This window comes from Strongylocentrotus purpuratus, unplaced genomic scaffold (genome assembly GCF_000002235.5).
Source record: "Strongylocentrotus purpuratus isolate Spur 01 unplaced genomic scaffold, Spur_5.0 spur5_scaffold_15, whole genome shotgun sequence".
NCBI lineage: Eukaryota > Metazoa > Echinodermata > Echinoidea > Camarodonta > Strongylocentrotidae > Strongylocentrotus > Strongylocentrotus purpuratus.
The window spans coordinates 8,431,141-8,503,229 of NW_022145600.1; the positions used below are offsets into that span (position 1 = coordinate 8,431,141).

General features: G+C 37.4%; 4 protein-coding genes across 4 annotated transcripts; 1 reads left to right on the top strand and 3 right to left on the bottom strand.

The window, feature by feature from the left end:
- The first annotated feature begins 1,350 nt into the window (after nucleotides 1-1,350).
- LOC105440849 lies at nucleotides 1,351-15,385 on the top strand. The gene is made up of 3 exons (XM_030986450.1): nucleotides 1,351-1,466; nucleotides 1,921-2,013; nucleotides 13,034-15,385. Exon 3 carries the CDS (start codon nucleotides 13,076-13,078, stop codon nucleotides 15,383-15,385), a length of 2,310 nt encoding a protein of 769 aa, XP_030842310.1. The 5' UTR covers nucleotides 1,351-1,466; nucleotides 1,921-2,013; nucleotides 13,034-13,075.
- A 10,786-nt stretch (nucleotides 15,386-26,171) lies between these two features.
- Nucleotides 26,172-29,967, bottom strand: LOC105439646 (BTB/POZ domain-containing protein KCTD9-like). The gene is made up of 3 exons (XM_030986451.1): nucleotides 29,850-29,967; nucleotides 27,209-27,330; nucleotides 26,172-26,274 (listed from the first exon to the last, which is right to left on the bottom strand). The coding sequence occupies exons 1-3, from the start codon at nucleotides 29,910-29,912 to the stop codon at nucleotides 26,172-26,174; spliced, it is 288 nt and encodes a 95-aa protein (XP_030842311.1). The 5' UTR covers nucleotides 29,913-29,967.
- A 2,732-nt stretch (nucleotides 29,968-32,699) lies between these two features.
- LOC115924267 (retinoschisin-like) lies at nucleotides 32,700-34,112 on the bottom strand. The gene is made up of 2 exons (XM_030986376.1): nucleotides 33,793-34,112; nucleotides 32,700-32,892 (listed from the first exon to the last, which is right to left on the bottom strand). The coding sequence occupies exons 1-2, from the start codon at nucleotides 34,090-34,092 to the stop codon at nucleotides 32,716-32,718; spliced, it is 477 nt and encodes a 158-aa protein (XP_030842236.1). The 5' UTR covers nucleotides 34,093-34,112; the 3' UTR covers nucleotides 32,700-32,715.
- Nucleotides 34,113-34,189: 77 nt separating this feature from the next.
- On the bottom strand, nucleotides 34,190-47,108 carry LOC580443. Its single transcript, XM_030986452.1, has 14 exons — nucleotides 46,947-47,108; nucleotides 45,134-45,281; nucleotides 44,025-44,195; nucleotides 43,472-43,620; nucleotides 42,904-43,051; nucleotides 41,940-42,127; nucleotides 40,142-40,291; nucleotides 39,309-39,456; nucleotides 38,210-38,379; nucleotides 37,637-37,783; nucleotides 36,246-36,393; nucleotides 35,333-35,697; nucleotides 34,515-34,662; nucleotides 34,190-34,194 (listed from the first exon to the last, which is right to left on the bottom strand). Exons 1-14 carry the CDS (start codon nucleotides 47,106-47,108, stop codon nucleotides 34,190-34,192), a joined length of 2,247 nt encoding a protein of 748 aa, XP_030842312.1.
- Between the last annotated feature and the right edge of the window lie 24,981 nt (nucleotides 47,109-72,089).

Genomic DNA, 72,089 nt, shown 5'->3' on the forward strand with positions numbered 1-72,089 from the left:
GGTGGGTGAATGACGATCACATCCACCCAAACTGTGTAATTAGAAAGTCACATTCAACCAGTCAAGTGGTTCTAGCCTTCCACATCTGTGCTTATTTGCATTAGTGGATATTAGACCTGGTGCTGAATTGAGATACGATTATGCGTTGACAACTTACCATGGCGACAGGTACATGTTTCGTTTGTTATTCTCATATATAGATTTGCTAAAAGGTGGACCTTAGAATGGGTAAATTAGCCACTAACCTACTTTCTGACATTCAAGAATTAATTCAGTGTTTTAAAACTGCTAACTTAATACACAAAGGTGGACCTTATAATTTGTAAATGTGCTATACTGAGCTGACAAAGTGGACCTCACTTCAAGTGTTTTTGATGGTCTAAGCTAAAGTTTTAAAGGAAAAGAAAGATACCTTTAATACTCAGCATAGACTTGATAAACTACCTAAATCAATGAAAGTGGAACCAACAGTGTCTACAATTGATCAAATAATCTAGCAAAGGTGACTTCCAAGATAATTTCAAATGATCGTAACCTAATAAGGTGGAACCTTTATTACCATGGAATAAGCCAATGTTATGATTTGCTGAACTTTGTATAGCTTAACCAAGATACATGGACCTAACAATGTATAACATTGTGCAAAGAAAGTTTTACTAAACTAAACTAACAAAAATGAACCTTACAATGTGTAGACTCGCTATAAAAGAAACCTAACAAATATGGACCTCACAATGTTTAAGCTACTTTTATGATGACCTTGTTTTATTTTACATAAAAAAAGATATTACAGAGCTTTAATTAGGTTAATATTGCATTCTACATTTTCGTTCAAATCTCTAATATTGCTTCCCAATAGCCACCATCTGGGACAGATGTGAATGTGAAAGAGGATGATTGCAAGCCAACATGTGATCTGAGTTTAAATTGTTATTCATATGAAAGCTGAAAGCCTATAAAATGTGGCCTACTTTTTTGGTGAAAGTAGATCTTTTTTCCACTGAAAAGAAAAAAAAGCTAGAGTATATGATTACTATTGCTTAGAGCGCTTAGAGACTACTTTAATACTTACTACTTACTTACTATATTCAATTTTGTTTTCAAATGAAGAATAAAAAGTTGAGCATAATTCACACAAATTATTTTGTCTGCAAAGTAAAGTGTTTTGGTAAGCCTGATATACGTATTTGTAAGGGGACAAAACTTCAAACCACCACTAATTATAATGATTATCCAATGATCTTATATTTTGAAACAATGAAGGAGGATGCTGCCAGACAGAGGGAACGTGAGACGGCAGAGCAATTGGTGAATACAGCAGAACGGAAACGTTTGAGAGAGGAGCTGAGTGGGAGGCTGAGTGGGAGGCCGAGAAACGAAAGAGGGAAGAACGAGTTAGACAAGAAGAGGAGGAACAGAGGAGGACGGAGGAAGAAGAAGAAAGGATTAGGGATTTGAAAATTCAGGTAAGAACTTCATTATTTAAATTGTGAGATTGCAATGAAAAAGAATAACGGATTAGGAAGTCAGAAAGATGGGTAAGAACTTCTTTATTTAAAGGAAAACGAACCCTTCCTTCTTGTCTTTTCATATTGATTCTACTCTTCTTCTTTAAAAAAACAAGTATTTGTACTATCTGCTTCCCTTTTCTCCTTTAAGTGATATTTATGTACTTTACTTTAGAATCAAACATTCAACAAGGCTTTATGCTCTTTTTCATTAACCCTTGTTATATACTAATTGTTTCTTTCCAATTTTGTAAATCTTAGTGTTTACTTATATCTAATAGTTTGATCTGATCATCTTCCTATTTTTTATTTTTACATCCTCTTCACGTAGAATCAGTTTGAAAAATACAAAAAAAAAAAAAACATCCATAATCAAGAAGAATGACAAAATATTCCTGTTTCTTTCTTACAGTCACAGTCAGGCAGTTCATATACACCGGATAGTGAAGAAGAAAGTGAAGAAGAATTCTTCCCAAGAAGTTTGAGAAACAAGGCTTCTAATAGGGTAAGAATATTCATTGTTTCTATGTATCATTGAACCCAATAACCCTATTTGTTAATCTTTTTTGGCAAAAATCATATCACATAACAAATATAACAAACATGAGTGAAGACAAAGTCGATAGAAAACATATAAATCACGATAGCAGGTGCATAAATTAATCGTGAACAAAACATATTGAGAGTTGTCAACAAATTAATGTCAATACCTATACGGTCGTGTCAAAAATGTCATATAGAAAAATCATATAGCCATAACTTTATTATTCCATTCACATTTGTGCTGACTTGTTTTATTCTGTCTGAACTTTGATTTCAAACTTGTTGACTTGAGGGTTTGGGTTTCTTTTTAATCTGTGCCCACAGCTCCATTCACTACCTGTAGTTTCCTTAAAACCACCCCTCCCACCTCCCACTCCTTCAATTTCTCCTTCCTCTTCTTTCACATCTGCTCTTTCTCTTCCTTTCAACTACTTTCCTCATACTCCTCCCGTTCCTGTTACTTTTTCTTCTTCCTCATCTTCTCTTTCTCATTCTCTTTCCCTACATCCTGTCCCCTTTTCTTACTCTGAATCTTCACTTACATGTCTTTCAGGCAATTATCTCTTTGCTCCTCCTCCTTCTCCTGTCCGATTTTCCCCTTCTCATTCTCCTTCCCCTTCTTCCTCTCCTCCTCCTTCTCCTCCTTCCTCTCCTTCTCCTACTGCTCCGCGTTCATCTCCTCCTATTTCTACTAATGCTTTTCTTCCCCGACCCTCATATTCTCTTCCTGTTTTTTTCCATAATACTCTGTACTTTTTTCTTGCTCTATTACTTCTTCTTCTTCTTCTTTTCATTATATTTGTCATTCTTTTGTATGTTCTTGAGTAATTTTCTCAAAGCTATTTTTATTGATTTCCCCACTTTTATTTCATTTCTAGTGGGGTGGTGTATTTCCTTCCTCTTTGTTTCCACTTCTCCTCCTCTTCTCCCCCTTCCTCTCTAACTCGATCCTCATTCTCCTCCTTCTCCTCATTCTCCTCCTCTCCTTCCTCTCATGCTATTCCTTCCTTTTTTCTTGCTCCCTTATTTCTTCTTCTTTTCATTCTACTTCTGATTTTTTTTTTATGTTCTTGACACTGTTATTCATGTCCCCCCTTTTATTTTGTTTCTACTGGGGTGGGAGGGGGTGGGGACGTGGCTGACAAAGGAATTAGCCAATTGGTAAGATATTAACTTATTATTAGGTTGAATCGTATTTCACTGGTAGATGAAGGGTGCCCATTCAAGCGTAGCGAGCGTAATCTCAATGGTATCCGAATGGTATTTAAATGGCGTTTGTGAATGGTATCTGTATGGTATTTTCAGTGGTACTTCCGAATGGTATACCATTGGTATAATAGTGGGTTCTTGTATAGCGCTCATGTCAGTCAGATTTGACCCTCCTGGCGCTCCCGATTATTACCCTGGCTTTAGCACGGCTGCCATACGGCGCTCCAGCATTTCAAGGAATCAATTCCTACCAGGTACCCATTTACTTCACCTGGGTGTAGTGTGGCAAATGTAGATCAATGTCTTGCCAAAGAACATTAGCGTGGCGGCATAACATTGAACATTTTTTTGTAAGGGTTGTTTGACATTGCAAATACACCTAAATACCCCATTTGTTTGACAATGTAAATGCACCCAATGAAACATTCTATTTCTTCAACTGTGCAAACACACCAATTCAACACCCTATTTGTTTGACAATGTAAATTCACCAATGAAACAAACAAATAGGGTATTGAATAGGTGTATTTGCAATGTCAAACAAATGGGTGTTGAATTGGTGTGTTTGCAATGTCAAACAAATGGGGTGTTGAATAGGTGTATTTGCAATGTCAAACAAATGGGGTGTTGAATTGGTGTGTTTGCACAGTTGAAGAAATAGAATGTTGAATAGGTGCATTTGCTTTGTCAAACAAATGGGGTGTTGAATTGGTGTGTTTGCACAGTTGAAGAAATAGAATGTTGAATAGGTGCATTTGCTTTGTCAAACAAATGGGGTATTGAATAGGTGTATTTGCAATGTCAAACAAATGGGGTGTTGAATTTGTGTGTTTGCACAGTTGAAGAAATAGAATGTTGAATAGGTGTGTTTGCAATGTCAAACAAATGGGGGTGTTGAATTGGTGTGTTTGCACAGTTGAAGAAATAGAATGTTGAATAGGTGTGTTTGCAATGTCAAACAAATGGGGTGTTGAATTGGTGTGTTTGCACAGTTGAAGACATAGAATGTTGAATAGGTGCATTTGCTTTGTCAAACAAATGGGGTATTGAATAGGTGTGTTTGCAATGTCAAACAAATGGGGTATTGAATAGGTGTGTTTGCAATGTCAAACAAATGGGGTATTGAATAGGTGTGTTTGCAATGTCAAACAAATGGGGTGTTGAATTGGTGTGTTTGCACAGTTAAAGAAATAGAATTTTGAATAGGTGCATTTGCTTTGTCAAACAAATTGGGTATTGAATAGGTGTATTTGCAATGTCAAACAAATGGGGTGTTGAATTGGTGTGTTTGCACAGTTAAAGAAATAGAATGTTTCATTGGGTGCATTTGCTTTGTCAAACAAATGGGGTGTTGAATTGGTGTGTTTGCACAGTTGAAGAAAGAGAATGTTGAATAGGTGCATTTGCTTTGTCAAACAAATGGGGTGTTGAATTGGTGTGTTTGCACAGTTGAAGAAATAGAATGTTGAATAGGTGCATTTGCTTTGTCAAACAAATGGTGTTGAATTGGTGTGTTTGCACAGTTGAATAAATAGAATGTTGAATAGGTGCATTTGCTTTGGCAAACAAATGGGATTTGAATAGGTGTATTTACATTGTCAAACAAATGGGGTGTTGAATTGGTGTGTTTGCACAGTTCAAGAAATTGAATGTTTCATTGGGTGCATTTGCTTTGTCAAACAAATGGAGTGTTGAATTGGTGTGTTTGCACAGTTGAAGAAATAGAATGTTGAATAGGTGCATTTGCTTTGTCAAACAAATGGGGTGTTGATTGGTGTGTTTGCACAGTTGAAGAAATAGAATGTTGAATAGGTGCATTTGCTTTGTCAAACAAATGGGGTATTGAATTGGTGTGTTTGCAATGTCAAACAAATGGGGTGTTGAATTGATGTGTTTGCAATGTCAAACAAATGGGGTGTTGAATTGGTGTGTTTGCACAGTTGAAGACATAGAATGTTGAATAGGTGCATTTGCTTTGTCAAACAAATGGGGTAGTGAATAGGTGTGTTTGCAATGTCAAACAAATGGGGTATTGAATAGGTGTGTTTGCAATGTCAAACAAATGGGTATTGAATAGGTGTGTTTGCAATGTCAAACAAATGGGGTGTTAAATTAGTGTGTTTGCACTGTTCAAGAAATAGAATGTTGAATAGGTGCATTTGCTTTGTCAAACAAATGGGGTATTGAATAGGTGTATTTGCAATGTCAAACAAATGGGGTATTGAATAGGTGTATTTGCAATGTCAAACAAATGGGGTATTGAATAGGTGTGTTTGCAATGTCAAACAAATGGGGTGTTGAATTAGTGTGTTTGCACAGTTGAAGAAATAGAATGTTAAATAGGTGCATTTGCTTTGTCAAACAAATGGTGTTGAATTGGTGTGTTTGCACAGTTGAATAAATAGAATGTTGAATAGGTGCATTTGCTTTGTCAAACAAATGGGGTGTTGAATTGGTGTGTTTGCACAGTTGAAGAAATAGAATGTTAAATAGGTGCATTTGCTTTGTCAAACAAATGGTGTTGAATTGGTGTGTTTGCACAGTTGAATAAATAGAATGTTGAATAGGTGCATTTGCTTTGGCAAACAAATGGTGTTGAATTGGTGTGTTTGCAATGTCAAACAAATGGGGTGTTGAATTGGTGTGTTTGCACAGTTGAAGAAATAGAATGTTGAATAGGTGCATTTGGTTTGTCAAACAAATGGGATATTGAATAGGTGTGTTTGCAATGTCAAACAAATGGGGTGTTGAATTGGTGTGTTTGCAATGTCAAACAAATGGGGTGTTGAATTGGTGTGTTTGCTAAGTTGAAGAAATAGAATGATGAATAGGTGCATTTGCTTTGGCAAACAAATGGGGTGTTGAATTGGTGTGTTTGCACAGTTCAAGAAATTGAATGTTTCATTGGGTGCGTTTGCTTTGTCAAACAAATGGGGTGTTGAATTGGTGTGTTTACATTGTCAAACAAATGGGTGTTGAATTGGTGTGTTTGCACAGTTGAAGAAATAGAATGTTGAATAGGTGCATTTGCTTTGTCAAACAAATGGGTGTTGAATTGGTGTGTTTGCACAGTTGAAGAAATAGAATGTTGAATAGGTGCATTTGCTTTGTCAAACAAATGGGGTATTAAATAGGTGTATTTGCAATGTCAAACAAATGGGGTGTTGAATTGGTGTGTTTGCACAGTTAAAGAAATAGAATGTTTCATTGGGTGCATTTGCTTTGTCAAACAAATGGGGTGTTAAATTGGTGTGTTTGCACAGTTGAAGAAAGAGAATGTTGAATAGGTGCATTTGCTTTATCAAACAAATGGGGTGTTGAATTGGTGTGTTTGCACAGTTGAAGAAATAGAATGTAAATAGGTGCATTTGCTTTGTCAAACAAATGGTGTTGAATTGGTGTGTTTGCACAGTTGAATAAATAGAATGTTGAATAGGTGCATTTGCTTTGGCAAACAAATGGGATTTGAATAGGTGTATTTACATTGTCAAACAAATGGGGTGTTGAATTGGTGTGTTTGCACAGTTGAAGAAATTGAATGTTTCATTGGGTGCATTTGCTTTGTCAAACAAATGGGGTGTTGAATTGGTGTGTTTGCACAGTTGAAGAAATAGAATGTTGAATAGGTGCATTTGCTTTGTCAAACAAATGGGGTGTTGAATTGGTGTGTTTGCACAGTTGAAGAAATAGAATGTTGAATAGGTGCATTTGCTTTGTCAAACAAATGGGGTGTTGAATTGGTGTGTTTGCACAGTTGAAGAAATAGAATGTTGAATAGGTGCATTTGCTTTGTCAAACAAATGGGGTGTTGAATTGGTGTGTTTGCACAGTTGAAGAAATAGAATGTTGAATAGGTGCATTTGCTTTGTCAAACAAATGGTGTTGAATTGGTGTGTTTGCAATGTCAAACAAATGGGGTGTTGAATTGGTGTGTTTGCACAGTTGAAGAAATAGAATGTTGAATAGGTGCATTTGGTTTGTCAAACAAATGGGGTATTGAATAGGTGTGTTTGCAATGTCAAACAAATGGGGTGTTGAATTGGTGTGTTTGCAATGTCAAACAAATGGGGTGTTGAATTGGTGTGTTTGCTAAGTTGAAGAAATAGAATGATGAATAGGTACATTTGCTTTGGCAAACAAATGGGGTGTTGAATTGGTGTGTTTGCACAGTTCAAGAAATTGAATGTTTCATTGGGTGCATTTGCTTTGTCAAACAAATGGGGTGTTGAATTGGTGCATTTGCCTTGTAAAACAAATGGGGTGTTGAATTTGTGTGTTTGCACAGTTGAAGAAATAGAAGGTTTCATTGCATGGGTGCATGTGGTTTGTTAAACAAATTGGGTATTGAATAGGTGTATTTGCAATGTCAAACAAATGGGGTGTTGAATTGGTGTGATGTGCACTGTTGAAGAAATAGAATGTTGAATAGGTGCATTTGCTTTGTCAAACAAATGGGTGTTGAATTTGTGTGTTTGCACAGTTGAAGAAATAGAATGTTGAATAGGTGCATTTGCTTTGTCAAACAAATGGGGTGTTGAATGGTGTGTTTGCAATGTCAAACAAATGGGGTGTTGAATTGGTGTGTTTGCACAGTTGAAGAAATAGAATGTTGAATAGGTGCATCTGCTTTGGCAAACAAATGGGGTGTTGAATTGGTGTGTTTGCAATGTCAAACAAATGGGGTGTTGAATTGGTTTGTTTGCACAGTTGAAGAAATAGAATGTTGAATAGGTGCATTTGCAATGTCAAACAAATGGGTGTTGAATTGGTGTGTTTGCACAGTTGAAGAAATAGAATGTTTCATTAGGTGCATTTGCCTTGTAAAACAAATGGGGTGTTGAATTGGTGTGTTTGCACAGTTGAAGAAATAGAAGGTTTCATTGCATGGGTGCATTTGGTTTGTTAAACAAATTGGGTATTGAATAGGTGTATTTGCAATGTCAAACAAATGGGGTGTTGAATTGGTGTGTTTGCACAGTTGAAGACATAGAATGTTGAATAGGTGCATTTGCTTTGTCAAACAAATGGGGTAGTGAATAGGTGTGTTTGCAATGTCAAACAAATGGGGTATTGAATAGGTGTGTTTGCAATGTCAAACAAATGGGTATTGAATAGGTGTGTTTGCAATGTCAAACAAATGGGGTGTTAAATTAGTGTGTTTGCACTGTTCAAGAAATAGAATGTTGAATAGGTGCATTTGCTTTGTCAAACAAATGGGGTATTGAATAGGTGTATTTGCAATGTCAAACAAATGGGGTATTGAATAGGTGTATTTGCAATGTCAAACAAATGGGGTATTGAATAGGTGTGTTTGCAATGTCAAACAAATGGGGTGTTGAATTGGTGTGTTTGCACAGTTGAAGAAATAGAATGTTAAATAGGTGCATTTGCTTTGTCAAACAAATGGTGTTGAATTGGTGTGTTTGCACAGTTGAATAAATAGAATGTTGAATAGGTGCATTTGCTTTGTCAAACAAATGGGGTGTTGAATTGGTGTGTTTGCACAGTTGAAGAAATAGAATGTTAAATAGGTGCATTTGCTTTGTCAAACAAATGGTGTTGAATTGGTGTGTTTGCACAGTTGAATAAATAGAATGTTGAATAGGTGCATTTGCTTTGGCAAACAAATGGGATTTGAATAGGTGTATTTACATTGTCAAACAATGGGGTGTTGAATTGGTGTGTTTGCACAGTTGAAGAAATAGAATGTTGAATAGGTGCATTTGCTTTGTCAAACAAATGGGGTGTTGAATTGGTGTGTTTGCACAGTTGAAGAAATAGAATGTTGAATAGGTGCATTTGCTTTGTCAAACAAATGGTGTTGAATTGGTGTGTTTGCAATGTCAAACAAATGGGGTGTTGAATTGGTGTGTTTGCACAGTTGAAGAAATAGAATGTTGAATAGGTGCATTTGGTTTGTCAAACAAATGGGATATTGAATAGGTGTGTTTGCAATGTCAAACAAATGGGGTGTTGAATTGGTGTGTTTGCAATGTCAAACAAATGGGGTGTTGAATTGGTGTGTTTGCTAAGTTGAAGAAATAGAATGATGAATAGGTGCATTTGCTTTGGCAAACAAATGGGGTGTTGAATTGGTGTGTTTGCACAGTTCAAGAAATTGAATGTTTCATTGGGTGCGTTTGCTTTGTCAAACAAATGGGGTGTTGAATTGGTGTGTTTACATTGTCAAACAAATGGGTGTTGAATTGGTGTGTTTGCACAGTTGAAGAAATAGAATGTTGAATAGGTGCATTTGCTTTGTCAAACAAATGGGTGTTGAATTGGTGTGTTTGCACAGTTGAAGAAATAGAATGTTGAATAGGTGCATTTGCTTTGTCAAACAAATGGGGTATTAAATAGGTGTATTTGCAATGTCAAACAAATGGGGTGTTGAATTGGTGTGTTTGCACAGTTAAAGAAATAGAATGTTTCATTGGGTGCATTTGCTTTGTCAAACAAATGGGGTGTTAAATTGGTGTGTTTGCACAGTTGAAGAAAGAGAATGTTGAATAGGTGCATTTGCTTTATCAAACAAATGGGGTGTTGAATTGGTGTGTTTGCACAGTTGAAGAAATAGAATGTAAAATAGGTGCATTTGCTTTGTCAAACAAATGGTGTTGAATTGGTGTGTTTGCACAGTTGAATAAATAGAATGTTGAATAGGTGCATTTGCTTTGGCAAACAAATGGGATTTGAATAGGTGTATTTACATTGTCAAACAAATGGGGTGTTGAATTGGTGTGTTTGCACAGTTGAAGAAATTGAATGTTTCATTGGGTGCATTTGCTTTGTCAAACAAATGGGGTGTTGAATTGGTGTGTTTGCACAGTTGAAGAAATAGAATGTTGAATAGGTGCATTTGCTTTGTCAAACAAATGGGGTGTTGAATTGGTGTGTTTGCACAGTTGAAGAAATAGAATGTTGAATAGGTGCATTTGCTTTGTCAAACAAATGGGGTGTTGAATTGGTGTGTTTGCACAGTTGAAGAAATAGAATGTTGAATAGGTGCATTTGCTTTGTCAAACAAATGGGGTGTTGAATTGGTGTGTTTGCACAGTTGAAGAAATAGAATGTTGAATAGGTGCATTTGCTTTGTCAAACAAATGGTGTTGAATTGGTGTGTTTGCAATGTCAAACAAATGGGGTGTTGAATTGGTGTGTTTGCACAGTTGAAGAAATAGAATGTTGAATAGGTGCATTTGGTTTGTCAAACAAATGGGGTATTGAATAGGTGTGTTTGCAATGTCAAACAAATGGGGTGTTGAATTGGTGTGTTTGCAATGTCAAACAAATGGGGTGTTGAATTGGTGTGTTTGCTAAGTTGAAGAAATAGAATGATGAATAGGTGCATTTGCTTTGGCAAACAAATGGGGTGTTGAATTGGTGTGTTTGCACAGTTCAAGAAATTGAATGTTTCATTGGGTGCATTTGCTTTGTCAAACAAATGGGGTGTTGAATTGGTGCATTTGCCTTGTAAAACAAATGGGGTGTTGAATTTGTGTGTTTGCACAGTTGAAGAAATAGAAGGTTTCATTGCATGGGTGCATTTGGTTTGTTAAACAAATTGGGTATTGAATAGGTGTATTTGCAATGTCAAACAAATGGGGTGTTGAATTGGTGTGTTTGCACTGTTGAAGAAATAGAATGTTGAATAGGTGCATTTGCTTTGTCAAACAAATGGGTGTTGAATTTGTGTGTTTGCACAGTTGAAGAAATAGAATGTTGAATAGGTGCATTTGCTTTGTCAAACAAATGGGGTGTTGAATTGGTGTGTTTGCAATGTCAAACAAATGGGGTGTTGAATTGGTGTGTTTGCACAGTTGAAGAAATAGAATGTTGAATAGGTGCATCTGCTTTGGCAAACAAATGGGGTGTTGAATTGGTGTGTTTGCAATGTCAAACAAATGGGGTGTTGAATTGGTGTGTTTGCACAGTTGAAGAAATAGAATGTTGAATAGGTGCATTTGCAATGTCAAACAAATGGGGTGTTGAATTGGTGTGTTTGCACAGTTGAAGAAATAGAATGTTTCATTAGGTGCATTTGCCTTGTAAAACAAATGGGGTGTTGAATTGGTGTGTTTGCACAGTTGAAGAAATAGAAGGTTTCATTGCATGGGTGCATTTGGTTTGTTAAACAAATTGGGTATTGAATAGGTGTATTTGCAATGTCAAACAAATGGGGTGTTGAATTGGTGTGTTTGCACTGTTCAAGAAATAGAATGTTGAATAGGTGCATTTGCTTTGTTAAACAAATGGGGTGTTGAATTGGTTTGTTTGCAATGTAAAACAAATAGGGTGTTGAATTGGTGAATACATTTGCAATGTCAGACATTTTGTAAGTATTATTTTTTATGTCATGCTTCATCGACCAATGGTAGGACTTCACCAAAATTACAAATGTGAACCCCCATGCCCCCTCCTGGGACAAATTTGGGTTTGTGGGACATTATGACCTTAAGTGTGAGAAACTGTTGCAAAACAAAGTCTAATATTATTGTACCACCTACCACCATACAAATTGCTTTTGTATGGACAAAATTCTTTGGGAAGGTACAGAGAATTTTTGATTGGGGCTCGTATCTAGAGTAATGACTCGTGCATGACACACTGAAATAATATGAAGTGACAATTTCATCAGTTTACCCTATAACTTCAATGGTGACAATGATCTTGCCCAGCACTTTATTCTAAAAATTACTGTAAAATTTTGCCCCAGGTTGAAAATTTTGGTGTAAATTGTTAGTAAAAAAAAGAAGAAGTATACTCAAGCATGTGTCTATTGAGCCTTAATTCAATGTAAAATGTTGACATATTTATGCCTTCGCACACCGAAGGTGGTGCCAGAGGCATCATGTTTTTGGATTGTCCGTCCGTTACCGCTTCTTGTTAGCGTGATTACTTATGACCGGCTGATCGGATGTTTGATATCAGATTTGATTTGAGCTCTGATTTGAGCTCTTGACCACGATAACTTGAATGGTTTATTTGATATTGATGTAATGTGGGTGAAGTATGTATCATAAGTCCCCAATAAACTGCTCAGATTTCAGGGTTCAAAGGTCACAGGGCCTGAAATATGTCTGACTTGAGCTCTGGACAACGATAACTTGAGAAAGGTTTATCGGAAATTAATATAACTTGGGTGACGTATATATTATAAGGCACCAATGAACTGATCAAATTTCAGGGTTGATAGGTCAAAGGTCACATGGCCCTATACTTGGTGTTTTACCACAACTTGAAAGTGGTTAATTGGATATTGATGGGGCTTTGGTGAGGTATCTGTTAATAAGGCACCAATGAACTGATCAGATTTCAGGGTTGAAAGGTCGAAGGTCATGAGATATCATGCTTAGTGATAATGTGACAATGGCTCATTGGATATTGATGTAACTTAAAGTATGTATTATTGCGCACTGATAAACTTATCAGATTTTGGGTCATGATCAGCGTTCAAAATTCGCGGGGCCCCATACCTGGTGTCTTTACAAATTGGACCCGGGTGCGGAATAATACCTGCCGACTGCATGCAGCCGAATAATCTCTAGTTATTGTTGACTTTTCAAAAATACACATCATTGTAAAGATATATTCCAGATTTGTATCCAGGATTACAGTATATCTGAATATCTCATCAAATGTGAAAAATAAAGAGGAAAAAATAAAAATTTGTACCGAAAGTTTCAGTCACAATTAAACTTTACTCTCGTTGCCATCAGCATGTAAAACACCCAAATGAATTAAAGTTGTGCCTCTTGTATTTGCTTTTTCAGGAAATTAACTCCAACAGACAACAGAAAAAAGTGGCACCTGTGATGGTTGAAAGTGACAGTGAGATCAACTCCAATGGAAAGAGGAAATTGGTAGAAAGTGAAGGTGATATCAAGTCTAACCGAAAACTGGGAAAAAAAGCACCTGCGATAGTAGAAAGTGACAGTGACAAAGAAGATGAGCCATATGTGGCACCAGTGATGGTTGAAAGTGACAGTGAGATCAACTCCAATGGAAAGAGGAAATTGGTAGAAAGTGATGGTGATATCAAGTCTAACCAAAAACTGGGAAAAAAAGCACCTGCGATAGTAGAAAGTGACAGTGACAAAGAAGATGAGCCATATGTGGCACCTGTGATGGTTGAAAGTGACAGTGAGATCAACTCCAATGGAAAGAGGAAATTGGTAGAAAGTGATGGTGATATCAAGTCTAATCGAAAACTGGGAAAAAAGGCACCTGCGATAGTAGAAAGTGACAGTGACAAAGAAGATGAGCCATATGTAGCTGCATCAAATACAAAACCCAACGGACCAAGGAAATGGGATTCATATTCATACTGTCTATATTGCGGTAAGAAGCAGTCACAGCTTAAACGCCATCTGTTACGAAAGCACACAGATGAGTCAATGGTTGCAGAAGCCCAGGCAACAGTTGATGATAACAGAAAAACGCAAATATGGTCAAAAATAAAGAAATTAGGGGACTTTGAGCACAATCAAAAGGTACACATTGGAGAAGCAATGGATTTAAAAGTAACAAAGAGGCCTAAATATAAAGCGAAATATGATGTGAATGATTACGTCCCATGCTCTTATTGTTACGGATATTACCATATTCATTCCCTGTACATTCACAGAAAAAATTGTAAAGCAAAAGATGGAAGCAAGAACAATGCAACAAACAAAAACATGCATGTGAAAAGTGGTAGAGCTCTTATACCTATGAAGCATAGCACAACAAGTCAATGTCGCAGAGCAGTTGATTCAATGGGTTGCAATGATATATCACTAATAATAAAAAATGATCAAGACATCCTTGGTGTTGGACAGAATCACTTAGGAAAAAGCAATTCTGCTAAGAAGGAAGAAACATGCAGAGAAAAAATGAGGACAGTCGCAAAAGTTCTACAAGCAGCAAGAAGCATTGACACAAGTATTGTAAATGCGTCAGACATGCTTACTCCTAGCAAATTTGATACTGTAGTTAAGGCTTCTCTTGTTGTAAGCAAATATGATGAAGGCACACAAAAACATGGGGCATACTCTACTGCTCTCAAGCTTGGACCATTTCTTAAAGACCTGGTGGTGGTTGTCAGGGGCAAGTATACCAGACAACATATGGAAGACCATGTGAAGACGGTCAATGAATTTGAAAGGTTGCTTGTTGATGAGTGGAACATTCATGTGACTTCCTCTGCACTGCAGCAGCGCACCGAGAAGAATTGGAAAAACCCTAGGACACTGCCTCTCACACAAGATGTTGTTCAATTTAACAAGTATCTTGCAGAAACAGAGAAAGAAATAAAGACAGACATAGAAGAAGCTGGCATGTCACCAGATCTATACAGAGATTTGGCCAATGTAACTCTAGCGCAAATTGTAACATACAATAGAAGACGACCTGGGGAAGTAGAAAGAATGAAAGTAGATGAATACAGAGAGCAGATCACCAAGACTGACATATGCCATGATGAAATTTTCAAGACTCTCACAATGTCAGAGAAGGCAGCAATGAATCGGCTGAAGATGGTAAAGGTCAGAGGCAAGAGAGGAAGGGGAGTTCCAGTCTTTTTGACTGAAAACACAAAACAGAGTGTGGATATGATAATAGACTACCATGACCAAAGGCAAAGAGATGATGAGCCACGCAGATACATATTCTCTCGAGCATGTGACACTGCTAGTACTCCGTACAGAGCCTGTGACGCAATGAAAACACTTACTGATAAGGCAGATCTTATGAAGCCAGAAAATGTCAGGTGTACACGACTACGGAAACATATAGCAACTACGTCCCAGCTGCTGAACTTAAATGATCATGAGTTAGAGCAGTTGGCCAATATGATGGGTCATGATGTTCGTATTCATCGAGAATATTACAGACTTCCGCAAGATGTCCTGCTGTTGGCAAAGGCTAGCAAACTACTCACAATATCTGCAAAAGGTGAAATGCACAAATATGCTGGAAAGTCACTTGAGGAAATTGAGCTGAGTCCAGACGACACTGTAGATCTAGATGAAACCGACCAAACAATGTCGGGAGACACACAGACTGAATATAGTGATGAAGAGACTGGACCTCGTGATCAGTGTAGACAAGAGCCCTGGAGGAAGCGATGCAGAAACAGTAGTTAGTGACAGTGAAGAGTCTGAAGTCTTTGAAGAGGTAAGCAGACGTACCCAAGCAAAAGTAAAGCGTGTAGGCAGAAAATACAACAGGTGGACAGATGAACAGACACAATATCTCAAATCCAGGGAAGAAGTCAAGAAAATGTTGAAGACTAAAACTGTGCCAGGAAAACTGGTTGGATTACAAATCATACAAAAGAGTAAGGGACTGCTGAAAGACAAGAACTGGAAAGAAGTTAAATTCAAAGTCCATACTTTAAACCAACTTGAAAGGAAGAGGTTGCAGAAGAAGGAAAAGATGTATGTGAAAAAGTAAGCAGGGTGTTGTGGATGGACCTCTCCTTTGACAGCTGAATTAATTGCGACATACCTGCATTTTGTACCATTTTTTCTTTTTTTGTTTGTATTGAAGTGTTACTACAAAAATTTGATATAGGTTTTAGTTTAGGGAAAAGAGTTCATATTTTACCTAAATTCAGTATCAGTATGGTACATGCTGCAAATCACATCATGGTTGATTATTACACAGAACACCTCTACACCAAGTGCAGTTGGTAGATGCTTCCAATAATATTGGAATGAATTTTGAAATACTGGCCTTTCAGGTTATCAAATACCTTACCTATGGTATGTGTCAGTGTTGTCTCAATACTCAATTGCCCATTTTCATTTTTCTTTTATCAGAAAGTAAGTGTTTCCTATTATTTTAATTAAGTTTAAGAAATCTGTACAGTAAAAGAAATGTCCTGCATTCAAAGCATTTGGTGATGGATATCCAAGAATTGTTATGTTGGTTTCGTTGATTTGCGGATGTAACACTGACACCTGATGTTTCCAAATCAACCAAATGCTTCATCTATCATGAGTCCCTGTGATTTCACTTGATACCATTGGTTGACTGTCTCATGTAAATATGTTGTACAAGTACATCAATTAAGGGTGGTGGAGGGATAATGTTTTATCCAATATGTTTTATCTTGTAACTCGTGAACAACTCTGATGGGAAGTGCATGAGTGTATACATTTTCTGACAGGAAATTACACAATAAATCCATTGGTGACTCCATTTAAATCACACAAAAAACCTGCTTTTTACCCAATTTTTTGGACCACCATTATAAAGTAACTTTACAGGGAAATTTTTTTTTTAATGTAACATTAATCCAGGCACTTGAACCTCATTTACTACTCTCAGTTGTTTCAAACTCGTACCTATTGTCCAAAACATTGACAAATATTTTTTTGAAAATGTCATTCCCAAGTTTGAGTTTATGCATCATGGGTTATGAAAACAAACTCAAGGACCTACTTTAATACAAAAAATTAAAACTAAAATTTAGTTGCTACTGTATATTCTGCATGAAAGTTTACCAAGGAGATGCTTTATTTTGGTGTCTGGATTAGTTCCAAAAAAAAAAAAAGTGGAGAAAATAATACGACTGAAATTGTTGATTTTATGCAAAAACATTTATTTTCATCTAATGGCATCCAATGGCATCCAATGGCATGTTTCCAGTTTTGTAATGATTGCCAATTGTGTTAATTTCCACAGATTTTAGATTAAACATCCACATGGTATATATTTCTGAAAAATTTGAAACATGTTTGCATAATGTTGCATATGAGTTACAGCGCTGTTATTTTGCTCTCAAATGACCCTTCATTTGCTCAAATCCCTCATCCCACCTGTCACATATATCACTATGCAGATCTTCATGGTAAATATGGTATGTTTTGTTTCAAACCTCATTTTCAAATGATGATAATTGATTACTCAACTGTGCATAGAATAAGTGATTTTACTAATATGCAAACATGTTTCAACTTTTTGAGAAATGCGTCTGTATATCAAACATCTGTACAAATTCAATTCATAAAACCTTTAAACATGGGTTGAATTGATATTACACATACTGTGTTTATACTTTGCATATAGCACATGATGATTTGTTGATGTAATTTGTTATCCAGTCGATGTAGATTTGAGAAAATTATAAATGCTTTATTTGGGTGTCTGGATTAGTTTTTAAAAAAGTGGAGAAAATAATGATAATTGACTGAAATTGTTGATTTTATGTTCAAACATTTATTTTCAGTTAATTTTCAATCTCATATTTGAAAAATCACAAATATTTTGTCTCCTGATTTTAGGACAAGTTTGCTGACAAGAGGCCACGTCCAATGGCATGTTGTTTTCAGTTTTGTAATGATTGCCAATTGTGCGTATTTTTCCAAGTTAATTTCCACAGATTTCTGAGTAAACATCCACATGGTATGTATTTCTGAAAAATTTGAAACATGTTTGCATAATGTTGTATATGAGTTAAAGCGTTTTTTTTTTCTTCTCCCAAATGACCCTTTATTTGCTCAAATCTCTCATCCCACCTGTCACATATATCACTATGCAAATCTTCATGGTAAATATGTGTTTGTTTTTTCCAAACCTTCTCATGTTTCAAGGATGATAATTGATTACTCTGCTGTGCATGGAATAAGTGATTGTCACAAACGAGGCGTTGTAGAGAAGACTACAGATTTTACTAATATGCAAACATGTTTCAACTTTTTGAGAAATGCGTCTGTATATCAAACATCTGTACAAATTCAATTCATAAAACCTTTAAACATGGGTTGAATTGATATTACACATACTGTGTTTATACTTTGCATATAGCACATGATGATTTGTTGATGTAATTTGTTATCCAGTCGATGTAGATTTGAGAAAATTATAAATGCTTTATTTGGGTGTCTGGATTAGTTTTTAAAAAAGTGGAGAAAATAATGATAATTGACTGAAATTGTTGATTTTATGTTCAAACATTTATTTTCAGTTAATTTTCAATCTCATATTTGAAAAATCACAAATATTTTGTCTCCTGATTTTAGGACAAGTTTGCTGACAAGAGGCCACGTCCAATGGCATGTTGTTTTCAGTTTTGTAATGATTGCCAATTGTGCGTATTTTTCCAAGTTAATTTCCACAGATTTCTGAGTAAACATCCACATGGTATGTATTTCTGAAAAATTTGAAACATGTTTGCATAATGTTGTATATGAGTTAAAGCGTTTTTTTTTTCTTCTCCCAAATGACCCTTTATTTGCTCAAATCTCTCATCCCACCTGTCACATATATCACTATGCAAATCTTCATGGTAAATATGTGTTTGTTTTTTCCAAACCTTCTCATGTTTCAAGGATGATAATTGATTACTCTGCTGTGCATGGAATAAGTGATTGTCACAAACGAGGCGTTGTAGAGAAGACTACAGCTTTTACTAATATGCAAATATGTTTCAACTTTCTGAGAAATGCATCTGTATTTCAAAGTTTCCAAACTTACGTTGAGGAGTTTATATCAAACATCTGTACAAATTCAATTCATAAAACCTTTAAAATGGGTTGAATTGATATTACATATACTGTGTTTTTACTTTGCATATAGCACATGATGTGTTTCAATGACTATATTCTTCTTGGCACATACTGCAATGAAGTCTTAATTTGAACTGGATTGACAGCAAGTTGTGTTGAGTTGCAGTTAAAAATTATGGATAGATAGATAATGCAACTCTATAAAGTAAGAGCATGGATGAAACCTTTTTAAGGTCAAAAGATTTGCTTCACTGCCTGCAATTTGTGTATAGCTTGTGATTTAATCCATTATAAGAATGAAGGTGAAATTTGTGCAGTGCTTTTTTTAGATTTCAAACATTTTTTCAAATTGTATTTTTCTTTTTCAAGTTTGATGGTTAAAAAGTTGACAAATTGTAGCTTTTTTAGGAAAACAATTGAGATTGTAAACTGCCAGCACTGTCTCCACAGCTCTTAATAGGGCTATTGCATTGGCTTCAACTTCAAGAATGCTGAGAAGATTTCCCTGTTAAGTGAAGTGCATGTCTACCAGTTATTTTGTTATTTCACTGATGTTGAACTCGCAAAATAAATGTTCAATTGGCATTTACAACAGAGAATAAGTTGTGGATATTATCTTTTATTTAAAGTATTTTAACACTGCAGCAGCAATCTTATTTGTAATTTAGAGACGGTGCTAAACCCAAGACATACATAAGAAATAAGCACAACAAATCGCTGACAAGACAAATCCATACATTTTTTATCTTTATTAAATGAACGCAAAGAATAAAATATCTGAAATGATAGCCATTTCATTGCAGAGTGCAAAGACGCCACAAATTTTTCACATTTGAATGTTGAAAATATAAAGACATGTTTAACACAATATTGACATTGGAAAGCACCAATTCAACACCCCGATTGTTTGACATTACAAACGCAATTCAACACCCAGATTGTTTGACACTGCCAACACATGCACCAATTCAACACCCCGATTATTTGACACTACAAACACATGCATCACTTCAACACCCCAATTGTTTGACACTGCAAACACATGCACCAATTCAACACCCCAATTGTTTGACATTGCAAACACATGCACCAATTCAACACCCCAATTGTTTGACACTGCAAACACATGCACCAATTCAACCCCAATTGTTTGACATTGCAAACACATGCACCAATTCAACACCCCAATTGTTTGACATTGCAAACACATGCACCAATTCAACACCCCAATTGTTTGACATTGCAAACGCATGCACCAATTCAACACCCCAATTGTTTGACACTGCAAACACATGCACCAATTCAACACCCCGATTGTTTGACATTGCAAACACAGTGCACCAATTCAACACCCCAATTGTTTGACAGTGCAAACACATGCACCAATTCAACACCCCATTTGTTTGACATTGCAAACACATGCACCAATTCAACACCCCAATTGTTGGACATTGCAAACACATGCACCGATTCAACACCCCAATTGTTGGACACTACAAACACATGCACCAATTCAACACCCCAATTGTTTGACATTGCAAACACATGCACCAATTCAACACCCCAATTGTTTGACATTGCAAACACATGCACCGATTCAACACCCCAATTGTTTGACACTACAAACACATGCACCAATTCAACACCCCAATTGTTTGACATTGCAAACACATGCACCAATTCAACACCCCAATTGTTTGACATTGCAAACACATGCACCAATTCAACACCCCAATTGTTTGACATTGCAAACACATGCACCAATTCAACACCCCAATTGTTTGACACTACAAACACATGCACCAATTCAACACCCCAATTGTTTGACACTACAAACACATGCACCAATTCAACACCCCAATTTCTTGACACTACAAACACAGTTCAACACCCCAATTGTTTGACACTGCAAACCATGGGTGTCGATACTTACGTAATACCTATTCATCAGGGGGGGGGGGGGGTGAATGAATAGATCATCCCCCCCTGATGAATAGGTATCAGTTACGGATCGACACCCATGCTGCAAACACATGCACCAATTCAACACCCCAATTTCTTGACACTACAAACACAATTAAACACCCTAATTGTTTGACACCACTTGGTCAAACTATTGGGGTACCTCAATTGTAGGTTCATAACGTGTTCGAGTACTGGTCCAGAAATTAATGTTTAGGAGCGTATGTGTGTGTGTGTGTGTGTGTGTGTGTGACTTCGCTTCTGCAAAAGCATATGCAATGCATTTCATTTGATACATTCAATTCATTCTCTCACTCCGCTAATCTCACATAATATATAATGTAGGCATCACTTTGGCGCAAGTCGATTTCTGCACTCTCGCAAACAATGCCTCCTGTTCATCCAAGCGTGAACACATGCTACACAAAAATGATCCCAACGATTTGGGATGAAATACTCTTTCATAAGATGTATAATAATCTACTGTTCATAGATGATTTTTAAAATGATTAGCAATTTTCTAGGCCTAAACTTTATTTTTTACTCATGAAGAAAATGAGTTGACACAAATGTTTTTTATGGGTTTTTCTACTAGTGTAAATGGCAGTCCAAAAAATTGATAGTTAAAAAAAAAAAAAAAAAAAAAAAAAAGGCTGTCAACATGTAAATGGGCCTAATGACAAAATTTGCAAATTGATTTTTTGATGAAGATAATCTTTCCTCAAACAGGTATCTTTCCATTTCATGAATAAAAGAAATGGACAAGATCTACAAAATAATTACAGGGGTTACCCCTTTTGCAATTTTTGTTTTATTTATCCTGCAATTTGGCACGGATCAGTATGGATTAGCCTTATCAAATGTCACTTCTTTTTTTTTTTAAGAATGTTTTTTGGAATACTTGCCATATCTATTATAGAGAATTAATTTCTAAAGCACAGATTTGTAATCAAATGGAGCAGTATTGGATCCCAAATATATTGAGAAAATTATTTTTTATTGGTTGGTCCCCTTTAAAGGTATTACAAAGTTTTGGTATGGGGTCATGAACTTTGTTCAAATGAACACATTGGTAGCATATGCGATCCTACAATATTCAGTGATCGTTGTCGCGGTTGAAATCGAGTCTAAAGTTATGAAATTGTAAATAATAAACTCTTTTATGTTGTATAGCTCCCTCTCAAGGTCAAGATATTAATTAAGCTATGAAACAATGTTTCTTGACTAAAATCTACCGATTAGCTATTCCCGTTTGGAAATTATATATCACAACTACATATTCTGAGATTATCATAGTCGCAGCTACCATTGTACGGCCGTAGGCGCTATTTGAAATTTCTCAAAATTTACCGGGAGCACCGGTAAATTTTTATACTAAATTTTTCTCGAAAGTAAAAGTGTTTTAGGGGCTAAATTTTTGTGTGTTTACAATACATCCACAGGGGCATCCAAATATATCAAAATTGTAAAGAATCACTTTCCACCCAATTTTCAAAATTTCCCAAAACTTTGTATTACCTTTAATATGATGTAGTTTCGGGCTGTTTTGCCAAAGATTTGAGGTCAGCATTATGGTTGCAATCAAGTTTTAAAGGGCAATCCAACCCTTGTAATAAGTTCATTTCAATGAAAGCAGAAAAATCAGAGAAAGAGAACGGCGAAATATTGACATAAATAGGACCAATAATAAGAGAGTTACGACTGTTTGAAATTTGAGATCACTAAGCTTATGCAATGCGAAACTCAATTGGGCAGTTTTGTCAGTGGATTATTATATGGTGACCAATAATGTTCCGTTTATCGGTACAAAAAAATATCCTCAATATCTGTGTTTCTCTTATTGCTTTCATCTTTGAAGCACTACTCAGAGTGTTATGGAGAGTACATTATTACAGGTCCTCGAAAAAGAAAAGACCATTCTAAGTCATACATTTTTGAAAAGTAATTTTATTTATTTTGTGTGTTGAAACGAATGGGAAAGTTGTCTGACACTACATCACAAAGGCATTACCGATTCAGCCAATTTGAAGGGCCCATATATGTACCTACATGTTCAATGATTGCAACTTTCAAGAATTCATAACTTTTCATTTTTCATCCAATTTTATTCAAACTTTCACTAGTATGCTTCTCTGATTTTTCTGCTTTCTTCTAGAGCAGTTTGCTTTCAAGGTTGGATTCCATATTAAGTTTAGCTTGTAGGTATGTATAGAGTTAGGGTAACAACAAACGTAGGTTTGGGGTTGGGGTTAAGGGTAAGGGTTCTGCATTGTGTTTGGTCCAGGGTTGAAGTTAGGAACTCATTTAAAGGAGTAATTGCCACCAGAGTATGTCAACATGAAACTGACATCACACTTGTGCGCTTAATTTGCGGGCATTGTCTAGATCATATTCAGCTGAAAGGAAAGTTGGAGGTTGTCAAACTTGTCATTGTTACAAAGTTCCCAATGCGGTCAATTTATACTCGCTCTCCATTTGTGAGAATGGGAGTTCAAACTAGAACCTCCATGGTAAAGACTTCATTTGCCCCCCCCCCCCCCCCCCCCCCCCCAGGGAAAAAAATATTTACAAAATTTGGGGAGCTACTTTTTAAGCTTGCTTGCATGAAAATAACACTATTTAATTTGTTTTGCATTGAACTCTATGCAAATTTTTGGGGGCTCTATTATGACTTTCGGGGGCTCTTTGGGGCATTTCAAGGGCGAGTTTGCCCCGAGCCCTTGTGTAATTTTCCCTGTCCCCCCCCCCCACTCCCCATTTTGTTCCGATCTCATGATAGCCAGTGGTTGTCACCAATCAGTCTGTCTTTGAGCACAGTCAAGAGTCCTTCGTATTTATTCAACTCATAACATCATTTATTTTTCACTCCACTTATTTTGTCAAAATCATTTGCCCTTACTGCTAATAATTTAAGCAAAGCCTCATCTACTCACTTCCTGATCTGAGACATGATATTCTGTATCAAACATCACAATTTTGAATTTACTTGGGCAATCGTCCTGCATCTACCTAATGTACATGTATTATGTAGAGGTATTGTGGTCTAGTGGATGAGTCACCCGACTGCAGATCACAAGGTACAGAGTTTAAGTCCCGCCGCGGCACTAATGTCCTTTGGCAAGACGTTAATCTACATTTGCCACTCTCCAGTGTAGATGGGTACCTGATATGCTTGAGCGCTAGTTACTTTGGCAGCTCGGCTATAACTAGGGTAATATATGTATAGCGCCATGAGCGTCAGAGCCTGGCAGATATTGGCGCTATTTAAAACCAAAGACTGTACACCAATCCCGAAAAAGCAACCTGTTGAAGAAATGACTGATCTGAGGCCAATTTCTATTACCGCAATTTTTTCTCGTGTAATGGAATCATTTCTCTCCAAGTGGATTTTCCGTGATCTGGTTCGCGTTATTGATGTACGACAGTTCGGCAACGTTCCTGGTAGCTCTACTACACATTACTTAGCTAGCCTTATCGACACCATCATGAAGGGCACTGATAAACAAGGAATGTGTGCATCTCTGTGTACGATTGATTTCGCTAAAGCATTCGACAGGGTAAATCACAATGTCGTCGTCAGGAAACTGATCGAGTACGGTGTACAGTCTTCTGTTTTACCGACAATTTGTAGCTTCCTGAGTAACCGCAAGCAAGCTGTTAAAGTTGGTGCTTCTACCTCTTGTGACCTTGAGCTCGCCAGCGGTGTCCCCCAAGGGACAAAACTTGGCCCGGTGTTGTTCCTTGCCATCGTGAATGATGCTGTCATTGACTTTGAAGCCAGATGGAAGTACGTCGATGACTTGAGCTTGGTTGAGGTGCACCCCTGTAATCAACCATCTAACCTCCAATCAGAGCTCAATCATCTTTTCCAGTGGTGTCACCAGAATGACATGAAACCTAATCCACGGAAATGCAATGTGATGAACTTCTCATTTGCTAAATGCCCACCTGTCTTTCCTGCGCTGCACATTGCTGAATCTCCCCTTCCGGAAGTTGACAGTCTTAGAATTCTGGGCATCATTCTCCAACGCGATTTGAAATGGAATTCTCATGTGTCCTCGATGGTCTCCAAAGCAAGTAGACGTCTATACATACTATGTCGCTTAAGGAAATGCAACCTCCGACAATCTGAACTCGCAAATGTTTATGTCATGTACATCAGACCAGTATTGGAATATGCTGCCCCTATCTGGTCATCAGCAATTACTACACAACAGTCTGCTGACCTAGAGCGCGTCCAAAAAAGGGCCTGTCGTATTATCCTGAGCGGTTATACTTCCTACACTTCGGCCCTTGAAACACTAGGCATCCCATCCCTTGAAGCACGCAGACAAACTCTGCTCTCTAACTTTGGTCTTCGTCTTCTCTCCTCTCGACACCGAGATCTCCTGCCCGAGTTCCGAGGGCAGACAACGACTCGTCAGCTTCGGAATTCCAACAAACTCAATATCCCAATGTGTAGAACCACGAGATATCGCAAATCTGTGATCCCTACCATTGTACGGCTGATAAACTCAGATTTGAAATAAGCTTGAAAGAATAATAATCCATTCGTTTCGTTTGATTTTATCAATTCAAATTTCAAAATAATATATATACCTATATTTTTAAAATTTGCAATCCAACAATGCAATTCTGTTAATCACATCTAGTTTGTTGCCGAATTTTTCCTCTTTTTTAACAGCTATTTTTTTTGTTTTGTAAATTCAATTTTCAATAATAATTATATATCTTAATATGGATCTTGAAGCAAATACATGTGTATTAACCATGTTTTGCCAAATTATGTAAAGGTTTTTATATTTAAATATCTATAATGAATATATCAATGACATTGCGGTTTGTGCTTTAGGATTCATTGTTTAATTTTGTAGTCGGTTTAAGTTGGTCTCAAAAATTATGCTGCATTTACATTGTACGGTATTATATTTGTATTACAGTACAGTTTATTACACTTTATCCGATTATATATCTAGTTCTCCATTTCAGCCTATTTATCTGTCCTACTCTTTATTTGTCCCTTTTATTGTGTAGTCTCCTCGCCAGCTTCTCTTTCTCATTTCTCCATGCCCTCTCTCTCTCTCTCCCCCTCTCTGTTATTATCTTACCAGTCCTTCTAATCTTCTGTTACATTTCTCTTATTGCCTTCTGCTACGCGATCGTTCTCCTTCAATTATCCTTTAGTCATCCATTTTAATCTCTTCTCTTGTTTCTCTTCTCTTCTTTTCTTTGATCATATCCTTGATTATTTATTGTGAATCGCCATTTATATGTATATGTTATGCTTTTGAATGTATCTTTTGTAAATTCAATTTGTTTCAGCCTCTGGCTGCTATTTGAATGTTTTTTAATCAATAAACCATATCAAATCAAACAAATCAAAATATCCATATTATATTATCATTATCCTCCTGCATAATATTAAAAAAAGATGTCTTCTTCTGAACAAAAATTTCTACTTCCCTTTTCTCAATGTAATTCCAGAATAAAGAAATGGCAGAGGGGGTTTCTTACCTACAAAGGGTTCATTCTCTGATATGTACAATACTTCATCATCTCTGCAGCAAAGAAAAACACAGAAAATACAATTTTAGATAATACTGTAGAAAACAGACTTTACCACGTTTATTAATGTACATGATTAAAAGTATTTATATTTGAAAGAGGTTAACTCCATAAATTTTAAATGAAAAGTGTTTCTCAGGGTCTAACATGTTCTTCCCAAAATAATGCTGTAACACACTTAACAGTTGTCATTGCTTTTCAGTCGTTTTTATAACTTTCAAATGTTGTAAGAGTAGTTACAAAATATGATTTTAAAAATACTTTACAGGTTTTTTGTTTTTGTTTAGAAGGAAGATCATCGCTTGAAAAAAGTTAGCAGATACAGATACAGATACATCTTGTCTCCTACTTCCAATATTCATTCTTTGCATTCTTCCTTTTCATCCTCTATAAGTTTGTTAGATCATTTTCAGGGCCGGGGAAAACAGAATGCTTTTTTCCAAATAAAAATCCATAATATTTTAAAGTTTAAGGAAAATAAATCTGAGATTCAAATTGCCTCGATTCATGAAATTCAGTTCACCATAAGTGCTTTATGACCTTCTCATTAAGTTAATAATTGAAATACTCCTACTGTTCAGAAACTTTGTGAGTGGTTCAGATTTGCCAAAGTTTTTTTCTGTGCAAATGAAAAGCCTCCAAATTTGCACAAGTTTCATTTCTGAAAGTTTTCTGGTTTTACGGTATATGAAAATAAACAGAGATTCATGTTTGCAAGTGCATTTCTGAATATGCACTGCACGAAGGTAAAGTCACTATTAAATAATAATAAATAATAAACAAGACTCTTCAAATTATTTGTTTTTTGTATCAGAAAATTATGCTCATTTCCCCAAAAGAATCCTGTAGTTCAGAAAATATTTTCAGAACGACTCCACAGAAAACACCAATAGTTCTTTTCAGAACTTCACTTTTCATTTTTCATACCTGATTAATGAGGCATCATCTATCCTACCTCCCTGTGCTGTGAATACATGTGTAGCTGTTAACCCGAGGCAGTTACTGGCAACCAATATCAGTCTCTCCATCGTATCTGGACATGCTATAACCTGAAAAGAAACAAAATCCATTTACATCACATACATGTAAAAGCAACATGGCTAACTTCTTAGAGATGTCGTTCATATAGTACTACGTTCATAGCAGCCTTATTCTGCTTGATGTGTTATAAAAAAATAGATGTCCTCTATTGAATCTTAAAACTCACCGAAATTCAATAAAAATCAACTCTTTATTTACAAGTAACAGCACCTAAATAGAAGTATAAAATAAAAATCAATTCAACTATTCAATTTTGGAAAAAAATACTTAAAATTAAAGCAGAAGAATACTGTCAATCTTGTCAATATGATGCCTCAAGATCATTGTTAATTTATTGATTACTTGGTCACTGTGCTCAAATTTCCAATGTTAGGCAAATTCATGCAAAAAAATATATTCAAAAAATTGGCTTGAAAACACATCACACAATTAGTCTGAACCGAGTCAGGAGCAAATTTGAAGAAATTATATTTTTAAATGTTGTAAAACCAAAGATATAAGAAGAAAACTGACCAAGTATCTGTACTAAAAATCGTACATGCAAAATTGGTCGTAGACATTCGACAGCTGAATATGACGCGCACGGTTGCATTACGTGCGTTCTCGAATCCAAAATCGTACCTCACACACACACTCTCGCCATACCGCGAATGGTACGTCGTGGGGAGCTAGCCGGCAGAGAGTTTGCAGCGATACCAACGCAGCTTCGGAGCTCCGCAGCGCGCCATTTTAGCAGGACTCGGAAAGGTTTGCGATGGGAAGGCAGCGGCCTAGCTTTTTGCCCAAACAACGCTAGATCGGCTGCTGGCAAAATGAAAATAACTACGATCGAGAACATCGTCGGTTTCTTAACTTTTCAGTGAGATAATTCTGAATTCTAATTGAGACTATATAATAAATTAAATCGACAAAGAAACCTCGATAGAACTCTTATAACTATACAACAGCTTGTTTATTTCTTCATTTGACATTTTGTTTTCGACCATTTTTTCGTGCGCGAGTCAATGTAAACTATGTATTACCAAACTTTCAACACGCAAGGAACAGGGAACACTCGCGGACCTCGTAACAAATTTGTTGCAAAAAAAAATTTTCAATGGTGATTTTGAAGCAGTGAAGAACATTGGCGCTGCAATGCGCAGAAATATACTTGAAAGAAACTTAAAAAATAATACCTGAATTTTCAGAAAATCGTATTTGTATTAGTGTACCTAGATGTGACTTGTTTATAAATCAGATTTTATGAAGATTTGTCGGGAAAAAATGTCAATTTTTTCCGTTTGGTGGTCATTTCTAGGCTAATATTTTAAAAGTTGCATCAGTAATGGGCCCGATGTTTCTATTATCGTACTCGCATGTTATTTCTACATAGATTAAACATAGGATGGTTAAGGGTAAGACCAGATAACATTATAAAAAAGATATATCCTTCCACCCTCCCATATCCAAGTTTTGGGCTGATTATTGCCGACCCACCGCAGCAAGGCCATTCAGATTTTCGTACGCGCGCAAAGCGCCCTCTATTGCCCCATGAATGTGCCTACCAATGTAAGGCAATTTAATAGAACTTGGCCATAACAAACAAATTTAAAATGCAAGATTTTTAGTGTGCGCAAGACTGACAGAGATTTTGGTGGCTGCTTTTTATAGGCCATTCTGGCCAAGTTATTTGCCAAGTGTACCACTTGAGAATATCACTAGAAAAAAGAAAGAAAAAAACGATAGTGAAAAATATAAGCAGGGATCTTTTTACTGTTTGGACATGATTTTGACCTTAATATACATGTAGCACAAGAAATATCTGAAGCTCCATCTTGTTAGTTGTTATTTTAAGGTAAGTCTGTGATTTGAATGAATAATGATGCTGCTTCTTGGCCAGGATTGACAATAGATTTCTGATTTAATTTTTTTTCTTCCAACATCGATGAATTGAATTGATTGTATTTTGCTGCTAAGTTAGGTGTCATCAATTATCACAAAGTTCCGATAGATCTATTATTGCCTTCTGTTGAGTTTTGTCCAGTGAGTTTTGTCTAGTGGTATTTAAAGTTTTGAGAACCATTAGAGGGTATATTTAAAAATTTTATTAGAGTTTAGACTACAAATAAACTAGACCTGCATAAATTTTCATAAATGAAAAATACACGCCAATCAAAACTAAAACAACAATAAACTGCAAATGCAATGAGCGAGTCATGGTGGGCGTGTCTCCAAAGTCTCCAAAGACCAAATACAAGAAAGATCTCTTGATATTTCCATTTTCCCAGTTCTCAGACCTGACCCAAATAAAAATACATTAATATTCATTAATGAAAATATATCATATTAGTCTAGGTCTACTTAGTCTATATTCGGAATAGTCTAATCTGAAATTCAAACTTCTAAGTGAAAACTTAACACAGATCTATACAGCTGGGACTACGCATAAAACTTTGCTAGCAAAAATACATTCACTAAATCTACCAGTTTATGCCATCATAACCATTCTTTTTCACAAACACAAACATCACTTGTTGAATTACCATACCTTCCCATCCGAAGTCCTTCCATTTCGAAAAATGGTGACTCTGGGGCGTGGATTTCCTGCCATTTTGGCAGAATGACGACGATGGCAATCAGCTGATTTGACTGAATTATGCGACCAATTCTAGTATAGTGCTTGTGTACTAAGGTATCTCCACGCAATATTCATGAAAGGAAATACACAAGCTCAAAGATTACTCTATAACGTACTCTGCGGGTGTCAAGCTAAACATAAATGCCCAAAAGCTATGTGTATGGCTGGAATGAATTGCAAGCCTATATAAAAAAATTATTGTATAAATGAGATACTGTTGAAAAGTTTAAAACACGTCTTAAAAAGTTTCTCTTTAGAAACAATTTCGAATTTAACTTAGTTACCAGTATGTATACGACTTGCGATATTATGCTGTGCACATCTCACTCTTTTCTATTCATTTTCTTTTTCTTTCCTTCTCTCCATTGCATAGCTAGGATAAGGAAATATTTGTGATATACGTCATATATTTATGGTTTATTGTTTTTATTTTCATTATTATTCGGTCTCTTGCACGTGGCTAGCAATGCTCTAAATCCAACTGAATTCTCAAATAATTAGGCACAATTAACTGATTGACTTTTTTGGTTATTTTTATTGGTTATCCAAAAAGAAAAAGTGTATTTAAAAGTGATGATATGGAGTTGTATTTATTACGGATTGTTATGCCTATAGGCACGGCACTGGTATCATGTTGTGGGGAGGAGGGGCCCCAGAAATATACGATAGAACATGGTCATAAAGAGATGGATTAATAGGGTCGATCGTATAATCTTCTCCCCCCCCCCCCCCCCCCCCCGAGGGGGGGGGGGGCGCTCTCTCTCTCTCTCTCTCTCTCTCTCTCTCTCTTTCCCTCCCTCCCTCCCTCCCTTCCTTCCCCCACCCGGGCCTTTGGACACGACGTGTCTCAGTGCCCGATGTAATAAGCCAAGCAGTAAGAACAATGATTTATCTATAACGACACTAAAGCTGCCTGTGGACATTAGTATACTCCTTTTTTACCTTCTACTTCTTCAAGCTTTTTCTTTTTCCTTCTTCTTCTTTTTCTTCTTCTTTTTCTTCTTCTTCTTCTTCTTCTTCTTCTTCTTCTTCTTCTTCTTCTTCTTCTTTTTCTTTTTCTGCTTCTTCTTCTACTTCTTCTTTTTTTCTGCTTCTTTTTTCTGCTTCTTTTTCTTATATTATCTTTCCTGTCATATTCTTCTTCTACGTCGTCGTCGTTATCTTCTTTTCAATCCGTTCTTCTTCTAAATTCTTCTTCCTCCCTCTTTTATTATTTGTAACCCTCTTCCTTATTCTTATTTCTCCTCTTCTTTGTTTCCTTCTTCTTCTTGATCAACTAAAGAATTACATGAAAATAGTTTTCCATGCTCCATTTTGTACCCATAATGTATTATGTATCATTAATGATCATTTGCAATTTTAAGGTCTCATTAGAATGACAATTTAACGATGGAAATTAAGAAGGATGATATACGTGAGAATGAGATGGAACGCCCCACGCCCCCCCCCCCCCCCATTACGGCTCTTCCTTGAATTATATTTATGTACTTCGATTGAAGAAGAAAAAAAAACAGGTCACATGTAGGAACAGATCACCTGTATATTTTTAATTATTGTATTACAGACAAAAAGTAAAACATACAATGACAACGAAACAAACTCAAAGCTAACAGAAAGAAACACATGATGAAGTCTAAAATAATATATACATATATATACAAATGGACCCACTGACATCGGATACAAAGAAGTAAGATGGCTTGTGACCGCAGACCTGACTGAGGTAACAATTCTCAAAATAATGGTAAGATTTTCTGGAAATGGGCCTAAGGCGAGCCCCTAAATCCTCATATGACCGTAGTTAAACCCCTGAGCTTTATGGGGCTCAGCCCCCTGGACCCCAAACAAATAAGGTATCAAAATATGCTCATCTGACCGTAATTCAATGCCTAAAACCCTTGAGCTTCTGGGGGCTCCGCCCCTAGACCCCACGCCAATTTTCGCTCCACTTGCTTCGCTCGCTACGCTTTACATTATCGTCAATATACTTAAGCCCCCCGCCCCCCGCCCCCGCCCCACACACACACTTTGAAAAACGTTTAGCGGGGCCTGCATGTAATGTGATGGGGATCTTTTTTTTCAGCCCCCCCCCCCAAAAAAAAAAAACATTTTTGCTCATTATGCCACTGAATTTCAATGTGTGAAAACTAGATAAACTAGAAAGATTTCATTTCGAGATTAACGATATACAATATTTGACAAATGCATTTTACATGACTATGTAGAATATTTCAGTATAAAATAAGGGTGATGATATTGATTTTTAAAGATATAAAAAACTTTGTTAGACCATTCTGTAATAATTGGATCGAAAAAAACCTTAATGCAGTATTGAAAATGCTTCAGGTTCATTTTTACATTGGAGGCCTGGCTCCATAAAAGTTTTACAAGAAACGCACAAATTAAATTGTCACATATAATTACTTCAACAAAACGAAAATCTGTCAGCGATTAAAACAAACTAAATGAATGAAATTACAGAAGTATATATCCACAAGTGGGAGTGCAAGATGCAGAAATCTCAATGTTAGGGATAAATATTTACCCCCTCTGTCGAGAAAGATAAAATTATAGCCACTATAGATAGGTGGCCTTTAAAGAAAGGAAGCCAATAAGATAGGATTGACTGCCATTTCGACTTTTCTAGGCAGGAGTGGGGTTCAGCATTCGTCCTCAGTTGATATAACTATATACCTATTAGGCAAAAGGGGAGCAGTTATACCCAGCCAGTATGAAATAATATAGTGTCTTTTTCTCATCGGTGATGAAAATTAGGTCAGTGCACTGCTATGTCGGGTAGCATGAAAGGGCCTTCGCCAAGCAGTTCGAATCTGAGTGCGATGTGCGCGTGCCATGCTACAGGGGCGAGCAGGATGTAGCGGGCCAGGATGGGCGGGCTGAACCGGTTGGTGAAGTGAGTCGACTGGTCGCAATTACCCGTGAAGATTTTGATCTGTGAAAAAAAAAGTCAAAGTGTGCTTCATTCAATATTATGACAAATAGAGAACATAATGATCACGATATAGTTCGAGCGTTAGATTTATTAAAAAACATATAACATGATTTTCGGACGAATCCGAAAATTGAATACACGACTTTGCAGTTTATGGGAAATGGGGGTTCTATACCGAGGTCATACGGTTGAAGCATCAAGGCGGGAAACACCGTAGGCTTCATCAAAGTCACAAGGTCCGCGGTTCGAGTCCCACCGCGGCACTAATGTCCTTTGGCAAGACATTGACCTACATTTGCCACACTCAACCCAGGTGATATATTATATAATGGGTACCTGGCAGGAATTTAATTCCTTGAACTTGAAGATTTAGCGCCTCATCATGGCAGCTCAGCTACAGCCGGGGTAATAATAATTAGGATATCTTTTATTAAGCGCAGTAGATTAACTTGATATAGTATCTGCGCTAAATAAATTTATTGTTATCATTATCATCAAAAAGATCTGTTAGTAATAATATTCATCTTTTTTTTTCTTCAAAAATTATTCTTCAAAAATTGTTAATTGTCATTAATTCTACAAAGCATGCATTTTCATAACAAGTTGAACTACGTTTTAAGTATTATAATATATATTGTACTGTGCTGAAAACAAATCTCATTTGCACTAAGACAAAAATAGGATAACTTTTTTGCCTTTTTTTTTTAATGGAAAGAAATGATACACTGTACCAAACTACTGAAAAGTATGTGCATATATATAATTGTATTTAGAGCCTATTGTACATGAATTCATGTTTAGTAATTACAAATTGATTAATTTCGTCAAACACAGCGTATGAAATCCTTGGTTTTCATTTGAAGAGAAAAAAAAACATATAATAATTATTTAATTCATAACCTCTTTGACTTCTCCACAGGTCGATTCGGTCACTGGGGTCCACTTCCCCTTGCCTTCCCGGCTTGTCCAGACAGTAAAACGCGTGACCCAGTGCGGGGCATCACTCCGCCCCTGCGTGATGACCCCGGTCACGCGGTACACGGCCATGAGATCGACCTGTATCCATTGTGCGAAGTCGTTGATGAGGGGCACCCATCCCCCGACCTCGCGGTTGAGTCTCGCCGACTCGGAGCAGTAAGCATCGTCGCTGATGCAGGTCGATGCCGCGATACTAGTGTCGGCGATCCGACCGCTTTCCATTCCCAGCTTGTTCGCGTCGATCCCCACTTCTGTAAAATGAAAAGGATTCAAAAATTGGAAGAAAAAAAACCCCCGTCAAATCGAATGATTTTAAGATTTAAACTACGTTTATAATAATAGTCAATTTAACTTCGTAGCGATGGCATTAGATGGCGTATTATTAGAAGCAGTAAAATAATAAGAAGAAGGAGTACTAGTAGTAGTAGTAGTAGTAGTAGTAGTAGTAGCAGTATTATTATTATTAGTAGTAGTAGTAGTAGTAGTAGTAGTAGTAGTAGTAGTAGTAGAAGTAGTAGTAGTCGTCGTCGTCATCGTGGTCGTAGTAGTAGTAGTAGTAGTAGTAGTAGTAGTAGTAGTATCAGTATTATTACCAATACTACTTATAATATTATCAACCAACCATATCCGATCATATATCCTACCTGCGACTGGGCCATTGCCGAGGAGTTCGAGTCGGAGGGCGATGTGCCTGGTCCATCTCTTCGGATGAACCCTGACGGAGCGAGCCAGGAGAGGCGTCTCGAACAAGTTGATGATTGGGGTTGAGCGATCGTGGTTACCCCGGTAGATCTAAGATCGTGAATAAAATGGTAAAACGTAAATCGTATCCTACCATCTTTCATGTTTTGAATTGCGCAGATCCTTGAAACACGTTGGTCTCTTTGCAAATCCGCCGGGATTGAGAGGTCCATCCTTCCCAGTGGCCCCACTCACAAGCATTGCTTTTTGGGGTCTCAATTAGGATCATGTTTGTTCGTCATGATTGCTATGCCATGTGTTTTTTAATCAACTGAACTGAAACTGAAAATTGCATAAACTACAAATGCCTGTATCATCATGGTGAAGTAAACTAAATAAAGTGTAAAATCCGACAACTAGGATTTTATTTCTTGTCTAAAGTATTGGGATTAAATGTTGGAATATCTAACATTAGCCTACTTCATAATGCAAAGGGCGTAGATACGGGGGAGGGGGCATGGGGGCACGTGCCTTCACTCAATCAAAGGGCTACAAGAAAATACAACGAGTGTGTGAGAGGGAGATTTAAGAGAGGGGAGAACAGAACATTAAGAAGAATACAATCCCCTTTCCATCTTAAACACATCCCATTTCATGGCCTTGTCCCACATTCATCCCGATTTAGGGAGACGTGTTCTATCCTCTCCCCAACACCAGAGACCCCCGTCAATGGCTGGGCCCACGCTAGTCTACGTCACTGATTGTGCCATAAATTATATACCTTTTCTTCGCGATCGCAATCTCCAATGAACGACCACGCCTCGTTATCCATGCTGTACGACACCGCAAATGACGTCACCCATTGGTCAGCGTCTTCCCGTCCTTGCGTGATGACCCCAACCACCCGGTATTTCTCGACGAGATCCACCCCCACCCATTGGTTGTGGTCGTTGTACCGCGGTATCCACGCTCCGGGGAGTTTCCCCGATGACGTCACCGAGTTACTCGGGGTTCCACCTTGTTCGTCCTCGCCGGCGAAGTTGAGACGCGCGTGATTCGCGCAGTGACGATCGTTGTTGCAACTGGATGCTTGGAGTTCTGAATCCGCTATACGATAATCCTCGAGGCCCAGGGTATTCGGTATTACTGCCAAAGATTTACAAGAAAAATTGGAAGAAATGATGTCAAGACTATGTAATTTTGATCAATCAAAAAAGAGGAGATGGGGATGTGCAAAAGGAAAGCCGAAAATGGAGTCAGAGATGGAGAAGGATGAGATGAAAATAGGAAAATTATAGTTCTTAAAGAAGCAAATTAAAAGGAACGAAACAAACTGAAAAGAAGAACAATATAAATTACCGAAAAGTGCAGCCCCTATGTGCCATTGATTATTGTCAAATACATTTAGACCTTTAATATTTCACATTCTCAAGAAACATAAATCGGGACAAGTCAATTTTTCATACACTTTTTTAAAAAATCACAAAAGTTGGTAAGGATATGAACAATTAATTATGCTATTTTGGAAGGAGATATAGTGAAATTAGTAAAGAGCAAAGGAATTGGTGAATTATCACGTTTTAATTCATTCCTAATATCTATATAAGTGTTATGCATCTAGTCGGGTATGGTTCGCTATCTAAGTGGTATGCATTAAGTCGGGTATGGTTCGACCATATTCAGTTATACTCTACCTGGAATAGGACCAGCTCCAAACAGTTCAAACCTCAATGAGATATGATGGTGCCAGGATAGCGGCTCGATACGGACGAATCGGGCGACGAATGCCGGCATGAAGGGGTTGACGACCAGACTATTCCGATCCTGATTGCTGTGAAATATCTCAACATAAAATACAAACACCAAAGGAGAGAGTTTTTATATTTCACATATCTTCAAGAAATCATAGAATAATCAGAGGATTGTTATATAATATCTGCTGAGAGATGGGGAACAAATGGAGATCAAATTTCTATATTACAATGTATCACATCATTATGGACAATAGAACTTTAATCGTTAATATTGAATTACTAGAACGAGAAAAAAAGAGGAAGTATATGCTAGGACCCCTTTCCACAACCACGCGCTTAATCAGTGGCGCTGTCAAAGGACATTTCATCGCGTAAGAATGGTATATACCCCCCCCCCCCATGATACCAGTGCCTTCTCTTTGTCTGGGGCCGTATTAAACCATTGATCATAATCATAAATTGTTACCATAACCAATGATGCATTCCTTGGCAATGTCATGGCAATCATGAAGAAGTTCAAGAGTGCCATGCACCGAGAAGTGATGAAATCCAGATACAGGATTATTATAATATATACTTATTTAGGACGAGATGACAAGTTATCCGAGCATATCAGCTCAGTCCACTAAATAGTCAACTTACAATTTCGAGTAAATTATGAGATGGTTTAAGGCAAGCATAATCCTTCATCAGGAAAACTACCCTCTAAATAAAATGTGGTGAAGATCAGAGGAAATCAAGATGAAGGATAATTATAATGTTGACATTGAAGATGTCGGATATCCTTAATCCATCGTACCTAATTACCTTTCGACTTTAACTTGTCATCGATTGAAAAGAAATGTATGTATTGAATAAATCCAATTTCGCTCAAATTCTTTTTTTTGGTATAACTTAAGGCTAACTTCTCTGGGGCAAGGTAGCGAAAGGTAAGCATCTCATAAATTAGACATTTGGGTGATGGAAACAAAACGTTTAAGATTATATAATTCTAATATTTCATATTTCGTCTTCTTGTCCAACGTCAGCTTGACGTCATCACCATCATCATCATCATCATCATCATCATCATCTTTGCCATCGACATCGTCACCGTTACGAAAGTCATCATAGTAATCATTTAAACGAGGTATTGTATTACGATAATCTATTTTCTAAGTTCAACCCCCCCCCCCCCCCCCCCCCACCTTTAAAAAAAGGTCGGTCAGATCGTGATAGGGGAATTCTGTTTAAAAAAGGTAATGATAGCTACGATCTATTTTGTAGACAATATTCATGTAGCAAATGCTTCGATTTCATATTAAGAGTACCTTCTGCGTTAATCTTCATACCTGTGGTTGTCCATCATTTCCTAGACTGTATGTCCAGGAGTAACCATCTAAACTGTACGTCACCAAGAAAGTCTGTATCCAATTATCAGCATTGTCGCGACCTTGAGTTAGTACAGCTTCTAGACGAAACGACTGGCGCAAGTCAACCTAACATTGGAGATTTAAACAAAAACACGAAAGTAAAATGAAAGGATGTAAAATGCATGTACACATGAAATCCAGTCATTTTCATGATATCGATATACTATATCTATTCCCCCACATCACCGAAACGTTTGTTTACGTTGATTTATTTGTGCTCGTTTGTTTGATTGGTTGATTGGTTAGTTGGTTGGTTGATTTGCTTATTTGTTTATATATCTGTCTGTCTATTTATCTATCTAACTGCATCCAAACTTTTTAGTTTTGGTTATTTATCAGTTTGTCTGTTTGTTTATTTGGATCGGTGGTTTTTTTATCACTTTTTCGGTGACCATTCTTGGTAGTTATTGTATAGCCGTGTTCGCACACCGAATCAAGTTTGTATGTACGTTTATTTTTTTGGTTTATTTATCAGTCTGTCAGTTTGTTTACCTGGATCCATGGGTTTTTATCGGTTTTCTTCGGTGACCATGCTTGGTATTCGTTGAATAGCCTGGCCGTGTTCGCGCACTGGATCGTATTCCAGCACGACGAGGCGCTGAGTTGAGAGTCGGCAATGCGTCGGTCTTCCAGCCCCAGTGGTCGAGTTATCATCGCTTCACCTATACAACCATGGACATTGGTAATAAAAAGGATCCTAATTAATCGAGTACTACTACTACTAGATATTGAGTCATTCTTCTTCCTTACGTGCCATGCGGGGTGCCATGTCCTAAGACGTTGGCGACCATGGAATCCCACTACTCTCTGTCCCATATTCTATGAAGTAAATCATTCACCCCGAGATCAATTCCACTTTCAAAAATCCCACTGTTTGTAATTCATCGCGACAAAGGATTTATATGTCATGTATATAAGGTGCTAGTCACAATTGTTTTACATTCAGGACAAAACAAAGGTAACCTCCAGAAATATTCAAATCAATTTAAACCGTTCGAATTCGATTGTTCTACTGTGACACCTCGTGTCGTAGTGACAGGGGGCGGGATTGGGGGATGGGGTTCGAGTCCCCGATGGACCTCTAACTATTAAGATTCGAGTCATCCTCCCCTTGCCCATGCAATGGCAGATGCGGGATAATCAAGAGGTGACATAAAGCAGACGCCCTTGCCATTAAAAAAATATATATTATCTAGATATTTAGGCCTACTGTATATATTTAAATTGTTATATATATATATATATATATATATATATATATATATATATATATATATATATATATATATATATATAGGCCTATATATATCTTCATATTTTTTTTTTTTTTTGGGGGGGGGAGGGTAATTCCAATTATATACAATCACACTTTTGCAGGCGTCCCTTTTTCTTAAATAAAAGAAATCTTTATCAGTGGCTGTTGGAACATTTCCAAAAGATTATAAAACACGCATTAAGTTCTCTTACAGAAGCTAACGAGGGGCCATTTTTGTAGAAAGAAAGGATTTCGACGGAGGCTACCAAGCTGCCACAACAAGACTTGTGACAAATAAATTATAACAATAAGATATATGACTGTATTTGACATTACCGTTTGTCAATTTGACACCGAGGAGTTCGAACCTCAATGCGATCCTCTCGACCCATGAAACAGGGTAGATACGTACATAGCGAGCCGTGAAGGGAGGATGGAATGTGTTTGTCACCTGGGTACTATCATCATCATTGGCTATGAAATCCTGTTTGAAATGTAAAATATGAAAGGAAGCGGCATTAATTATTATATAATCCATGATTGCTATTCGTTACAGATCTTACAAAACTGATTCTTAAAGGCCGTCTGTACTAGTTTGGCAAGGAGGGATGAGACCACCCATGCAGGGTGTTATTGACAGGTGGCTTTCTCATCAACTCAGCTCTCAATATTAACATAAGAAAAAGATAATCATGGGAGTCCAATAGTCACCGATTAGGCATTGTTTTCTATATAGAGGGAGCAAGTAGCAACAAGTAATACAGTGGGGCTTTAAAATCCACTTTCCTCAAAGGGTGTCGGTCATTTGGATACAGGACATCATCTTCAGAGACAATGAACGTGATCAACTTAATCCGGTTTGAAATGTCATATGAAAGAAAGCAATCAAGATCATTCATCATTTTTTAATTATCCAAGATTGCTAGTCTACACAGATGTTTATACAATGATGCAAAAAATCTTTTCCTAAAAAGGTATTCGTAACTAAACATCATCTTCATAGGCAATAAACATAATGAACTCCGAGTTGAATTTTCAAGGAAAGATTTCATTTGAGATCATATTTCATTATCCAGAATTGCTATTTTCTCAAGATATTTACAAAATAAAGAAATAAATAAAATAAAAAGTTATTAATATACATAAATCTATAATTAATTTACATGTACCTCCGGTTCTTCACAACATTTATCTCTGAGAGGCTCGTAGTCACGCCCATTGTTGCTATGGGAGACGAGGAAAGATGATACCCATTTATGAGTTCCTTGCATCCCTTTTGTCACGATGCCAGTGATGAGGTATGGATGAGAGAGATCGACCTGAAAGTGAGGATCGAGGATAGGAAATGCCCGAGGGGATACTCAGATTTGGTTTGGTTGGGGGGTATACCGCTCAAGCCTCGAAACCCCTACCCATTATTAGGGGTCATTCAGGGGCATTTTTCTCGAAAAAAGACCCATTTCCCACAATTTTCGGGTGTTTTTTTTCGGGTGTTTGCATGGCAAACCCCCGAAAATTTTAGAAAAAACGGACCCATTTTTAATGATTTTTTTTGTTAAAAGTGGGACCCATGTCTAGGGATTTTAATGAAAAAGTAACCCATTAGAGCGGCACACCCCCGTACGTCCTAAAATATGATTACCCCCCCCCCCCGGAGGAAATGAATTCATTGTGATTTATTAACAAGCATTTCAAGAGATGGGTGATACTAACAAATCAAAGATTAGCAACGAATACAGACAGACCAAAGTTTTTCGTCATGTACTCATCAGAGTGAATTGCAAGAATGAACAGAAAGCCGAAATCCAACAACAACAAACACATATTAAAAATGCAGCTGTAGTTACTTGGATTTATATACAGTAAATGAGAATGTCAATTCAGGAACAATTCAATCATTCAGAAGATAATTCACCAAGTACACTGATCGAATTACACTTATAAAATAGAGTTTGACTGGGAAACGAGAGAGAAGAGATAGAAATAGGCAACAACAACAAAAAAAGGGATGAAGAACACAATAAAGATTTTCCAATACTTTTTCATAAAAACAATAACAAATATTAGCAAAATGAACTGTTACATCGTGATCTTCAAAACAAAACTTTTCACACAAAATCATCAACGCTTGAACTCGTTGGGTTTTTGTTTCTTCTCTGATGTCACAGCAACATAAATACTAAGGGGATCCGACGTTTTGGCGACACTTGATAATTGACTTTATTTCTTAAAAGATCTATATGGTTAGGATTGTTTTTGCTTCAGGTTAGGGCTGGGTTTAGGGCTAGGGGCATGTTTGGTCTAAGAATGTAATTAGGTATTTGGCTAGTAAAAATAATATTAAAAAGAATAACATTACCGCGGAGCACATTGTCAGCTACGTGCGTGTGGAAGAAACGTTAAAAGACCGATTTACTAACATATTCAAATTGTATGCATACTGTTTAAAGAAAAGTTGTTCTTGACAACCCGTTAACTTTCCTGAGGATTGCCTGATATAGCATTAGTGAAGGTCTGTAGACTAGATTCCAAGTGTTGTACAGTTCACTCATTAATAACAGTTTAATGGACTACCTCCTCAATAGGTCCCCAGGAAGAAAAAAAACATCCATATTATTTGAAATGTTGGTAAACAGTTTTATTGATCCTCGTGTTGATTTTTTTTTTTTTTTTAATTTTGTAGGACGCCATCCTAGTCAAGCATCGCTTATGATTGCGGTCTCCTGCACTTTTTCAACAGATAGATTTGATAATACTTTAAATTTATATTAATATGTTATAGAAATATTAAATTTCGTTATTATGTAGGCCTACAATATGTACAAAAAAAAACATTTTGACATAAAGTTATTATTGTTTGTATATTTTGTATTATACCTTACGTTTATATATGTTCTTTGTTATTCAGTTATTATATTTGGAAAATGCAGGAATAAAATCAAAATAAAATCAAGATCAAACTTTCACCTGGACCCATTGTTTTCTGTCGTCTCTTTTCGGCATCCAAGCGCCTCGGAGTTCGGCACTCCAGCTCGCTTGGTTCAACCTAGCATGGTCTGCGCAATGTCGGTGGTCATGACAACTAGATGCTGTCATACTGTAGAGGCGGGCATGGCGATGTTCTACCCCTAGCTCCATAGATTCAAACATATGCTCTGAATGTTCAAGGAAATTGAGATAAACTTCGTGAACACTAGGGTCATCTATCAAACATTATAACAAAAATATTTTAAAATGTAAATGATAATACATTAATGAAATTTTATATTGGCTTTCCGCCCATCTCTCGTTTCGTGAATGACTGCATATCCCTTTGAAGATTACAAGAAGAAGAAGAAGAAGAAGAAGAAGAAGAAGAAGAAGAAGAAGAAGAAGAAGAAGAAGAAGAAGAAGAAGAAGAAGAAGAAGAAGAAGAAGAAGAAGAAGAAAAAGAATAAGAAGAAGAAGAAGAAGAAGAAGAAGAAGAAGAAGAAGAGGAAGAAGAAGAAAAAAAGAAGAAGAAAAAACGAGAAAATGAGAAGAAGATGAAAAAGAAGAAGAAAAAGAAAAAGAAGAAGAAGAAGATATCTTGATATGCAACTCCCAATTAGTAAACAAGGAGATAGCTAAAGTTATCGTCGTAAGCGATATGGGCTACCCCGCCGATAACCCTCTCCATAAACTCCAACAAATATATTCGGGCAACTATCTCATACGCCAGCAAATATGATATCTTATCTGATATTTTTTCTTATGAAATTAAATTTTCACTACATTAACGTCTTATTATTTTTAGAAATTTAGATCCTGGAATGTTGATATTCAGGCAAGAAGGCAAGACAAGTCTGTCCCTCCCCTCCCCTCCCCCCCCCCCGTTACACCCCTTCCCCTTCCCAAGGAAAGTGTGCTCTTAATAGCCCTTGGGTATAATTTGTTTAAATGGGGATCTTACCTGCGATTGGTCCTTTGCCCATGACCTCAAACCTCATAGAGATATGACCGTACCATGACTTGGGTTCGAGGCGGACTAATCGTGCCTTAAAATCTCGATCGAAAAAGTTGACGATCGGCGTTCTGCTATCGTGATTGCCGACAAACGTCTACAGAACAGAAAAAAGAAAATAGTTATGCACATGAAAAGCCAACTTGTTTTTATATTTTGATAATTGAATAACTGTAAGGCGAAGAAATATAAAATATCTTCTTTTTAAACCTATGTTTTCTACTTTCATTAGACAGAACCAAAGAAAAAAAATCATTCAGTTTTGATTATGGGACGACTTCCAACTACAGTCATCCGAAAAGCACTTCTGGTGGCGAATCTAGGATCCTATTGTAGGAGGGGGAGGGAAAGGGGGGGGGGGCAGAAGTAAACAAAACTCTGTAAAAAGGGAAAGCGTAAATTTATGGGTGATATTTGGGTGTGATATCATAGCATGGGGCATGAGGCGCGTAATTTTGTTTATTTTAAGGAACGCAAAATTTGGCGGTCACCGGAAAAAGGGGAAAAAAGAACTTACCTTGGTTTCACTTGTGCAATGATCTTTGACCTTGGCCCATGTTTTACCGTCTAGACTGTGTGATATGGTAAAACGTGTCACCCATTGGTCAAAGTTTGGTTGACCCTGCGTGATGACCCCTTGAACTATGTACACAGCGCGCAGGTCAGCTAAAGAAAAAAACGACTGTATTTTAAATCATAATCACCAAAAGCAGGAGTAATGTTCCGATAGTAACCGCTGAATACTTATGTAAATCAAAGGACCATTTTTTTCTTTTAAAAATGGCAAATTAGCGAAATGGAAATTTACCAGAATTTCAATCCGTACACAAAATGAGAAAACGTATAGGACTACATGTTCCGAAACTTTAATAGATTTTATCATATTTTATTTTAGCAACTATTTTATTAGGAAAACATCTTGCGTATCATAATGATAGCAACATTAATTAATCATTTGTTATCCTAAGCAAATATGAGACAAAAAGGTCGACATTCACAAGACATTTATATTTAATTTCAACCCTTTGAAATAAGAATTATATTCTGATTCAATTTCGTTATTTCTCTACCTTTGATCCACTGTTCATAATCGTTCCTGTTAGCTAACCAGCTAGCTGAGGGGTAGTTGAGACGAGCGTGCCGTGTGCAGAAATATTTAGAGTGGCAAGAGGATGAGGAGATGAAGACATCGGGAATCTGCCCGTCCATCATCCCCAGAGGGCGGGCTGTGTCGATAGCATCTACGATGAGAAGTAAAAATGAAAATGATTAACATAGTAATCAATGTCATTGAATAGGAGAGTTTGGCCAAGCCGGTTCGAGATAGCTCAGTCGGTAGAGCAATGGTCTCGTTATCCGGTGACCCGGGTTCGAAATCAAGTCGATGCGCTAGTGCCCTTTGGTAAGGCATTAATCCTCATTACCAGGTCCCTCGGAGATGTAGGATTACAGAAAACATGACCAACGTTCATTATTCAGACGGTAGAAAGGTTAATCGCTGAAAAGCGCAACAAAATAGATAGGCACAATTAAAAATGGCGCTTAATTTCAGAAATTTTTGAAAATAATCCTTTTTAAGCAGTTCAGCAGATGATACTGGAACGCTGACTAAAATCCTTTTTTTCTGGGAGGGGGAGGGGGGGTGGTAATTTGACGATCGCTGATGTTTTCTATTCTATATACTATAGATCCATTTGATTTCTTCTTTGTATATTTGTATTATGTTAATGTTGAATATAAAATATTATTGGACCAATGAAAACTTATCAAATATATATTTGTTTAAAGTAGACACCAAATATGGGCCGTATTATGTGCCCTCCTCCCCGTATAATTCCCCCTCCATCGATTTTCGGCTTTGTACCCTCTCCTCTCCTTAAAAAGGAATCATAATTATATCCACCACAGACTAACTTCTAGTCTCCATCATTAATACCTTTAATATTGAATTCCTGCGTCACATGAATGAGTATTCGATGTAAGTACTGTAAATTCTTACAACCAAATTGCAGCCCAAGTCTTGAACTTTGATGGCAGTAAAAAATAAACTTGTCCCATTTTAACAAGAAATTTAAAAGAAGAAAAATCTGCGTCCCAGGTCAAAAGTTGCCATTGGTGTAAGATTTTAAATGTATTACAATTAGAAATGTCAGTTTGAAACATGCTTCATTAGATTTACCTGCAACGGGTCCTTTGATGTAGAATTCCAGCCTGAGAGCGATGTAATTGTGCCAGGTTTGGGGTTCGAGCCTCACGAAGCGAGCTACGAAGGGTGGAGAAAACTCGTTCGCCACAGGCGTTGAGGTGTCAAAGTTACCGCTGAATGTCTAGAACACATTGTTATCAAACTATTTAAATGGCGTACCAAATAAGCATAATCACAGTGAAAGTGTTAAAGTTAATTGTAAAACGGAAAGAGAAAAGTGAGGGGATGGCACCATTAACTCGCTAATTTGCATACATGCATCCTACGTGCTACATACATGTATCAATGTTTTATGAAACTATGCAAAACATAAAGAAATCACAAATTACTTTTTTTTCTCATCCGATTTTGATGAAACCTTTATTTTTGTTTGTTTAATTTTTCTCTATTTATTCAATTCAACTTACTCATGGGCCGGACTCGCCATTTGAATACAGTGTTATTATTAATATAATAGTGTAATCATAGAACGCTATCATACAAAATTTTATGCAATTATTGTATGACAAATTTATTTAGAAAACAGATAAAATAGTTGTAAAACAACTCCAACAAGTTGCATAACGAAATATTTTGATTTGTTTTCTCGTTTGTTTGTTTGTTCAATATTTAGTGGCGATAATAATGAAACAGCCAACAATAATAACAAAAGTAATTATTTTGTCACACCAATAATGATACTAAAAATAAATGATGATTAGTGTTGATAGTTTTGATAGTGTCATAGATAAAAATTCATAAAAATCTATCGGAGATACAGATCTGATCCTAAGTTTCTGTGTTATTGCGTATCATGGATGTAAAAATGTTCAACCTATATTATTTTTTATTAAATCTTCGTATATAAATATGATTGTAAAGTGCATGGCTTTACCCGTCCTTGTTGTAGACTAAATACCGGTATCCAAGTCAAGCCGTCACTGCTGTGAGATACCAGGTATGACGTCACAAAGGCATGACCTCCGTCTTCACCCTGTGTAATGACACCGATCACCTGATATTTACCCGTGAAATCAACCTGCGGAGTGTTGATGACGTCATAACGAAGAGTAGGCGATGGTTGTAAGCGAGACAAGAGCAAGAAAGTCAAAACGGAAATGTTAAAATATGATTCATTTAAAACGGGGAAAGAGAAAATATCGCATGCGGAACAGATCGCGAGAGGGGTTTAGAAGGGCGTAACGTAAAAGGGAGTGTAGTTGAGAAGGGGGGAAGACGGTAGGGAGAGAAAGAGAGAGAGAAAGAGATAGAGAGAAAGAGAGAGAGAGAGAGAAAGAGAGAGAGAAAGAGATTGAGAGAAAGAGAGAGAGAGAGAAAGAGAGAGAGAAAGAGATAGAGAGAAAGAGAGAGAGAGAGAGAGAAAGAGAGAGAGAGAGAGAGAGAGAGAGAGAGAGAGATTAAAATGACAGCGCAAACGACAGTCAGATAGGCGGAGAAGGAAGAAAGGTATATAAGACAGACTTGTTACTTCAAAAGAGAACATTGTAAAATAAGACCCACTGCCTTGAAATCTGCATCAAGAAGCCCATACGATCACCGTAACGGCATATTGCAATTACTAACACAAAGGCTTTTGTCATCCTACCAGGTCTACAATTCTCTCCTGGGTATCGAGAGGTAAATGTAGATTAATGCATTGCCAAATGACTTTAGTGTCGTGTTTTCAGGTCTACTGCTTAAACCACTCGACTACGACACCTCTACATCAACTTTAGTCATTGATTATTCAATACACCAATCCATAAATCGATAAACTAATAATTCATGAAACGATAACCATTCATACTTGAATCCATTGATTTTCGTCCGCTACTCGAGGTAGCCACGCCCCTCGATACATCTTGGTTGCCATGGTATTTAGTCGAGACCTGGTCACGCATGAGTAAGCATCCAAGCAGGATGAGGCTGTGATGGACGAATCGAGGATACCATCGTGTAGCAATCCCATCCACGTTGATATGTTCATCGGACGAGCTTCATTTGACAAGAAAATGGATTTGATGTTAAAGGGATCCGGTAACTTTGTCTCAGATTCTGAAACAAAATCCTGGATTTAGCTCATGCTGCAATTATAATTAAAAACCTTTAGGTCAGTCAGTCAGGAACTCCATGACTTTTACAAGCCGATCGCCCGTCTGATTATGAAGATATTTATGATTGGAAATCGAAACCAAATTTGGGTTTGCCAAACGGTTTTTATAACATTACAGTCTATTGGGGAAAACGAGTATAGTAAAACCGGTCACTCAAAGATTTTTACTTTTTTGAGGCACTTCTTGATCATTTTGAAGCGTAATGTTTTTTTAAGGCTTCAATATTACACCATATCACAGTCCACCCTCATATTCAAGATAAGCTTGAGCTCTGGTAATGAAAGAAAATAAATTCTCGCAGAATCCAACAAAACTTACACTGACTGAATGTTCACGATTACAAATAAATGACACGTGCCAAACGATTTTGGTAGAAAATGTATAGGGCCTGAGTAATGAGCATAGAAACGAAATTAACGTGGGTATGCCCGAGACAAGTCACATGCAAATGAGAGTTGTGGTTATTATTGAAGACGATTTCCAGCAAGTTTTTGTGAGGTTGTTTTTATTTTACCCCTTCAAAAATCAATTAACTGCAGGATAAACAATCCAGAATTAATTATAACCATGTTCTCTCGACATACGATGCATGCACATACCAGAGCTTGAAGATCTAGGGTAAGTTGGTTTTAATAGAAGCAGAAAATGAGAGGCATATGTCAGTGGAAGTTTGACCAAAATCCTTTAAAAAAAAAGGGAAGTTATTAATTTTTTAGTTGTCATCGATGAAACACAAATCGACAATACTGTGACGTATCTTGCGAGGTCCTTTCCAGTTTGCTATGTACACAAAATGTTATAAACATTAATTTTCTCACTTATTGATGACATAATAATAGATTCGTTCCATATAGGGGTCGTACAAAAACATATTTACAATTATTATATTTAGGATGCAGGTGTATGATTGAACAAAATTATGCTGGAAAAATATAAGTTTCTCATTTTGATTTTAATAGTAAAGAGCAAACAGGAGGCCGGGAGATATGTCACGGAGTTGCCAATTTGTGTTTGATTGATAACTTTCTTATTTAAAATAGATTTTGCTAAAACTTTCACTGACCTGTTAATTTCAGGGTAGACTTCCCCTTTAAAGTAAGAATGACTGTTTTTATATATTTTGGGATGGTGGTCAACAAGTACGGATAAAAGTTAACCGAAGTGTGAGGAGGGGGGGGGGGGGGGTCGAAAGTGAGTGGGAGGGGCTGGCGTCGCTTCTCCGAATACCAATTTTCCTGTTCCTAAAATTCAGTTAAAAGGGCACTTTATCGTAGTGAAGTGTAATGTTGTCATCGCAATGCCGCGATAGGTGTGCCTAAAACCTACAATTTGTGCCCGAATGTTGGTCATTTCAATTCTCGGAAGGAGAGCGCAGCCCCCTACCCCCGCCCCCGCCCTCCATTCCATGGTTGAAGAAATAAATGTTTTTATCATGAAACATTAAACAGTGAATGTAAAATATACGGGTCATTGTAATGAATATGTGTCATGTGATACAGATTGTTATGAAAGGATATACAAGACCTTACATGATTAAATTAAAAGATAACATTGGGGAGGGCCAGAGAGGTCAATCCATATAGCACACGGTTTATACATGTGTCATCATATCATATTTTACGTGTCAAAAGATCATGATTTCCAACCAATCAGGTCAATTTTTCTATTTGAAGGTTTTGAATTTGATAAACAACTCTTTTTTCCCCGGCAAAGACTGAACCGGTAAATAATTTTTTTCCAGGCAGACACCACCAGCAGAATAGGTTGGTCGTTGTTATTTGATAGAGTTAATCAAACTTGACCAGAGAGGGAGGGAGAGAGAGAGAGAGAGAGAGAGAGAGAGAGAGAGAGAGAGAGAGAGAGAGAGAGAGAGAAAGAGACAGAGAGAGAATTAAAAGTATCAAAATACGAGGCACAGTACATAATGTTATGTTTTCAATTAAATCTAAACAGCCGCTGATTGAATAAGAGTCCGCGAACCAGGGGCGGCGATCGGGGGGAGGGAACACGTCCCCCTCTTATTTTAGGGGAGATCGTCCCCCCCCCCTGGAAAATTTGAAAAAAGTGCCCCCCCCCCAAAAAAAAAAAAAAAAAAAAAAAAAGTATAGCAAATACTGACTAAAGACTGCAACACACTTTAAGGCTCTGGAGGGCCCAAGAGTTCAGCGTTTAAAACTAGTAAAAATGCAAAATAAATTCTCGATCGGTCGCTATGCTCCCTCGCATAATATCCTTCAAACTGGACAGGTAAATATTGTAGAAAATCTTGCATTTCGCCCCCCCCCCCCCCCACCTCCTCCGGTCATGAAAAGAAATCGCCGCCCCTGCTGCCGCGCACAATTAATTTTTATTCTCAAACAATTTTCCTCTCGCATGAGGAGTAAAAAATTAATATGAAGATTCCTATTCGAGAAGGAAGAGGATAATCATCACACTGTTATCATAGTTATCACGTTCTAATCGAGCATGGTTGACAGATTGAAGTAACTTACTGCTTCCTGTCTTCAGGACTTAACTTTTAATTGATCAAGATTCAAGAATCCATGTACAGGGGGGTGTTTCACAAAGATCCTATGTCGAACTTAACCCTAAGTTGGACTGAACAATTATGGAAAACCGTTAGGATCTTAGAAAATATTTCGTAAAGCTATTTTAAAAGGCATAAAAAGGTTGATTCAAATCATTCATGTTTTCTATTATCAAGGAGATTTCATGTTCTTGATGTGGAATTTATGAAAAGTCTAAAATACTTGAATTTTTGCTTTTGAAAACATTTTATTTTAAGACTACAAATGGCTCTCCATAAATTTGAAGTCCAACTTAAAGTGAAGTTCGACTTATGATCTTTGTGAAACACCCCCGTGTCGGGGAAAGCAAGAGTTGAATTAGAAGAATCCAGGGGGCAATTTCGGAAGAGAAAGGAGGATATGTATTTCGCACGGATTAAATAGTAATAGAGTTAAATATTATTATTATTATTATTAGTAGTAGTAGTAGTAGTAGTAGTAGTAGTAGTATTAGTAGCAGTTTTAGTAGTAGTAGTAGTAGTAGTGGTAGTAGTAGTAGCAGTAGTAGTAGTAGTAGTAGTAGTAGTAAAAGTAGTCGTAGTAGTAGTTGTTGTCGTTGTAGTAATTGTTGATGTAATTGTTGTTGTTATTGTAAATGATTTTAATAACAATGATAATTTTGATGTTGGTTATAACGATATTGGTAATATTAATTAATATAATAATACTATACTAATAATAATGATAGTATCAATTACGATAATGATACTAATAAAAACTACTACTACTACTACTACTACTACTACTACTACTACTACTACTACTACTACTACTACTACTACTATTAATACTACTAATAATGACAAAAATAATGTTAATAATAAAAACAACAATAATAATAACATACATTAACATGACAAGTATAAAGATAATAATTTTTAAAATATTAATAACAATAACAATTTTATGATAGTAATGATACTTATAATAGTAAGGATACAGAGAACATTTTTATGATATTACCTACATTAAAGGTACTCTGAATAAAAGCGATAGTTTAATGATGAAAAGGGACAAAATTGACAAAAAATGTAATGCCTTTCGTTGTTATTTTGATTGTCTAAATTGCTTTATCCTGTATTATGATATAAGAACAAATAAGCTTACCTGCGCATTGAAGTACACCAACAAACATCATAAAATAGATCGTTGAAGAATAGTCCATTTTACATCCAAAGAAACCACCTCTTCAATATCCACGAATTAATTTCTAGAAAACAGTCTTCTTAAAGTCAAGAAGTTGAAATGGAACTGTTTTCAAGAAGCACGTGCTGTGAATTGCAAACGCCATGAATGGACAAGCAACACGATACAGTATATCAATTATCAACTATTTCGACTCATTAAAAGTAGATAATAATCTTGTTTAAATTCTTCTGGACAAATGTGAATCAGAAACACTTGTTTCAAGAAACATATCCTATTAATTTTAAGCTGGAAAGGCGTAATCATTAATTGCCATCTCTTGTTTCTGTAAATGTATCTATAAAAAGAATTTTTAATTTTTAATATAAATTGTATTTTAATGTCGTTACTGGAAAGGGACTCATAAGATGTCTTTTTTTTTCATGAGAACACGATTTCCAACGATTAATTTATTCATTCATTTGTTTGGATTTTGTAAATATTTTTCTCCATATTTAACTGGGATACGTTGAATGAAAGACGAACCAACATTTGCTAATTTATGTTAATTTACATTCATCAATTCTTTACATTTTACGTCTGCATATAGTATATCTAAGTATTAATAATGACAGTCAAGAACGAAAACAAAAATCTAGGCGTTAGAAAAGTCAGATCCCCTTTTCTCCCGGGAAAATCTTAATCTTTTTAATCCCTTCTTTCAGCCAAGAAGTTGTATGGGCGTAATAAAATATCAGGTCATAGATTGTTGTTCTCTATTATTTTTTCTTCTGTTTTTACAGTTCCTTTGTATGTTTCCGAACTTCCCCCGTCATCTAGACTCCCACCCTCTCTCTCTCTCTCTCTCTCTCTCTCTCTCTCTCTAATCCTTATTTTATTCCACTCCTTCACAAATATTTTGTTTTCTCCACTTATATTCATCGATAGCTCTTTCTTCCACCTCTAATGTTATGCGTTAAATCTGTTTTTGTTTAAATAACTGATGTATTTTACATTCCTGAAACTTTAATTATGTTTGTTCTTCACTCATAGCCCCCTCCCTCCCCCTTCTCTCTCTCTCTCTCTCTCTCTTTCTCTCTATATAACATGATTAACCAATTACTGTTCAACTTCAATTCTTGATATCACAATATCCTACTAATCTCTCTTTCTACCATACAAGTACTTCCCTAATTGTAATTCTCTTTAATTCCCAAATTGCCTTAGCCCCCCTTCTCTTTTCCCTCTCTGTATCTCATTCGAATTCGAACCCTTATTTGGTTTTCTTAAAGGTAATACAAAGTTTTGGGAAATTTTGAAAATTGGCTGGATAGTGATTCTTTACAATGTTGATATATTTTGATTATCCTGTGGTTGTATTATAAGCACTAAAAACTTACCCCAAAGAAGTAAAAGAACACTTCTGCTTTCGAGAAAAATTGAATATTAAAACATTTCCCGGTGCTTCCAGTAAATTTTGGTTAATTTCAAATAGCGCTTACGGCCATATACATTATGATAAACCAAACGGGAATAGCCATTAGCCTATCGGTCGATTTTAATCAACATTGTTTTATGGCTTATTTAATATCTTGAACTTGAGAGGGAGCTATACAACATAAAGAGTTTATTATTTATAATTTCATTACTTTAGACTCGATTTCAATCGCGACAACGATCACTAAATATTGTAGGATCGCATATATGCTTCCATATGTTCTTTTGAACCAAATTCATGACCCCATACCAACACTTTGTAATACCTTTAATGTTTCTTTTACTCACTCTCATCAACTGTCCTCTATAACATCTCTTTGTCTGCTCCTCTCTCCCTCTCACTGTTAATTTGCTTTCTTCTTATTTCAAAAACAAAAACTATTGTCACATATCTTTCCTTTCTTGTCGCCTTCACCTCTCTTGCTGTGGTATTTGCTCCATGAAACATCTCTTTATCAGACATTCTAGCATCAGCCCCTCATAGTTTGGGAGTGTATTATCTTCTCTTACATTTCTATCTTCTCATTCACCTCATCAAGTCTCTTCCTTCCTTGCTTTCTTCAATAACATTTCTATCTTCTCATTCACCTTATCAAGTCTCTTCCTTCCTTGCTTTCTTCTATTACATTTCTATCTTCTCATTCACCTTATCAAGTCTCTTCCTACCTTGCTTTCTTCTATTACATTTCTATCTTCTCATTCACCTTATCAAGTCTCTTCCTTCCTTGCTTTCTTCTATTACATTTCTATCTTCTCATTCACCTTATCAAGTCTCTTCCTTCCTTGCTTTCTTCTATTACATTTCTATCTTCTCATTCACCTTATCAAGTCTCTTCCTACCTTGCTTTCTTCTATTGCATTTCTATCTTCTCATTCACCTTATCAAGTCTCTTCCTTCCTTGCTTTCTTCTATTGCATTTCTATCTTCTCATTCACCTTATCAAGTCTCTTCCTACCTTGCTTTCTTCAATAACATTTCTATCTTCTCATTCACCTTATCAAGTCTCTTCCTTCCTTGCTTTCTTCTATTACATTTCTATCTTCTCATTCACCTTATCAAGTCTCTTCCTACCTTGCTTTCTTCTATTACATTTCTATCTTCTCATTCACCTTATCAAGTCTCTTCCTACCTTGCTTTCTTCAATAACATTTCTATCTTCTCATTCACCTTATCAAGTCTCTTCCTTCCTTGCTTTCTTCTATTACATTTCTATCTTCTCATTCACCTTATCAAGTCTCTTCCTACCTTGCTTTCTTCTATTACATTTCTATCTTCTCATTCACCTTATCAAGTCTCTTCCTTCCTTGCTTTCTTCTATTACATTTCTATCTTCTCCTTCACCTTATCAAGTCTCTTCCTACCTTGCTTTCTTCAATAACATTTCTATCTTCTCATTCACCTTATCAAGTCTCTTCCTTCCTTGCTTTCTTCTATTACATTTCTATCTTCTCATTCACCTTATCAAGTCTCTTCCTACCTTGCTTTCTTCTATTGCATTTCTATCTTCTCATTCACCTTATCAAGTCTCTTCCTACCTTGCTTTCTTCAATAACATTTCTATCTTCTCATTCACCTTATCAAGTCTCTTCCTTCCTTGCTTTCTTCTATTACATTTCTATCTTCTCATTCACCTTATCAAGTCTCTTCCTACCTTGCTTTCTTCTATTACATTTCTATCTTCTCATTCACCTTATCAAGTCTCTTCCTTCCTTGCTTTCTTCAATAACATTTCTATCTTCTCATTCACCTCATCAAGTCTCTTCCTTCCATCCCTCCATCTCATCCCTCCATCTCATCCCTCCATCTCATCTGAAATTCTGCAACTCTCTTCTTAGCTTTGCATCTTTTACAACCTCTTTTAAACGCCCACTCTCCCACCATACATACAACATAATTGAACATATTAAACACATATAATTAGTGTAAAGATCTTTTATTCAATATTATATGAAATATATTCTTACATTCAAATCATTAGCATAACATGATGTTATGACATATAAAATACAGGCAATACAAAAGAAACATTGATTTCAGGTTTTTTTAAACGGTGGGTGTATACATATTATGTGAAACAGAAAGTGTGTTTTCAAACAAATGTCATGATATTGTTCACTTCATTGGCATATTAATCAGTGATATTAAAATACTTACACACAATGTTTCTACATAAACTTTAGTGAAGAGCTAACCCAAGTATGTTCATATATATTTTAACGGTTTTGAAAATGCTGTATTTGAAGACCTTTCAGGTGATCTGGATAATTTTTTGACAAAACAAAAAAGAGCAGGACGTTTTTGAATGAAATCAAAGGTTTTGATGTTTATGTCTGACTTATCTTTTCTAGATGAAAACAAATGTCATCTAGGATATTTAGAAAACCCCCCACAAAGTATAATATTAAAACATGTTTTACTAATAACAGAACGATGTATTTACATGTGCATAAACAAGAAAAACAAGCCAAGCAATGATTTTCATAAAAAGATGCTTTACTTCGTTATAAAGAAGAAAAACATATTGCAAATCGAAAAGGCAAGATCTCAATTCACCATAGAAAAATGGAATTGTGTAGTACCACTTTTTATTATTATTTGTTTTACTTTTCAGCACTGTAATTATTGTTGACCTGATGACCTCTTTATTATCATAAACAGATGTTTCAAGTCACTCTGAACATGATGTTTAAGGTTTGCAGCTATGATTAATAATTTACTAAACATTCTAAAAAACATCTTGAAATAATACTAAGAAAATTTATTACACAGAAAATTTCTCCAGTATTTTTACACTTGATTGTCATTTCGAATTCATAATTCAAGGAACGGTTTGCTCAGAATCGGTTGTGAGCTATAATTCATAATTTACTAAACATTCATAAAACCATTTTGAAATATATTACATATAAAATGTCTCCAGTATTTTTACACTTGATTGTCATTTCATACTCATAATCCAAGGAAATGTTTGCTCAGAATCAGAAGGGGTTTGCTCGTATAGTTTAAAACAGCGTTAATTCCCTTTTGGCTCTCAACAGAGCAAATATTCAATATCCATAGAAGAAAAAAAAAGAGGGCATAATCACACTATAAAGGTAGTGATGAATTATAACATTAAACTTGTATGATAATGAATATCTATACTAATATACATGACAAATCTGAAATCATTTTTTAGATTTTCTTTACAGAGTGGAACTAACCTGGAGTTAAGAAAAAGAAGTGAAAAGCAGATACAGCCATGCATACCAACTTGGGCGGGAGGAAGGAGAGGGGGAGGGGGAGGGGGGGGGGGGGTCAATGGGCCTCATCTCAAGATATTGTATCATAATCAACCACAATTAAGCTATCTCCACCCTAGTCCAGAATCTGAACAGTTTTTTAATTTTTATCTCTCTATACACTTGCTTCAAGCTGCCAACAATGGCGTTATCAACAAACTTGTAGGCCCAGCCTTATGGCCCAGTCTGGTGTATTCTTGACTACCCACACCCTTGTCCAAGATATCATAGGTGCTGTAGAAACTTTACTTAAGTTTCACAGGCTTTCACTACTTGTTTGGGGTGGAATATTCTCGGCCTCTATAAAAAAAAATTAAACTAGATGGAATTCGACTGCGCGCAGTCGAAAATGATGCCTCCGTTATAGAGCAATTTTACAAACCAAAACAGAAAAAAAAAATTGAATTCACGTTCAATGGTAATCCATTGACAGGTTCTCAGAATATTGTGATTACAAGCAATTTCTCATATACATATATGACCCTTTGATCTTTGACCTCATGACCATAAAATCTACTCAGTTCATTGGCTCTGCAAGATGTTCTGAGTTAAATAGTAATCCATCTGTCAGTTCTAATGAGAATGCGTTCACAAGCTATTTTTGCATACATAATGGGCCCATGACCTTTGACCTTTGACCTTATGAACCAAGAATCTACTCAGTTCATTGGCTCTGCAAGTAACAAACATGACCTAATTTTGGCATGAATCCATCAATCGGTTCTTGAGATAACGCGATCACAAGCTGTTTTTGCATTCATAATGTGCGCTGTGGCCTTTGACCTTTGACCTACGTGCTCCAAAATCTAATCAGATTGTCTTCCTATGGTGATACACACTATCATTAAGTTTGAAGTTTTTACATCTCCAGTGGTTCTTGAGATATCATGATAACAATCTCAATGTATGGAATTTCATAAGTTGACCTCTGTGACCCTTGACCTTTGACCTACGTGCTCCAAAATCTAATCAGATTGTTTTCCTATAGTGATACACACTATCACTAAGTTTGAAGTTTAAATCTCCAGTGGTTCTTAAGATATCATGATAACAATCTCAATGTATGGAATTTCATAAGTTGACCTCTGTGACCCTTGACCTTTGACATACGTGCTCCAAAATCTAATCAGATCGTCTTCCTATGGTGATACATACTATCCTTAAGTTTGAAGTTTAAATCTCAAATGGTTCTTGAGATATCGCGCTAACAAACTCAATACAAGGAATTTCATAAGTTGACCTCTGTGACCTGTGACCTTTGACCTACGTACTCCAAAATCTAATCAGATCGTCTTCCTATGGTGATAAATACTATTCCCGAGTCTTAAGTTTAAATCTTAAATGGTTCTTGAGATATTGTGATAACGGTCAAACGGGACGGACGGACGGACGGACGTACGGACGGACAACCCGAAAACATGATGCCTCCGGCACCACCTTCGGTGGCGGAGGCATAAAAAAAACTTCTGAACATTTCTACAGACAACTGTCTACAGAGTTAGCATGGACGTTACCCGGGGAATCCCCTAGAATCAGAGAACTTTCAATCATGCTTGTAAATGTGATTTTATGATAGTTAATATTTGTTAATAATTCTCTCTGAGATGGTGTGTGTGTGTGTGTACTGATTCTATTTCTTTTTAATGCAATGTGTTTTCATCTGACATGTTTCTATTTTCAAGCGTATAATTTTTGTTGTCCTCCTTTTCTTGTTCAAATGTAATTATTTACGAATGTACAATCTGATGTTTTATTTGATTTTCAAGAATAAAAATGATTTTGAATTGAATGTGAAGTGCTAAGAGAATGTGTAAATTAGATGTCAGAAAAGTGCACCAGAACCCATTGAAGGCAAAGGTCAGCTACAATCACTTAGTAATTTAAAATCAGTCAACCTGTTTGCAACGTCACAACCTCTACCGTTTTCAAGACTTCATTTCATATTCAGAAAGTAACACCTTTATGCACATGTAGACATGCATCTTAGTAAGATTTCAGAATTGATAGAGAATGGCAACTATTTTGTTACAATGAGTATCAGAGAACAGCTACAAAACATATTAGATGAAGATGATCTAAAGAAGCATATTCAATTGAATAGAAATACATCAGATATGGTCAGTGATATCTACGATAGAAAATTGTACAAAAATCAACAGCGTAATTCTTTAAGCTTGAATATGAACTGTAATGGATTACCAAGGTGGGGAGGGGGTGAAGTTCCCCCTATCCCGCGACCCCTAACCACCAAGGCGGTGTTCATTTCATGAAAATTCTGATATCATCCCAAACTTAAAATCAATCTGACAAATTTTGAGAAGAGTGTTCCAGAGCTTGACCTATATAGGGTTCTTGTGCACCATCTCCCCTATCTTCTAGTGTTAATAACTAAGAAATAGAAATGTCGGAAGAAGGTGGGGAGGGGGGGGGGGGTGAAGTTCCCCTTATCCTGCGACCCCTAACCACCAAGGCGGTGTTCATTTCATGAAAATTCTGATATTATCCCAAACTTAAAATCAATCTGACAAATTTTGAGAAGAGTGTTCCAGAGCTTGAAAGAGCTTGGAAGAAGTGGGTATCAGGAGAAATCACAAAGAAGTTAGGACCAGTCTCTTACGAGGTCGAAGTACGCGTCGAAACAACTACGTACATCTGGAAACGCAACGCAGACTAGATTCTGACTGTAGAGGGGTGAGAAGAGTGTTCCATTTGGGCCCACCTGAGGACATTGAGGATTATGTACAGGAAAGTGGGCGTGTTGGACGGGATGGAGAGGAGAGTCATGCAAAACTAGTTCTGTATAAAGGATGGAGCAGGGCAAAAGTTTCACAGAAAGTGAAAGAATACGTTAACAAGTCAACGTAAAGCGTAGCATCCCTTGCAGGGTACAAATGGCCTATATTCCACCAGATCCACTACATGCCATTGATTTAGGAGTCTGCCGGTCAAGTTGCATCTTCATAGTCAAGTTGCATCTTCATGGTCAATCACAATGAAGAGTGGTACATTGGAGGGTTAATACAGGAGATGGATCGGAGAATGACATCATATTTTAATGTATTAAGTAACTAGATGGAATTTTGACTGCGCGCAGTCGAAAATGATGCCTCCGCCATAGAGCAATTTAAACAAGTTTGGAGTTTAAATCTCCAGTGGTTCTTGAGATATCATGATAACAATCTCAATGTATGGAATTTCATAAGTTGACCTCTGTGACCCTTGACCTTTGACCTACGTGCTCCAAAATCTAATCAGATCGTATTCCTACGGTGATACATACTATCCTTAAGTTTGAAGTTTTTACATCTCCAGTGGTTCTTGAGATATCATGATAACAATCTCAATGTATGGAATTTCATAAGTTGACCTCTGTGACCCTTGACCTTTGACATACGTGCTCCAAAATCTAATCAGATCGTCTTCCTATGGTGATACATACTATCCTTAAGTTTGAAGTTTAAATCTCAAATGGTTCTTGAGATATCGCGCTAACAAACTCAATACAAGGAATTTCATAAGTTGGCCTCTGTGACCTGTGACCTTTAACCTACGTACTCCAAAATCTAATCAGATCGTCTTCCTATGGTGATAAATACTATTCCCGAGTCTTAAGTTTAAATCTTAAATGGTTCTTGAGATATTGTGATAACGGTCAAACGGGACGGACGGACGGACGGACGGACGGACGGACGGACGTACGGACGGACGGACGTACGGACGGACAACCCGAAAACATGATGCCTCCGGCACCACCTTCGGTGGCGGAGGCATAAAAATATGTTTTTATCTTTGTTTTGTTTGTTGTTAATCTTAGGAGTATCTATGCTTATACTTATCCTGTAAATTTTCAATCTGGTCCTGTTAAATACTCTCATCTTAACCTGATTTCAAATTTGTTTTTTATGATGAATGAAATAAATTTGACAATCTATCTATCTATAGACTATGTGGCTGATATAACAATGTATATGATATTGATAATGTTATGTTGCTATCTTAGTAAGATTTAAGAATTGATAGAGAATGGGAACTATTTTGTAACAATGAGTATCAGAGAACAGCTCAAAATATATAAGATGATGATGATCTAAAGAAGCATATTCAATTGAATAGAAATACATCAGATTTGGTCAGTGATACCTATGATGGGAAATTGTACAAAAAGCGACAACGTGATTCTTTAAGCTTGAATATGAACTGTGATGGATTACCAATATTCAAATCGGCAGTGTCTCTCTGGCAAATACGGCTAGTATTAACGTGAGATGGAAGAAGTGGGTACCAGGAGAACTCACAAAGAAGTTAGGACAGGTCTCTTACGAGGTCGAAGTACGCGTCAAAACAACTACGTACATTTGGAAACGCAACGCAGACTAGATTCTGACATGCGAATCGCCCAAATGCGAAAACATCGTCGCGAACGGAAACAAAACTCTGCACAGACTATCTTTACTTTTTGACGTGGGCAACGTCCCTACTCTAGTAAATATCTTTAATCCCAATTAACTATTCTTCGTTTTCCTTGCAATAAAAAGGTGTGAAGTTCATCTACAATCCACCTTTATTTTTTGTAAGTGCAACACTGGTTATAAATTTAAAAAATCTAAACTTATCCTTAGAAATGTTAGAATTGTTTCTTTCTTACATGTGCAAGTCACTCATTTAGAATTATTGCTGAATATTCCTTAATCCGTTTCATTTTCCTTATCCTCCCAGGGGGGTGTTTCACAAAGATCCTAAGTTGAACTTATCTCTAAGTTGGACTTAAAAGCTATGGAAAGCCATTAGCATCCTTGAAAATATTTTGTAAAAGTTATTTTAAAAGGCATAAAATGTTGATTCAAATCATTCGTATTTTCTATTATCATGGGAGATGATGAATTTATCTTGATGTTGAATTTATGGAAAGTCTAAAATACTTGATTTTTCGCTTTTGAATATATTTTATTTCAAGGCTACAAATGGCTCTCCATAACTTTTGAGTTCAACTCAGAGTTAAGTTCGACTTAGAATCTTTGTGAAACACCCCCCTGGAGTAATATAAAGTACAGTGTGGTGCTAGAGGTGCCAGAGAGCGAAACTGCTGATATTTTTAGAGACTTATGTAATGAATCGAAGAGAGAAGGCAAACAGACTGCGAGAACAATAATCTTCTGTCGTTCATGTAGTGGCCTCTATATAGTGCATTCAAGAAAGAAATTGAAGATGTAAGTTTATTTGGGATGTTTCATTTAACAAGGGAAGATCTTCGCAAGGAAGCCGTGTTGAAGTCTTTTGCTGACCAAAATGGATCAATTTCGTGTATTATTTGCAACGATGGCATTTGGCATGGGTGTTGGCTGTAGAGGGGTGAGAAGAGTGTTCCAATTGGGCCCACCTGAGGACATTGAGGATTATGTACAGGAAAAAAGCAAAATTAATTATAATGTATAGAGGATTCGCAGTGTGCATGTATTTTCTTGTCCTATGTGCAAATTTACATTTGTTCTCCATGCATTGTCTTGAAGTTGTCTAATCATAGCTTCCTTTGAACCCCCTTTAATTTTTGTTTTCTTTGATAGGAAATACAGGCATGTGGCATATAGGCAGCTCGTTAGATGGTGTTGGGGATTCCTGGGCAGAGCAGAATGTGTTCCTCTTCCATCTTGTGCCATGACAAGAATTTGTGCTGCGTTTCCATCAGAAGAATACAGGGATTTTGAAGAGGCGTAGATTTATTTGTATAATTTTGCTGAACAATATTTTGTTGTTTCCTTTTTCAGCTTGTCACCATTTATGAGGGAAGATAATATTTTACAGGAAGATGTTTTACTTTCTCCTTACTACTGATATTTTTATGACTGTTCTATGACATATTATCATCAGAATTAGAATTATCAGATTATGGTTTGGTCCAACAAAGCCGTCAATGTTTACATTTCTCAAGCCATTTGCTGAAGAAATACAAAAACTTGCTGAAAATGGGATCCAATGGAAAATGGGATCCAATGGAAAATTGGAAATGAACTTATCACAACAAAGGTAATTTTGTAAAGACAGTGTTGCCCGATGTCAAGTACTGTAAGCAATGTGAAACAGTTTCATGGGGTGTATGGATGTGGACTATGTTTGAACAAAGGTAATGGACATGTCAGGATAATCATAACGATGTTACTGAACAGAAGCATACAGACGAACAGCTAAGAAGTCATGCAGCTGCAGCATCTGCACTATTTGCGTATTCTGGTTGAACAGGTAATACGTAGATTGAAAATATTCAACATTCTAAAGAGTGCCTCTGAGTTCGATACCACCACTAGACAAAATTGTATGTGTACACGAAGGTGCAGCTTGGGATCCCGATTACAAGCAGTCTTGCTTCTCAAGGGCCCTGGCCATTATTAATTTTGATGTAATTGTTATTTGATATTATTCTGCTATTGTATTGATGTGTTTGTATATATTCTTTAATGGTCAATAAATGAAATGAAATGAAATGAAACAAAGGTATATTTTGTCCCTTTGTGCACAAGACAGTGTTGCCAGATGCCAAGTAAGCAATGTGAAACAGTTTAATGGGCGTGTATGGATGTGGGGTGTATGGATGTGGGGTGTGTGGATGTGGGGTGTGTGGATGTGGGGTGTGTATGGATGTGGGGTGTGTGGATGTGGGGTGTGTATGGATGTGGGGTGTGTGATGTGGGGTGTGTGATGTGGGGTGTGTGATGTGGGGTGTGTGGATGTGGGGTGTGTGATGTGGGGTGTGTGATGTGGGGTGTGTGGATGTGGGGTGTGTGATGTGGGGTGTGTGATGTGGGGTGTGTGGATGTGGGGTGTGTGATGTGGGGTGTGTGATGTGGGGTGTGTGGATGTGGGGTGTGTGATGTGGGGTGTGTGATGTGGGGTGTGTGGATGTGGGGTGTGTGATGTGGGGTGTGTGATGTGGGGTGTGTGGATGTGGGTTGTGTGATGTGGGGTGTGTGGATGTGGGGTGTGTGGATGTGGGGTGTGTGGATGTGGGGTGTGTGGATGTGGGGTGTGTGGATGTGGGGTGTGTGGATGTGGGGTGTGTATGGATGTGGGGTGTGTGGATGTGGGGTGTGTATGGATGTGGGGTGTGTGATGTGGGGTGTGTGATGTGGGGTGTGTGATGTGGGGTGTGTGGATGTGGGGTGTGTGATGTGGGGTGTGTGATGTGGGGTGTGTGGATGTGGGGTGTGTGATGTGGGGTGTGTGATGTGGGGTGTGTGGATGTGGGGTGTGTGATGTGGGGTGTGTGATGTGGGGTGTGTGGATGTGGGGTGTGTGATGTGGGGTGTGTGATGTGGGGTGTGTGGATGTGGGGTGTGTGATGTGGGGTGTGTGGATGTGGGTTGTGTGATGTGGGGTGTGTGGATGTGGGGTGTGTGGATGTGGACTATGTTTAACAAAGGTGAAAGAGTGGAAAGAGGTAATGGATATATGTCAGGATATATAATCATAACGATGTTACTGAACAAAAGCATACAGATGAACAGCTCGGAAGTCATGCAGCTGCAGCATTTGCACCATTTACGTATTCTGGTTGAACAGGTAGTACGTAGATTGAAAATATTTAACATTCTAAAGAGTGCCTCTGAGTTTGATACCATCACTAGACAAAATTGTACGTGTATGTGCAGCTTCATGCAACATGCAAAAAACCAATTTATTCAACTTGATTGTTCAGTCTTGTACCTGGCTGATTGAAGCATGTTATAAGGATCTTCTGCATACTTAAAAGTAGTCTATACTAACAAATCTTTAGACTACATGTATGATATTCGGGGTAGAAGATGCGGAAAATTTCAAAAACATTACCATAAAAATGTCATGTCAGGAAAACAAAAAGAACAAAAAGAACAAGAAGATGTTGTGGAGTGTTTTTATTCGCCATAATACTCAAATGTGTTTCTTCTCCAACATTTAATCTTGTAATTTTTTTTCTTCCTCATTCAGGGTTTCCCTTTCATCAAAACGACTGGTGCATTTTTTCGGAGATTCCATTATTCGTGGTCTACAGACAAATGTAATTAACAGCTCGTTTTCGTCAAAAGTATTTTGTTTTCCTGGATGTACAATTAGCGGCCTAAGAACAAATGTAAAGGAAACTATTACAGAACCAAATTTTAATGTTAATGTTTTTTTTGTTACATGTTTGCACTAACAATCTGAACAGGAGTGTCTGTGCGGGAACTATATCGATCAGCGATAATTATTTTCAATGCAATTTTGCCCAGATGGGACTCGGAAGACCTTTATGCCAGCAGCCTTTATTATAATATTAGACTGAACAATTTAGCATGCACCTTAGAGAACTGTTTGTATATAACGCAGAGTGATTTGTTTCAAAACTTCGATGATTTGCATGCCTATGACGGACTGCATCTGAATTTCTATGGAAAAATTGTGTTTGCTGATGCCGTTATTGTGGCAATTCATAAATGTTTGACGCCGCGGATTAATGGGGCTGTGTATGTTCCCCCAGAACTAAAGAAGCTTTGGACTCCGAAGCCCCAGCGACGGGAGAAGAGAAGAGAGAACGAAATCAAGAAGAGGAGACAGCTTTATGCAAATTGGGATAACCAATTTATTCAACTTGAATGTTCAATCTTGTACCTTGGCTGATTGAAGCATGTTATAAGGATCTTCTGTGTTCAGTGTTGAGGGCCCTTCGGCTTCCCCCTTATTCAATATTCCAAAATGTAAAATATAGTTGAAGGCTTTCCACCAGATCCACTACATGCCATTGATTTAGGAGTCTGCCGGTCACGTATCTTCATGGTCAATCACAATGAAGAGTGGTACATTGGAGGGTCAATAGAGGAGATGGATCGGAGAATGACATCATATTTTTATGTTAATGTAAGTAAAAATATGTTTTTATTTTTGTTTTGTTTGTTGTTAATCTTATGAGTATCTATGCTTATACTTATGCTGTAAAAGCCCCCAGAGCCCCGCTGACATGTCTACATGAGCAAAGTCAGACCCGGGCTCATGCACAGCCACAGCCTCTGCAGACTCAACGTGGACGGATTCCAAGCCTGAGCTTGGGGCCAGTCACCAGGCCACCGCCTCCAGTTATGCCTTCACCTCTAGTCAGGACAAGACCAGGACAAGACCAGGACAAGACCAGGGCAAGACCAGGCTGGTACCAGTAGTTCTTCAAACGACACTAGATCTACATTTAGACCTGGTGCAACTCCTCGCACGTAGGCCTAACCAAACTGTTAGCAGTTATAGTACTATGTGCATGTAGTTTAGATAGTTTAAAATGATTGTTATTGCAATAACTCAAGAAGTGATAAGCAGATTTTTACCAAACATGCATGGCAAAGAGTGCGCAGACCTGTGAAGACAGATGAAGATGCGAGTATTTGGGGGTCAGTAGGTCAAGTTTTGTGATTAAGATACCGGTAATGCAATTATCAAGTGTTATTGATATACCAGTATGCGATATTGTATGTTATTTTATCTAAATGTTTTTTACAATGAATGAAATAAATCTGACTATCTATCTACCGGTATCTATTTCATCCTCCAAAAGAAGTTACTAGAACTCCACATCCAGTGTTAGACCATTCCCTTTGGAAAGGATCTAAGTGGAGGTCATGGCTTCTGTATTACAGTCTCATTGTTCTAAAGGGAATACTTCCTTCAAGATTTTTAACACATTGAATGCTCCTTGTTGATTCAATTTATACACTTTCTAAGGATAAGATAACTCAAGCAGATCTTACAAGAGCAGCTGTTTCCTTCAACAAGTTTGTGATTGTATTCCCACAATAACAGAGTTATATGCATACGGCGAAAGCTGCGACGAAGACGACAACAAAGGCCAAACCAAGCAAGAGGAGGGCATCGAAAGCTACGCCCCCTGCCCAATCCTCTCTGCCTGCTGCCAGTACAAGCACCGGCATTAATGAGGCGCTGCCTATTCCCGTCCAGATCCAGGAGCCCATGATCCAAAGGGATGAAGAGCCTGGAAGGTAAGACCGCGTCGACAACGGTGAGTCATGGCCAGTAATGGCAATTGATGATTTTGATACGTATACTTCGCATCCAAGGTCCAGCATGTTTTCCAATGAAGCGCTGGTTTCATCTGCGCCAGTCATGTCCACAGGAGTGCCAGCTTCTATTACTCCAGGGACAGGTTTTCCCGTCCCTGGACAGCCGCAAATATTGGCAGGCGTAGGCGATGATCTCGGGTCATCAAGTGCCGCAACAACGAAGGAAAAAATTTGGTGGGGGGAATTCATTGACATAGGCGCTCTTATATCACCATCTATGTCCGATCCTTCTATCGACGAGTGGTTAACATTAACATTTTCCCCTGCGAGCGCCAATTTTCAGCTGCGGGCGCCAAACCGCAAGACAGTCATTACAGGCATACACCAGTGGACTAGTGCCATGCTAGTTTTTGTATCGGTTTATGCTGAACGAAATGCACTATGAGTACGGGAACTGTCAAAATATATAGGTACATGTATTGTGCACACTGCTGCTAGCTGGGGATATAATTGGATCAACTACGATGTACAGTTCCACCTGCGGCAAGTGCCGTAGTAGACGCAGAGTAATGTTCAAAGTGATGTTCATCCCTGGCACAGATGTAGAAGCTAGAAAGGATATTCTTGATGCCAGGTGGGCTAATGTCAGTGCATTACCAAACACACATAACACTCACGTAGTTATCCCACTGAGGAAGTATCTCGTTTCCTATGCTGTCTTTGCCACCTAAGATTCAGACAAGGAGTTTGAACGGATGAAAGCCAGTAAAAATACAGCTACTGGAGCATCTCAAGCAATCGAGCATGACCAGGAGAATGACTTTTTATGCAGCATCCCCTCAACTCTGGAACAATTTACCTCAATGTATAAAACAAGCAGATTCAACAGACAAATTCAAATCCATGTTAAAAACCTACTTTTTTGTTAAATAGCCTTTTTCATTTGCATATGCAGCCCCCTCGATTGTCCACTATCTATTATGTATAACTTAATATTTGGCTGTAATTCCTTCTATTTCTATTTTTCTTAAGCGCTTAGAGACATATTTTGTGATAAGCGCTATACAAATGTTGTTAATTATTATTAATTTTATCTTGACCTTCAAAATCAGGACCTCCGACATTAGGACCTCCGACATTAGGACCTCCGACATTAGGACCTCCGACATTAGGACCTCCGACATCACAACCTCCGACATCACAACCTTTGACATCACAACCTTTGACATCACAACCTTTGACATCACAACTTTTGACATCACAACCTTTGACATCTGGACCTAGCCTTCCTCCTCTGGACTTACTTCAACTGGACTTTCTTCTCCTGGACCGTCTTCATTAGGAGGATCTCCTGATAAACAACCTATCACAAAGATTGAGGATTTTGTTCTTGTTCAGTACTTGGGAGCAAACAAGGTCAAAAAAGCATTAAGTATGCTGCCAAGATTATCAGTATCAATGATAAAGACTTTCTTGTGATGTATCTTCATAAGGGGGACACAAAGGGCATCATGTTTAAGGCGAAAGATCATTAGCCAGAAACAAATTTTGGAGATACTTCCAACACCAGTGATTGACAAGAGAGGGGAAGACTCCACTTCCCTACAACTATCTCAGAAGCAAATTAGAACACAAATTAAGATGACATCAGTGTCAGATGAAATGCCTATCTTTAGTTTATTGTACAGGATGTCATTTTGTTGTAATAAATCCTTGTAAAAAGTCAGAAAAATGTTTTGCTGACCAGTAAGAACGGGCAAGTAATTAGAGGATCACTGTACAATTGCAGTTCTAACTCTTTTCTCCTAATTCTAAATTAATGTACATATTGTATTTTTTGTCTTTAACAAGGAATAACCGTAACCATTTTGGTTGACTCTTCTACCTTTCAGAGCTTAGAATACCTCATAAATCAAGGGAGGAAATCATTTCCCAAGCTGTGTACATCGGAAGGACTGCAGAGCAGGACCATCTCAAAGACGAGTTCTACCTCGACTCACCTCTGGGACTTACAGCGATCAAAGTCGCTCGCAAGCTTGATCTTGACTCTGAGGTTTTTTGAAGAAACGATAAAGACAATTGTGAACGATATGATTGATATTCTAATTTCTGCCAAGAACAAATATGCTGGTCCCTCGGCAAACACCCAAATCATGACGGAATTCCACAAGTATCGGAGTAACGAAACTGTATCTGCAAAATTGCAGAAGCTTGTTCTTCATGATTAGTCAGGAAGAGGGACCATTACGGTTACAGTGATTTAGTTTGCTTTCCTCTTCCCCGGCAGCCAACTGATGTACTCAGAGGACCTCCAGCAAGATTGTGCATTTATAATCAACATTCTCTTAATGTTTGTTTACTTTATATTTTGTTTTATTGTTATATTATTATACATTGTTATATTTTGTGTGAATTGCCGAATAAATAATCAATAAATAAATAAATAAATTGCAGTGAAATTGCTCAATCATATTTCAAGCAGTATATCCTGAAATTTCTGTCTGAAAAGACTTTGAGCATTTGTTAGAAGGATGATGATGATGGAGGCTATGTTAATGTTCCATTGTCTTCGCATGATGGACAGGTTTTGCCGTATGTTGCTGGGTATGAACCCCATGCCCTTTCGAAAAAGTATGGAAAAATGTACACAACAAGTGGGAGGAAGATTTCTACAGGGCATGCAGAAGTGTGTAGTAAACTATTATCTGAGTTATCTTTGTTTCTTCCAAATACAGGAAGAAAGGACTTTAATAATCCCAGGACACCAGGGAAGTTCAAGATGAGACAGATGGCCAGCACAGGAGCATCAAGAAGATCAGCCTGCCCGAAAACCGTCTGAAGTTGAAGTTTTAAAAAAAGGTTTGCTGATGTTCAAGGGGAGTATGCCAACCTCTGAAAAAGGCAATGCCTATGTACTCATGAAAACACTTCGCCTTTGGTCAGCAAGAGAGTGGCAGGTATAGTGGAGAATATTGTCCCTAGTGATACATATACATTGTATAGTCATCATCAGTCACAGTTGGATGATATTGATGTAGACGTGTCTCGATCTTGCACCTGCGAGGGGAGGCCTCAGACCGGCTCGTAACGGTTTACTCACAGGAGCGCCGGGACCTACTGCATTCATCCGTCTTGCGGCATCAGCGTTATTCACCTGCACTGCTGCAATTTTTGGTCTGGCAAAGGGAGTATCCCCCATGTCTATTTTGAGTATTCTTTGGGAGTTCCTTGTACTGATTGCAATAGAAATGGGTAGAGACGTTCCCTGGACTATGCCTGGTCCAACGACAACAGCAATACACGAGAGAGTGGTAGCACTGCAGCGAGGGCTACAAGCAGACAGATATCGCAGAAGTCCTAGGGATATCACAGAGTGCAGTCTCTAAGATGCTGAAACGTCAACAGGAGGCGGGGAATTTGCGGCCATTCTCATACAGAAGGAAGTGGATCAGAGACAAGCAGAGAACTGTTAAAGAGATCCTTGCAGATTTTCCTTGCCTTATGGAAGAAATGGTAAATAGACACAGGGAGAGTTTTTAAAACTGGGGGAGTGTAGCAGACTACGATAGCGGACTACAATAGCAGCCCTCACCATCAGAGGGCAACATGCCATTTGGAAGACCCGTTTCCTTGGTGAGAGTACGGAGTCACTCTTTCTCTTTGCAACTACAAGCCGAACTGACTAGACGTATAAATGATACCAGAAACAGTAATTTCCGGTGAGTACGATGGACAGTGAGGTTATCGAGTAGATTCCCAAATCTACTTTAGTACCATCACTTTTATTTTTCTTTCCCAATGCCTACAGCTCACATGGACAAGTTCGAGACAGCTGGGACTATGATGGCCTATTCAATTGTTCACAGGGGGCCATTGCCCATTTTCTTCACTACAATGAGCTACAAAGTAATATCGGGGCAAGAAGCTTGTCCGACATTAAGGGATGTGATGGACAGCGATGTCAGAAATACCATCAACAAGGTGCGAAATAGAAGCGGGTTTAGAATAAAAATATATTCCAGTTTGAAAATGGATATCCTAGATTTGCATAATGGCAATGAGTTCTTTTGCAGGGTGGTGAATGCTTTGGTGGAGGCGGAGTGCATTGCATACGTGATGAAACTGTCGCTGAGGATTTGCGACACCAAACAAAACAAAACAATACTCCACTTACATTGTACAAACACCACAGAGTGGCAGACTGTGTGGCTGATATAACAATGTGGTTTTTCAGTCGAGCTGTTTTGATGATATTGGGGGATACTGAAATCAGTATGAGTGAGTATGATTCTTTTGTTAGTTGAATAATTGTGTCTTCTGTTTGCACTTTATTTTCAGTCCTTGAGAAAAATATCTCATCGGCGGTGGAGAAGGCAATGGCCCGCGCTGTCAAGAGATCATCTGCCTTCTCACCTACCATGGCTACATCCTCATGTAGGGCAGGTTTAATTTTTATAAGTTCAATTTTGAAGGGATTAAAGAAAAAATTCTGAATAGATGAAATATTCAATTACATGATAATTTTAGGAAAAAAGAAAAAGATTGACTGACACATGTATTTTCTCTTCTGAATAGGGCATATCAATGATACTCAAAATGGCCCTCAAGATGACTCTTCAGGTGATGACATCCAGGTTGATGTTGGTGCGGCACCGGTGTTGCAGCTCCCTAGAGTTAATGTTGGTGCAGCTCCTGTCAAGAGATCATCTGCCTTCTCACCTACCATGGCTACATCCTCCAAAAAGACAACGCCAGCTCAATCCTGGTCCACCTCCCCCTCCACATCCAGCAATGCCATGCCCTCCACATCACCAATTGCATCTCCCTCCTCATCTTCCTCATCCAGGAATGGCATGCCCTCTACAACTAGAATCTTTGCAACAGAAACTGGTTTTTCAGTTGAACTGTTTTGATGATATTGGTGGATACTGGAATCAATATTGTAGTATGAGTGAGTATGATTATTTTGTAAGTTGAATAATTGTGTCTTCTGTTTGCTCTTTATGTTTCAGTCCTGGAGGAAAACATTACAGCTGCTGTGGAAAAGGCAGCGGCACGAGCTGTAAAGAGGACATCTGTGACTTTTTTTTAACGGGTGGAGTGTAGCAGACTACGATAGCGGACTACAATATGGTACGATAGCAGACTACAATACAGTACGGTAGCGGACTACAATAACAGCCCTCACCATCAGAGGGCGGCATGCCATTTGGAAGACCTGTCTCACCGGTGAGAGTGAGGAGTCACTCTTTCTCTTTGCAACTACAAGCCAAACTGACCAGACGTATAAATGATAACAGAAACAGGATGAATTACCCTAACGTAATTACGGTGATTACGAGGGACGGTGAGGTTATCGAATAGATACCCAAATCTACTTTAGTACCATCACTTTTATTTTTCCTTCCCAATGCCTACAGCTCACATGGACAAGTACGAGACAGCTGGGGCTATGATGGCCTATTCCATTGTTCACAGGGGGCCGTTGCCCACTTTCTTCACTAAAATGAGCTACAAAGTTATCTCAGGACAAGAAGCTTGTCCGAGATTAAGTGATGTGACGGACAACGAGGTCAGAGAAGTGATGTGACGGACAGCGAGGTCAGAGAAGTCATCAAAAAGGTGTGAAATAGAAGCGGGTTTAGAATACAAAATATATTCCAGTTTGAAAATGGATATCTTAGATTTGCATAATTGCAATGAAATCTTTTGCACTGCACATTTATTATTGACACTTGCGCTAAATGTTTACATTTCTTTCTCTAACATGTTTAGATGGTTTAAAGACAAAGCGGATCAGTTTCTCTTTGGATTTGTCAAGGGAACAATTCATGAACAAATTGTGGGAGGAGTTCCCGCAACTGGTAGGCATCACTTTCCGAATTTGCAAGTTGGGGCCGAACAAGGAGGTGGTAAGGCTTGATGAGACCATATGTACACCAAAGGACCTGCGTAATCACCAGCATCATAACCATTCAACATATACATTCTTTCTGTTTAGATGGTTTAAAGACAAAGCGGATCAGTTTCTCTTTGGATTTGTCAAGGGAACAATTCATGAACAAATTGTGGGAGGAGTTCCCGCAACTGGTAGGCATCACTTTCCGAATTTGCAAGTTGGGGCCGAACAAGGAGGTGGTAAGGCTTGATGAGACCATATGTACACCAAAGGACCTGCGTAATCACCAGCATCATAACCATTCAACATATACATTCTTTCTGTTTAGATGGTTTAAAGACAAAGCGGATCAGTTTCTCTTTGGATTTGTCAAGGGAACAATTTATGAACAAGTTGTGGGAGGAGTTCCCAGAGGTGGCAGGTGTTACATTTAGGCTCTGCAAGAAGGAGCCTAACAAG

What these genes read in the sequence shown, in the direction of transcription:
- LOC105440849 (XM_030986450.1), top strand. Translation starts at nt 13,076, where the DNA reads ATGGTTGAAAGTGACAGTGAGATCAACTCCAATGGAAAGAGGAAATTG.
- LOC105439646 (XM_030986451.1), bottom strand. Translation starts at nt 29,912, where the DNA reads ATGGCAGGAAATCCACGCCCCAGAGTCACCATTTTTCGAAATGGAAGG. An exon ending in GAAGGACTTCGGATGGGAAG is followed by an intron (nt 27,331 to 29,849) that starts GTATGGTAATTC and finishes GTTTCTTTTCAG; the next exon opens with GTTATAGCATGTCCAGATAC. An exon ending in GATGATGCCTCATTAATCAG is followed by an intron (nt 26,275 to 27,208) that starts GTATGAAAAATG and finishes TCTTTGCTGCAG; the next exon opens with AGATGATGAAGTATTGTACA.
- LOC115924267 (XM_030986376.1), bottom strand. Translation starts at nt 34,092, where the DNA reads ATGGAAAGCGGTCGGATCGCCGACACTAGTATCGCGGCATCGACCTGC. An exon ending in CCTGTGGAGAAGTCAAAGAG is followed by an intron (nt 32,893 to 33,792) that starts GTTATGAATTAA and finishes TTTTTTTCACAG; the next exon opens with ATCAAAATCTTCACGGGTAA.
- LOC580443 (XM_030986452.1), bottom strand. Translation starts at nt 47,108, where the DNA reads ATGGGATTGCTACACGATGGTATCCTCGATTCGTCCATCACAGCCTCA. An exon ending in ATTGCACAAGTGAAACCAAG is followed by an intron (nt 43,052 to 43,471) that starts GTAAGTTCTTTT and finishes TCTGTTCTGTAG; the next exon opens with ACGTTTGTCGGCAATCACGA. An exon ending in ATTGCGATCGCGAAGAAAAG is followed by an intron (nt 34,663 to 35,332) that starts GTATATAATTTA and finishes TCACGATCTTAG; the next exon opens with ATCTACCGGGGTAACCACGA.